General features: G+C 40.9%; 3 protein-coding genes, 1 long non-coding RNA gene and 1 pseudogene across 4 annotated transcripts; 4 read left to right on the top strand and 1 right to left on the bottom strand.

The window, feature by feature from the left end:
* The first annotated feature begins 195 nt into the window (after window positions 1-195).
* On the top strand, window positions 196-1,763 carry LOC102699580. Its single transcript, XM_006652047.3, has 2 exons — window positions 196-238; window positions 1,317-1,763. The coding sequence occupies exon 2, from the start codon at window positions 1,325-1,327 to the stop codon at window positions 1,688-1,690; it is 366 nt and encodes a 121-aa protein (XP_006652110.1). The 5' UTR covers window positions 196-238; window positions 1,317-1,324; the 3' UTR covers window positions 1,691-1,763.
* An 11,616-nt stretch (window positions 1,764-13,379) lies between these two features.
* LOC107304063 (defensin Ec-AMP-D1-like) lies at window positions 13,380-14,783 on the top strand. Its single transcript, XM_015836376.2, has 2 exons — window positions 13,380-13,525; window positions 14,130-14,783. Exons 1-2 carry the CDS (start codon window positions 13,462-13,464, stop codon window positions 14,294-14,296), a joined length of 231 nt encoding a protein of 76 aa, XP_015691862.1. The 5' UTR covers window positions 13,380-13,461; the 3' UTR covers window positions 14,297-14,783.
* Window positions 14,784-27,645: 12,862 nt separating this feature from the next.
* On the top strand, window positions 27,646-28,553 carry LOC121054284. The gene is made up of 2 exons (XR_005811690.1): window positions 27,646-27,750; window positions 28,160-28,553. It is a non-coding gene; the product is annotated as an uncharacterized LOC121054284 (long non-coding RNA).
* An 8,437-nt stretch (window positions 28,554-36,990) lies between these two features.
* On the top strand, window positions 36,991-38,000 carry LOC107304055 (defensin Ec-AMP-D1-like). The gene is made up of 2 exons (XM_015836326.1): window positions 36,991-37,101; window positions 37,493-38,000. Exons 1-2 carry the CDS (start codon window positions 37,038-37,040, stop codon window positions 37,657-37,659), a joined length of 231 nt encoding a protein of 76 aa, XP_015691812.1. The 5' UTR covers window positions 36,991-37,037; the 3' UTR covers window positions 37,660-38,000.
* A 178-nt stretch (window positions 38,001-38,178) lies between these two features.
* On the bottom strand, window positions 38,179-48,719 carry LOC121054154 (annotated as a pseudogene).
* Window positions 48,720-72,089: the final 23,370 nt, after the last annotated feature.

The raw sequence follows: 72,089 nt of genomic DNA, 5'->3' as shown, positions 1-72,089 counted from the left end.
TCATTGCCGACAAATTTTTTTCTCCACTTTATCATGTGTCGGGCGTGTCAAGAAATTATTCGATATATGTGCTTTATGATTATTATTCCGACCAAAGTGCGCATGCCTGACATCCACTTCCTATATGGGATATGCTTATCCTCATCATCTGATAATATCAACGAGTCGTTCTCCTATATATATGCTACCTCCATGTTTGGACATATATACTTCCGAGCTCGGAGTTTCATGCAGTAAGGTTAGTATTAATTATGATATCATTATTCTCTTATCCATATGGTACTTTTGTTCTTCTCTTTGATGATTGAATTTACTTCTACATGTCTTCCTATAGTCAGTAAGATTAAGCTCACAATGTATCTGAGTTTTTCCATTGTGCATTTGGCTGGGATAATGTAGAGACAGAGATTGCAAGTACTGCAGTTTTTACTACAGAGATCAAAATTTGTAATCATATTGTACAAAAGTTGTAGCAGAGGAAAATTTTCACATGATTTTTCCTGTAATACAACCCATGACAAGGCATAGAAAACAATTTTAATATAACACATCTTAATACAGCCCATGACCAGGCATAACTATTTAATTATCTCAAAAATAAGCATTTCTATAGTTCTTCACATTGATTAGGGATAGTGATGGAATTAAATTGATGATATCCGTGATTGATATATTGAGATGAGGAAGTAGGTACAAAAATTAAATTTGAGAAGATTACGATTAGTCACGATGAGTAAGTAGGTGGAGTAGTTGGTATACTTCAGAATATATTTTGAACGTTACAAGTTACTATATTTTCGGATTGAGAGAGTAGTATATATATGTTACCATACAATTTTGCCACCCTTTAAAATATACCTGGAGGTACTATATACTCTATAGTACAAAAACTAGGTACTACATACGAGTACAAAAATTTTATGCTCAATAACTCACTAATAACAGATGACACAATATAAACTCGGTCACTATGACCAATTTGGGATGTGGATTTTTATATAGGAACAAACAGGAGTGTTATAATCACTTAGAACCACTGGTTTGTCTGATTTGTTCAACGAGATGTATTAAACTGTTCTACCAGTATCAACCTTGTGTTTTTGCTGTACTCCCCCATCCTAAAATAACTCGATCTTTCTAGTTCAAATTTGATTTACAAAGATTAACTTGTTTTGGGATGGAGCAAGTATTATGCTATAGTATATATAACAATCCCAAAATAACCATATCTTTCTAGTTCACATTTGAAATAAAAATATGAACTACAGTATTGCGCATAAAACATGCTTGACCAACGTGCTTATGTATTCATCTAGTAACAAAAATGGAGAAGAGATGTTCCACTGTTCTACTACTTGGCTTGGTCCTGCTGTTCTCCAACGCAATTGTTGAGGTCAAAGCAAGCCAGAACAAAATTGCGTTATCTCGCAAAGGTCTGAAAGAAGAACGCAAACTTGCAGCTGCCACTGGGACGGCTCCATCACTTGGCAGTTTGCAAGGACAATCGACAACTAGCACGCCCAATGGAGGTGTTAGCAATAACAGTGCTGATAGCACAAACGCTGACACTGGAGACTCTTCTTCAGCCTACACGCCAATGGGTACTGCCACTTCCACAGACTCTCACCATGACATGTCAGTTGATCAGTATCGAAAGATCATCCACAACAACCAGATGAACAAGCCGTAATGACGAAACATCATACCGAAGGACCATTGGCAGAATCTTTGCAATTCACGAAGAAGCAAAGTATCAAGCTATAGCAACTAAATTAGTTACAATAAGACACTTTTATGTAATGTCATATATAAAATCAGACTTTTGATGTATATAAGGTGGGTATTGTATCTTGTAGATGGCTTGTATGAATCTACCAGGGGGTCTTCGGCTATATTAATAATAATATTTATGGATGCCTTTTCCCATGCACATAGTAATGTATACTTGATGATGTCGAATAAAACAAATGCCAGATGGCAATGGTTTATGGTAATGGCCCAAAAAATATGGGCCTCCTGTGATCTCACATATTCTGCAGCAAATCCCATGGGCACCTTTATGTATTAATTGGGCTCACATTGTCTTCATCCAGACAAATGATACAATTTACAAATCATTTGTGTAAATGTCATACCCAGCCTATTAGTAGTCTGGTTTGGCCAACGTGGTAGACAATGTCTGGTGGGCAGTGGCCTAGCTAACCTCCTCTAATATTTTTTTACACATAACTATCTTGCTATTACGAAATTAACCTAATTAATAGTGTATTAGTCCCACTACAATACCATTAGGCGTCTTTCACATCTAAATCCTAACTCTGCTGCTTGGTTTAGCCTATGTATGTGTTCAAGTTTTGGTTTTGCACTCGTACATAAGAAGCAATTTATGCCAGGCATCAATATTTGTAAGATCATGGGCATGATCCAGACATGTTTTGCCAATGCTATAATATGTTTGCCCTGGGTCTTCTAAATTCAGAATAAATCTCAATATAATTTGGTGCGTCAGCAACTTAGTTCGTAGTTTTTGTAGGAGTGTGCGCTCGACCGGGCTGCATCGGTTCAGTTCGTCCTCCTACCGGCTGGTGAGATCAAAACTTTCTTGTTCCAGTCTAGTATTTTGATCAAACCCTATGTTTTTGCCTGTTAGCCTATTTGGTTTGATCTAAGTTATATTGTTCTCTTGAATTGTATTGATCATCAGTTTGAGTACCTTAATTTGTTTAGATATTAATTTTTTTCTATTTTTAATCTTATACTATCTCGGTTAGGACTGATCTACATGGTTATTTTGATCAAACAAAGTTTACAAGACTATTTTATCTTACTCTTTGTTTCATTGTTGTTTCAGCCGATGAGTTATCTTGTTACCACATATTCTATGCATTGGCTCGTTTAATTGATAGGTAAAGTATAGTTTTGCTAAAGTTTTCTACCAATCTTGGTTATGTATAACCTTATACTATCTTTTTCAATCCGATCAATCAAGGTTCTATTAAATTATGTTGATGCGTTGTTAACGCAAACCTATATTTGTTCGTAAAGAGCTAAAGCCAGTGTAAGTTTATTAATTAATTTTGAATTATTGATGTTATGATTTATCTTTATTACTCATAATCTGTAACATGTTTTACAAGTTGTGTGCGCAAGCACTAGAGAAATTGTGAAGAAATATGATTTGGACAACAATATATGGAAGGAGAGAGTTTAATTGGTAATTAAATTAGTTTTGAAATTGAGGATTTGGTTCCTAGTAGGACTATTGAGTTCTACACCTAGTAGGACTAGGATTCATACTCCTACTAGAAAAAGGAGTTCGACTCCAAGTTTATTATGGAGTTTTTGCTATAAATAGAAGAGCCCTATATGCATCTTTTATATGAAAGAAAAATAAGGTTTTGAGAGGAGTGCTTTGTATGCACTTTGTAAACACATGTTGATGTAATAAAATTGATCTACTGTCAAGTTGTCTTCTCTTGTTCTCGAGCGATCAGACTGACGGTATAAGGGCAATCAATATTGATAGGTTACTGCTTCAATTTTTTGGTTTCTTTCATTTATGCTAGAAGATTTGGTTTCATTGATTTTTTTCTACTAGGCTTGTTCTTGCATTTCAATCCTACAAAAGATATCTTAGTCACGTTTTGCCCTTTTCGATGTTAATTAATCATGAGTTTTTTCATGGCTAATAATTTTTCAACCAAGCCTCTTAACTGAGTTTATCCTTCCGATTTTGATGGAATTTCACATTTCAAAACTGTGCATGAGATCTGGAAGGCCATAGGGTTCCCCAAGGATCTTCTAAAATCAAGGAAATGCATAATAATGTTTTCAAAAATGAATAAATGAAATTCGAAATGAAATCTAGGGAGGTTTTTAGATGATTACTACGCAAGTTTTCATAAAATTTTGAGTGATCTTAAATTTGTTGATGAATCTTATGATATAAATTATTCCTATTCTGACGTTGCTCAACATATTTTGAATGGCCTTGATGTGTCAATAGGGTAGATGAAAACTTCTACTAAAGAATTTATTAACATGAGTACACTAACTTCTGAATCTATTTACAGTAAACTCAACACACAGATGAATATTCCCTTCTCATAATGTCGATTCTAAAACTTCTACTTTAGTGTCTTCTTCTAGTTCTTATGTTCATACTGATTCTGGATCGTCTTCAATTTTTTCTTGTAATTGCAAGTCTGTTGACCAACTCGAGAAAAATTTTGAGAAGGACGTGACTTTGTTTAATAACTGATTTTCTCGAGCTTTCAGTAATATTAGAAATAGAAAGGGAGGAGGGCCAATGTTTTTGCCTAAGCCCAAATCGAAATTAGAAAGGAATAAAAGAATTTTTCTTTGCTTAAGTCAAGAGTTAACTAAGTGAAAATATAATAATTTAATTAATTTGATCCAAATATTGTAACATACCCAAGCCCGTAAACCCGAGAAATAAATTTAACTTAAATGCATCATGTGGTTGGGAGTGATTTTAATTGCTTTTGGATCTTAATCATCTCATCATCACATGCAATAATAGACCTAGAGTCACAAAAATAATTAATTTGGTATTTATGTGCATCCAAAAATTCTGCAAAAATTCTGAAAAATACCTTGATATGTCAGAAACCAACCCACAAATTTTCATAATTTTTAATTAAGGTTTGATAACTCTTTGATTTATTTTAATCTCTCTAAAAACCAGAAAAACTGTTAGTAGATTCAAACTTGCTCTCTTCGAAAAATTTATTTAAAAACCTCTTTTAAAAGTTTTGTTTCAGCCAAAGTCTTCTACTAACTTTCTTCTAACACCAAGAGGAGTGGCACACGCTGGATCGCTATCTAACCATTTCTTCTCATCCTCTAAAAATCCTTTGCAGCCAACTCTACTTGACTTGGCCTCCAAGCCAGATTTCAAATTTCTTTCAATGACAAGTGGGCTCCACACCCCTAGGACCCACATGACAGCCTCCCACTCTCTCCTCACAGCCTCCACCGCCCCCCATGGCCAATGGAAGCCCAAGAAATCCCATCATAGCACCAGCCACCTTCTCTCCCTCTCTTAGTCTTTGTAAGCATTTCGTCGAACACCTGGCGGGCGTTTTCCTTGGAGTGGAGAAAACAGCACCCCTAGCTTCCCACCATGCCATGTCGGGCCTTCTCCACGAAGCTAAGATGTTAGCCGACGCTGCTGATGGGTCCAGACACCGTGTCTCCATACCCATCGTCCACCTCGCGCCATTCTCCCCAATCACCACCCGGGTACGACTCCATTGAAGGTAGACGAGGCCGTTCCGACCAAATCACCGCGCCTAGACCAAATCTCCTCCTCCACTACTCTTCCACGGCACGCTGCACACGTCCTGACGCGCCTAGCCGCCCTGTTCCATCGTCGCACGGCTCGAGAACGCAGGGACAGAGCTTAGGCCATGGACCGAGCTCACGGGCACCGCGTCCAAACTCCACCTTTAAACCAGCCCTCGCGCCAGTAGGCTCTGCTACCTCGCCTCTTCACGTTCCAAGCGAACTCCGGGAAGGAAACCCCTTGGGATGGCCGGAACGCGAGCGTCCATGTCGGCGCCGGCGAGCCCACGTCGCCATTAATCTCTCCTAGGTGAATCTCACGAGAAACCGTCCGAATCATCCTTCTTAGCATCCCTCAGTGAACCCATTTTACCCTTGTGCTCAGACGAAACATCACGCCGAGCTCATCCGTGCCTCTTTTGCCCAAGAAGCAATCTATCGAACACGTGGTGGGCATCACCGACCTCGCTGCCGGCCAACGTCTTCACCGCTCCCGTGGACATCGTTTCATCCGTTTCTTCGCTTGGTGAGCACCCTAGTACCTTCAGACATCTCTGGCACTAACTATTTTGCACTAAACAAGCCCTTGCATGCACTAACCAAGCCACTACAAGCACATGCATGGCCATACCTAGACATGTCGTCGCTGTTGCTCGTGATCCATGGGCTACGGACCACCATTTCCCTCACCACCACCACTCACGGATGCACAAGGACTCCCTCTACATTTTCTCTTTTGCGCTCGGATTGATTCGGGCCACCGATCGTCGCCGGCGAGCTGAATATCCAACTCACCCATGGCTGCCCCTTGCTTGAGCCGACCAGGGACCTCTTTCGGAGAATTCGACTAAAGCTAGGGTCCTATTCGAAAACTGCCTAGACACATATTACTGTAGCAAGGGAGTGTGGGTTGATTTCCTATCTTACGAGGGCCTTTCTGCAAAACGCCCCTCACTTCAGAAAACGCCATTCACTGACATGTGGGCCCGGCTGAAATTAAATTTTGAAAACTGATTTCTATTTTTTTTTTAGCTGAGAATGAGCAGAACTTCAAAATTTTGTAGAAAATTCATTTTAACTCCGAAAATTGTGAAACCAGTTTTGTTAGATCCGTGGAGCTGTGAACTATTTTAGAAAAATATAAAAATTGGTACTTTTTGTACAAACTTTTCCTTTATTTTTGTTTTTCCCTAAATGTCTCCTAGAGCTTGTTAAATCCATAACAAATTGAAAATAGCTCTAAAAATTGTGAAACTACTTCTGTTAATTTTCTAAAATCATGCTCTGTAACTTTTTAAAAGTAATTTTCTTCACTTCTGTACAAAAATGTTGCTTAATAAAACTTAGCCCTTTTTAAACCTTTTTAATTATTAAATGCATATCTCTGTAAAACAAAGTGATAAAATAAAAATTTCTTTACTAGGGGCCACCTGAGACCAGCACACACTCACTGCATAAGTCTCATGCATTTTCATGCATTTTGGTTTTTATGCATTTTTGTATCGTATACGCGTATTTTGAATAGAGGAAGAATACGTCGAAGAAGAAGAGGGTGAGTTTGTTGAAGACCAGGTTCAGCTGTTTGCGGACGAAGGCAAGTCAGCCCCTCCTTTGACCACTTTGATCCTATGTTTTAATGGGCTAAATGATTCTATTGCAAACATGCATACGTTAGCTAGTATTAATTTTAGAAAAAGAAATTTTATAAATATGGGAATGGTAGATATGACCAAATTGCTGCATAACCTACCTTGAAATATTGAATCCTTGCTGGTTGTAACCATAGGGTGCTCTTGGATACAATTATTGTGTTATTTGGGATTATGCTATGCTTATATTGCCGCTATATGCTTATATATTCGGTTACCACCTTACAAATTACTCATTTTGATAAATGTTATATGTGAAAAAGGTTATTTTGATGCTGCTGGACAGAATTTTAAATGTGTGAGTATTGTGAATAGAAAATGGAGGAAACTTGTTTTTAGACTTAGACGGCGAGTGGTGTACATATGGTAGTAGATGTGCACCGATAGGGGGAGCGTTCGCCCGGGTCGATTAAGGACCTCACTCTATGTCACCAACTAACGAAAACAGTACAAACCACATGTGCTAAGTATGAGCTGGCCATAACCTATTAAGTTGTTTAGAGTTTAGCCTTGCATCTTGGTAGGCCGAAGAGTATGAGTTACCGGGTTTTGGTAACTTATCGGAACTTCCTATGGTTTGTGATGAAGTTTATTAATGACTTGTGGTATGTGATGATTGAGTGGGCAGTTTGTCCAATACAACAGTGCCGTGCCTCGTGAGGGATTCCGGGTAGGGTTCCTTACGGCGCTAGGTTAAAGCGTGGGCCCGCTACCTAGTGGCGCTACTTTGCTAGTAGCGTGGGTAAAACACACATCGTGCTGGTGCAAGGCTAGACAATAAGCAATGTAACGGTTTTGTTATGACCTCTAGATCACACTCAATGTGTAGAATGTGGTGATACCGACGGGTATCGGACAAACTAGAGCGAACCATATCATGTGGGCTTAAAAGTTGTACAAACTCTGCAGAGTCTAAAACTAATCGATTAGCCGTGCTCACGGTCATGAGCGGCATGGTGAAGTGTCATGAGTATAGTTTGTGATTTTAAATAAACTCTTGTGAACTTGGAAAATGGTTGGAATGTTTTATTGGTGAACTTGGGTAAAGTTCGGTGAATGGTGATGATATGATGGTAAGTGGTGATGATCTACCTTGAGAGGTAGACGCGTGTTATTTATTCATTTACATTACAAGTTTTACTAACTCTATACTATTGTTAAAAAAAAATTTCCGTTAAGAAAATGTTGTGAACTAAAACTGGCATTTATGCAAATTAACCTATACACAGCTTATCCTTGAATATGGCCAACATGTAGCATGCTAGGGTTGTCACCGACTTGCCAGTACATTAATTTGATTAATGTACTGATTTCTTGCTTTCTTTTACTTGTTTTTGGCTCAGACCCTGCTGCAGGTATTGACTGTCTGGATGAGGAGTTTGATGCAGCTTGTGATTTCCAGGATGGTTCTAACTAGGGATTTACCCTAGCCGGTTTGCCTATGGGCTTTTGGGTAGCACGCTTACCGCATGAACCAATATGTATGGCTTGTCGCCAAGTACTACTTAGAACTTATTAAGACTATTATGCTTTATGCTTAGAACCACTTATGATTCGGATATCGTGCTTGAGATGAGTTATGTGAGACTATGTTGCATTCCTGGGCAACTAGTCACACATGAGGATGGGTTTGAAATGGTTGAGATAACCGGGGAATATGCCTTTGTTGAGATCGAGTCTCTGGGATACGCTTTTGGTAGCCACCATCGAGTGGTTGACGGGCGTATGACGTAGATAACTGGCGTGGCTATTCCAATGGTTATGTCTTCTATTTCATATCCGATGGCTTAGAGCCTTTGGAGTGCCCTCTTCGAGACATGTCGGGGTCTGCGATGAGGTTGGATGGTTACCGTAATTATTTGGGTTTAAATTTGAGACCCCATCCATCCAGATATTTCGCGCTGACATGTCTCGGAGCATTGCACCACCTAGGCTTTGGGACGTCCTCACAAATACCATGAATACTTTTGTCGTATTCGTTGTGCCGAAATTGATTAATAGGAGGAAGAGTAGAAATTACAGAGAAAATGGGTTAAAGTTTCAATGAATAAAAGTCGCAACAAATAAAAGTCATTTCTATCCACATTCATTTTGGTCCCTAGTACCACCCCAGCCTCTAAATTGGATCTGGCAGAGCAAGCTAAACGTGAAAATCAAAGTCTTTGGTTGGTTGTTTATGATGGACAGGCTAAACACTAAAGATCTATTGGATAGAAAACATTGTGTCCTGCCGAATACTTCCTTGAACTGTCTGAGTTGCACTCGATCGTTAATGGAAAACAGGGATCATCTCTTCTTCTGCTGTGATTTTAGTCGTGACTGTTGGAACTTTTTGGGCTGGATTTGGGATTTGCAGTTGGATTTTGTCCAAAGAATTCATTTACAAAGGTCCTCCATCAACTATCCCTGTTTTATGGAGCTTTTTCTCCTAGCTGCTTGGCATATTTGGAAGCAAAGAAATGACAAAATTTTCCATCAAAAACAACCCTTGGTTACAAATTGGAGACGCGGTTTCAAAGCAGATTCGAGTCTATATTTGATTAGATTCAATGATTCTCACCAACAGCTAGACCAAACATGGATTGATTGCTTGTAACTTCGCTGTTTTGTTTCTGGTTCTCCTCTTCTTCTCTACTGTACAGTTTCATTTTTAATATATATACCGTGGGGGCCTCCCCCACTGTGCTTCGATAAAAAAAAGTCGCTTGAAGTTATTTTAAAGTTTTGCCGACCGTTTCTCCTTTCCTCTCCTTCTCCACTGCTTGGGCCTTTCATTCTTTTTCTTGTGCCGAACCCAGTTTTTTTGTGCCAGCCAAGTCACCATCCCTCCCTTGCCGTGGCCATGGTCATGCCCCTTGCCATCCCAGCCGTGAGCCACCCCTCCCTTCCTTTTTCTTTCAACGTACGATTCCTAATATCGTACTATCTCTATATATTCCTTTTCACATCTAATCTTTCCTTTTTATTAGGATTCTCTGTCCCTACCAGATTCCTACTCTATCTCGATGCCACCACTATAAAAGCAGCCCCGGGGGTTTCGTTTCGAGCCTCCACCCCCACAGTAGTCACCCTCTTCGTGCACCAGCCACGCTGCTGCCCTTGCCGCAGCCACCACCGCCGGTCAGTCACCGGTTAGCCACTTGTCCACCACCGAGCCACCCACTGTCGAGCACCAGTCCTACATGCTTGCCCAGGGCCATTTATAGCATTTTGGAGGCCTTAGGGCAAGATATAATTTGGGGCCTTATTGTTTATATGTTTGGTTAAGCTAGTACTATGTGGTTCAACACACTATTACTGGCAATAGTATTGTGTGATTTAGCACATTATCAGTGTTAGTTAGGCCTGGTTTGGTGTTGTTTAGCACTCACCAATGTTTGTTTAATTTGACTTAATAATTCTCATTGTTTTCACTTTTGCTAAATTAAATGGTTTCAAAAATGCTCTTTATGCAAAAGTTATCCCTTGAGCTATTTATTCCTTTATACGCCCTTATGCATTATTTGATGCTTTTGTCAGGTGTGGCTTGATAAGTACAGTGGTTGTAGTCAGTCTTTCGTTTTCCCCCTTTCCCAGAAGTTTGAGCTGCATTCGACGAGGATCCTTTGGAAGACTAGGTGAGTTGCTACGGTCAATAGCTGTCTATCAGTTGTTGCACACTGCTAACTGTATTTGTGTTTTCATTTTTTAGTTGTATGGCTAACTTGTTATTTTATTTGTTTAATAAGATGATGAAACTATATTAATTTGTGCTAATGTGAACCTAGGCTACTCCTAGACCAAGATTTAGTAAATGCTTTCGTCAATTGGTGAAATTTCTAGGCATGACAATTTGTTATCCAAATGGAACCCGTAAGGAGCCTTTCGTCTTTGATGTGGATGGTTAAAGTTTCAAAAGTTTTGGGTGCTTCAAAAAAAAAGAGGGATGGTTCACACGGTTTGGGAATTCCCAAACTGTCGTTTATTTGGTGTTTGAAAAATCTTTTTGATTATGATTTTGTATTAAGTTGTATCTTTTGGGCAAAGTCAGTCAAGGGATCAGGCTTATGTCTTCCTTTGGAGTGCATAGGGTTTGGTTGAATTAGTTCTCTCTCTCTATATAAATAAGATATTTTTGGCATTATTTCTTGTCAAATAGGTTGTACAGGATTTGTCTCCGTGCAAAAAGGTTTTATCACATAAAAGTTTTGGTGCTTTGCAGTTTTCTTTGTTTTGTTTAATCTGCCTCTTTCATTTCTTTTTCGAAACCTTTTCTCCTATGAAACAAAAGATACAGATAAAAGGTATAAAGAACGCATGGATTAAGGAATTGTATGGGAAAGGAAAACAAAAGGGAGGGATGGTACAGAGCCAAAGGGGGTGGCCAGCCAAGGCAAGGGCAGGGCAGGGGGCGGCTTTGGCGGCTGGCTTTGGCTCAGGAGAGGAAAAGGAAAAAAATTAGAATAGTGGCTCAAAATTTATTAAACATTAGATGACTTTTATTCGATAAAACTTTAACCCGTTTTCTCTGTAATTTCCGCTATGCATCCTTTGACTCATTTTTGACACAATGAATACAACAAAAGTACTCATGGCAATTGGCTCCAATTAATTAAATAAATTTTATTTCACTTAGCTAACTCTTGACTTAAGCAAACCTCATTTATTTATTTCCTTTTTTCCAATTATGATTTAGGCTTAGGGGAAAACTTGGGTTGTTAATATAGATCTACTTTACCAAGACAACCTAAGATCGAGAGTAAGACAAAGCAATTAATAAACTCAATATAAAATACCTAAAATGATTGATCAATATAATCCCAGGCACAAGCCAACCAGAATCAAGAAGATACGATCAAAGGTAGTATTTTAGATTTCCATTACAATATTAAACTGAACCAAGAAAGTCCTAGCATAGCCAATACAATTACCAATCGATCAATCAATCAGAAAGATTGCAGATGTAGAGATAACTTAAAGTGAAAATAGATCTTACAACTAGTAGTTGTTGAAGCTTGATATGAGTATTGGACATAGCCGAGAAAGTTTTCATCTAGCCAGTATAACTACCATATGACGAGAACTTACTCAATTGTGCTACAAGTCGAAATGAACTAATGATGCCTTTCTGAGAGCTCGCTCCTTGGAAAACTATAACTAAGGTGGCGATGTGCCCCAATTATATTCATAAGCATATTTTTAGAAGTCCTGAGCGAGCATATTTTTATAGTTGGGTTGATCTAGTGTCCAACTCGGTTATAGGCAACTCACCATAGTTTTATTTCAAAGCAAGAAAAGAAATTATACATGATCGGAAACCACCAATATATCTGTGGAAACCCTCTCGTGAACGCATTGGCTCTCCAAATCAATTCAAAACCGACGTAGAAACTGTCAGCCTTTTTGTAGAAAATTTCTTATGAATGTATTAGCCTAATTCGCCATATCTTCCATGTAATGGTTAATTTACTAACATCTAGTAAAATTTTCCTTAACAATATAATATTGTAACCCATTAGCTACTAGCAATTATTAAGCATCTAGAAGGAAACACGTCACGTCATTTATAATTCAATATATTATGTACAATTCAACACATACAAGTATATAAATTCATCATCCAATATTATTTTCACCATATTTCAAGTTACATACACATTTTTACAACATTCAACATATATTCATACATATTTTTCGAAGCAAAGTGTGGGGCATCATATAGTACTGGACAAACAAGTGTATGTCTCTTCAGCAATTTCTCTCGACAAGTGATTGTGGATACATGGATTAAGGGTATCTGCTGAACTTGCCTGTTCATATATGGTTGAGGGTGTATAGAGATAGAGTTAACACCATATAGTTCGACTCAGGTAAGAAAGATCATGCGTCCTATGGCCAACCAAGTAAACCTAGTCAGACACTACCAAATATCATGTAAATGCCGGAAACATCGTATATGACTCGGTATTTGACCTTTGTAACCCTACCCCTGGTATATAAGGAGAGGTAAGGGGTCCCTCGAGGAAAAGATATATATCCACAAATCAAAGCTACTCAAAATGGACATGGCTAAACCATTGACATCGGTAGTAGGGTATTACTTTCTATTTGAAGGCCCAAAACTGGATAATCTCCTGCCCACCTTCTTTGTTTTGATTTTAATTGTCAGTTGTTACCCCTTTTATTATTGTCGGTACGAAACATCGACAGTGACTAAATTGTATGTTAGCATAAGTTGCATTACCGTTAGTATATTTCACTCGGAAAAAAGACTACCATAACGGCACTCTGTGGTCATCAGGACTGCCTGCAATATTAGCTAGTGTCCATGTATAGCCTGGACATATTCCTGTTTATACTCCTAGCCCAAGAGGACATCCTTGGTTCTAGTTAATTCCGTGCATGCCGTTTCCTCTTGCATATATAAGCAGGGAACCATCGCTCCCTTCCCAAACAAAAAGTTGAATAATTTGGAATATTAATTTCGTCAGAAGTAGTGTGTGGTTAATTGTATATTATAATTATAATGGAGATGTTGCGTAAATTCTTCCCAGCCATCGTTGTCATCCTCCTTGTTGTTGTTGCCACTGGTAAGTGTCTTCACCGTGATTATGTCTGTATACTATGCATGATTCCGTAAGTCATATATTCTAGAATTAATTTTGTTTATCAATACATTTTTTTCCTCCACCAAAACACATGCACCATTCTAAAAAACGTATACCAAAACCTGACTGTTTTCCTTTTTATGGCACCATAAAATCAATCTAGCAGCTAAAATTAATGAATCGGTCCAAAATAAAATTGTGTTTTAAGTTTCTTATTCCAGGTGTAAGACTTGTGTGAGGGTATAAAAATGATCACAGGTCGAATCTATGCCTAACCTAGCTGCCCCCCAACCGTCATTAAAACAATGCCATTTCAAAATCGATAGTAATAACATTAGTTAGTTTTATTTCTGGAAGACATATTTCGCACAGATGAAAATAATATAGCCAATTGATGATTTGGTCACAGCATATATTTTCATACTTATTACATCTGCGTACGTATCTACTGTTTTTTTTGGGTTAAATAAAAAAATCGAATCTTAAATGATTTGTCTTATTGGGTTGAAAGAATTAAGTATAGATAAAACGAAATTAATTAGTGGGAGTAATTAATTGTAATACGTGTTAAATATATGTGTGGCAGGGGTGTCGCCGGTGCGGGCAGAGAGGGAGTGTGAGACGGTGAGCCTCCGGTTCGAGGGGCCTTGCATGGTGGAATCCAACTGCGCCAACGTGTGCCGGACGGAGGGGTTCGTCGGCGGCAGGTGCAGCACGTTCGCACGCCGCTGCATCTGCATCAAGCCGTGCTGAGGCTGCCTGTCCGTGCATCGACCATGGCCTCATTTTGCAGCACTAATTAATTAATTATCATTTAAATTTGTCTGCATCTTTCAGTCATTAACTATAATTTCTTAAATTTCTTGGGGAAGCTTGAATAAGTAAATATCGTCATCTCGCTTAATTCATGTCACGTTTTCCCTTGACTGGGTGTACAACAGAGTCCTGCATACAAAATTGTGTTTGTCTCTCTCTCTCTCTCTTTTTCTTTTGTGTATTTGTTTTTTGTTGTAAGGAGATTTCATGACCATAGGTTTGTTTGTATTAGTTGTTTGTTTTGCATTATGGGTCATTATTGAATCGATTGTTAAGTTATCATCACATAGTTAATGTGGCTAGCTATGCGCATGTGCCTACTTAGATGTCTCCCGGATACATTTATCCTTGTAACCCAAATACAAGGGTTCCTATGGGTCGACCGGCTAGATGTACCAGCCAAATTAAACAAACTAGCGGTCAACCCGAGCGATCCACGGGTTATTGTTACTAAAAACGAATATGGTGCCTTTACTATCGCAGTATATCATGAGTGGTCAACCACTCCTAATGTTGAGACGAAATTTCTAAGGCATATAGCATGCCCTATATCTTCATAACATGCCACAGATTCTGGCTACGTACGTTATCAATGATGGAGTTGAAGATTGTTTGGAGCTTTTCCTTGAAATTGCTCCTCCTATATGGGTGAAAACAAATTGTGGTGTGGACATTTTACTATTATCGCACTCTGAAAATCAGCAATTGAATAGCGCGCGACATTAAGATCATCTGATTTTCTATATGTGAGGATGAAATGCTTAGTGCCTTCCAAATAACACATGACTTACTTAATAGCCTTTCAGTGGTTTAAACATGGATTGGCTTGAAATCTGCCAAGCATGCTAGTGACATATGCTAAGTCTACACATATACAAACTTAAGCATACATTAAACTTCTCATACTAGAATCATATGATACCAACTTCAATTGTTTTGATATTTCTTTGACATTGGAATAATCCAAACTTATCCCATTTAACTATTGGGGCAAGTATGGCAGAACACTTACTCATGTTATATCTGTGAATTACTTTACTGATGTGATGTACGTACTTCGATATAATCCTAGTGTAGGTGTGATAGACCTATCTCGGTGTATTTCAGTACATAAAACATAAGTTGTCTCACCAAGATCTTTCATATATATATATATATATATATATATATATATATATATATATATATATAACTACTATACAACGCTTTGAGCACTATGTAATAAACAGTGCGTGACACACCACAACCAAACTAGACCCCACATCACCCACCAATAGAGCAATCACCCTACCTATGCACATTGCAGTTAAATTTTAACCTTTTGATTTACTTGCGGGGATGCCTTTGAATAAAGTGAGTTAAGTTTTGACTTCTTACGGTCAAATTTTAATTTACTGAAGCACGAATACAAGCCAGTGAACACAAATTAATTTTTAATTCAAGAACACGTTGCACACATATTGAGTTATTTTTTAACGGACACGCCCACCAGCAAGCACGCACATTGCGCTGTTATACTATGCAATTAAAGTTTAACTTATCGAACAACACAACCCATGCTAGGCATATGAGTTAATTTTTAACTAACACACCGGTAGTGGGGTTGGATTTTAACTCTACAGTGTTTTGTTGGGGGTGGTGGTGGTGGGAGGGGGCTGGCCTGTCTTGTAGACCCATTTACACCCTACTCTATTGACTGCATGCACCAGTAATTTCTACTAAGTCCTTACTTTATTATGTCTCACAGACTTTAATTCCACTTTCATAGCTTCATCAAATGAGGTAGGATCATATACCTTCACAATATCTTTTCCTAAATAGACTTCACAATAACATTGGATGGCATATATGCTTTTCTATTGTGATCTTGTAAGTTTTTATTATTTGTTACTGACGGTTCAGAACTTTATTCTGGACTTTTGTTATTGTGTGTTTGATACATATATTGAGTATCAATATTGGCCTCAGTATTATTGTCAGAAAAAGTGGTATTACTAGTGTTCCCATCTAATGTTACTATCTGATTCACATGCACTTCATTCTATACCATTCCTGTCTCAATGCGAGTTAATTTTGTTCTGTGAGCTTTCCCTGACATCATTATTCTCTAAGAATACAACATATCTTGTTCCCAGAAACTTAGTGACACAATATGCACAATAAAATCAGTATCCCTTTGACCTTTCTAGATACCCAATGAAATCAGTTTAATGTTGTGGGGTCTAATTTCTTTAGTTGTTGGTTGAATATCTTAGCTTATACGACACATGCCCACACACGCAAATACTTTAAGTTTGGCTTTCTACCATCCCATAATTCATAAGATGTTTTGGGAACCAACTTATTAGGAACTCTACTGAGTATTTGAGCATTTGTTTTAAGTGCTTCCATCCACAAGTTCACAGACATACTAGAATGACTAAGCATACTTCAAACCATGTCTATTAGTGTATAGTTACATCACTCTGTCACTCCATCCTGATATGGTTCTTCAGGAATGGAATACTGAGTGACTATTCCCTGCTCTTGAATGTATTAGGAAAATTTACTATGATTTTTCCCATATGAAATATGTCCCACCAAATATTCTCCTCCCAATCTTATCTCACCACTTTAATCTTCACATTGTCCTGTTTTCCATCCGAAACTTTGAAGATTTTAAAGTTCTCAAGCTAATCATACACCTCTTTAAGAGGGAACATATATCCATGACGGGAATAATCATCTGTAAAGTTATAAATGAGTCATGACAAACAACAGACATCACTTAGAATGTTCCACGTATATCAATATGAATTATTTCTAAAGGAGTCCTACTGTGGTAGCACCTTTTTTAATGGCCTTAGAGAATTTCCCCATAATAGAGTCTATGCAATGATCCGTGTCATCAAAATTGAAATGGTTGAATATCTTTTTTAAATGAGGTGGCCCATTCCCCTAAGAAATGTGGCCTAAATGACATCACCACCATTTTGGTGACGTCTTGTTCATCACATTATCATCCATAAAGAGCAAATAAAATTTATCTTGCACGGTGGCAAGACCAAAATCAACATTATTATACTTAATGATGCACTTGATCTTAACGAATTACATTGATAAACATTGTTTGTTAAAACCATCACCAAAATTAAGTTTTTATTGACAGAAGGAGCATATAAAATATTATAAAAATATAATCTAAAGCCACGAGGAAGTCGATAATGAATTTCCCCAACAGACGACACTTGAATCCGAGCTCCATTAGCTACTCTTAGGATTTGCTCCCTCTTTATTAGGGTTCTCATGGTACAGGATCCCTTTGATGAATTAGAAACATGCACAGTGGCCCCTAAGTCACCCCACTAAGTATTATGGGTAAATTCAACATAAAATGATTCATCCATATTGGAAACAAAAGCAATAATTTCATTAACATACTTGATAAAACAATCATTGAAGGTTTTACATTCTCTCTGTGTATGTCCTAGTTGTTTGTAGAACTTGCACAAGAATGTTCTAGTAGGAACTGGCGTTGCTAACATTAGGGCCTTGCCTTTCTAGGCAGTCTAAGCAGTCTACCAAGGAGAGGATTTACGGTTCGCATTGTTGGAACATTTGGGAATTGGATGACCACCGTTGATTGAAATTTATCTTACCGAATCAAACAATACTGAGGAGGATCAACTAATCTTGATTTTTCTTTTTCTCCACCTTTTGCCATTCTTTGTCCTCAACAGAATGAGAAGATAGGTCAACTAGGGTCCGTTTGTTCTTTTAATTTGAGTGTTATAATTAAGATTGAATGAATCGTAAGCTTTAGGGAGTTAGCTCATGGTGAAGTATAGTAGAAAGCCGTTAGAAATAGCCATGTGCATGATATTGAGCTCATGGGCCATAGCAGTCATCTCCATGAGTTGCTTTCTAAAGACACTCTTACCATTATATTGACCTGTTAGCATTATCGTGATGATAGTACTAGCGTATGTTTTCGAAGAACTCTTAAACTTGGCTTCAATATTGGCCATGTACGTTCTGATGTTACCTAGGTCCATTATCCCACTAACAATGGTAGGACAAATGTTACTCTTAATACACATGAGACATATCTTGTTGGACATAGTGTTGGCAATGGGGCGGGTCGGGGTCTGGTTGGGTAAGAATGGCCCCGGCCTTGACCCCGATCCTTGGCATTCTCCCCCGACCCCTGCCTCGAGCGAATATTAGGGCCCCGTCACCCAACCAGTGGAGAGGAGAGGAGACTGACCTAGGTTCCTGGTCGCCGGCATGGGGAGGTGTTGCCGGTATGGCTGCCGATGTGAGGAGGCAGCGACATCCTGGGCTCGTAGCCACCAGGTAGGAAGGTGCTACCAATGTGACTGCCAGTGTGGGGAGGAGGCAGTGATGTCCTATTGACGGCGTCCTGGTGATGGCGTCGAGCAGTTGTCGGCGCCAACATGGAGGGGAGGTGGCGGCGCCTGCAGTGGACGGGGGGCGGCAACGGCATTGGCAGCGTTGGCTGAAGTGGAGGTGAGGCAGCGCAGGCTAGAGGGAAGGGGACCAGCCACCGACAACTAGAGGAAGGAGTGAGGGACCATGGGAGTTGGTCCAACTTTTTTCATTTCTAATAAAATCGAGGCCCCGTGGGAAATCCCTACTAAGATTTTTTGAACCCCCGGCCCCATCCTTGAACAAACCAGGGCCCTGGACCTGATTCCTCATGGGGCCAAGTTGCTCCCTGGCCCTAGCCCTGACCCCGATGGGGAATCTGCGAACCCTAGTTGGACTTCTCCCGTGCAACTAATTTCTCATTATACTGACCCGTAAGCTAAGTGTAAGTATTGACCATGGCAAAGGGCTCCTACATAATGGCTAGGCCATACTCAAGCATCACAAGATTGAGCAACATGACATTCTTCCACTTACCATAATTTGAACCCTCAAGAGGCAAAACTTCTCTAAGCTGACCAAATGCTAAGAAGCATGAAACATACATAAGTGTAATGTGCATGCAATTAATTGTATATTGATAGCACAAAAAAATCCTAAATTATATGTGGTTGGGTAGAAAAATAGTGAAGAAAATCAAATACTAATAATCCATAACCCGAAACCATAATTAACATCAGTCAAAATACAAATTCATGGAATAAAATTATCAAGCTAAATTGCTCACTTGATTCAAGTTAGCTATAATTTAAATAAAAACAGGGTAGCTTATTAAAATTTCTGCGACTTTCAGATTAGTTTTATACATAAATGTCATTTAAACCAATTGTGGAAATGAAAAAACATTAGGAACAAATGGTGATGACGACGGCACGTGGGGCAGCTAGGCAGAGGGGTGGCATGTTGAGGCCGTGCACTACCGCAGTACCATTGAGCGCCATTGCTGGCATATGGAGCACGAGCTCGAGCAGCAGTTTCAAATGCCGTTTAAGCCCGAGGTACACAATGGACACGCGTGCCTCCTCCATGGCTCAGTTATCATCCATATCAACACGTACGAGGCTAACTATGTGATTAAAATTAGAAACTGGAGGTTGTAAAAATGCTACTTTAATATAAATTGCGATTAAAACGACCTTACTAGTAATAAATCCTACTCCAATAGAACTAAAGGATGAACCCTAATTCAGTTTGAGGATAACTATACTACATGAACATGCGATATGAACTCTAATTTGCATCAACTGATATAGTAATTAGGTTTCATATGGAAGGATGGGTTAAGGCTATAGAGTACGACTCTGATAACAAATGTAGATTATGCAATCTATTAAAATTAGTATGCTTAGCATAAGATCACCCTAAAGAGGAATTTTCTCTTCATTGACCGTTTCTTGAAGTCATGGCAATCACCTCCATTTCTCATATGTGATTCGTAGACTAAGTAGCGGAAGTAGCTAGGGGTTTGGTTCACATAGCTGTATCTGAGGACATCACTCCATTGGATATACACAACATTCCTCTGTCGGTCATTCAAGGTCCGCGATGATTGAATTTATAGGTGAGCTCATTCCTAAGTCCTTCTTTATATGATTTTAAGAATAGATTGCCACCAAATGATTATATTATTATTAGGAACAATGAAGAGGACAAGGAGATAGTTAAGGATGTACTTAGAGGCGTGGAGGACCGTCAATGACGTCCAAGTCAAGATGGAGGCCAAGCCAAGTGAATTTTCAAGTACAACTCATAGTCTAGGACTAGTCTGTACTCAAATGGGCCCCTAGGTCACATACATGCTTGGATTGGGGTGTTCATTTATATGGATGGAGAGCTAAAAAATCATTACAAGTCAATTGGAATCGACCAAACAAGTTGACATCCATAAACTGGTGTCGCAGAATTTTGGGCCTTCAGGCCATGAATCTTGTTGGAGTCCATAGGGGTTGCAACAAGGGGTTTTCCATGACCCTAATATATATATATTAGTAGCCACCGCCATATTTAGGGGTGGGTTTTTCTTAGATTGTACTGTCTATAACAGTTTCACTGTTTGTTCGATTTGTGAGACCCTAGCTTGTGAGTTTAATCATTCATATGTAATTTGGTTTCAATCTACCTTGTTCTTGTTTGTGTTCTTCAATTTGCAAGCAGGGATGAGCCTTCTCTACGAGATCAACCGGGTTTGGATACAATTGATAACCAGAGTAGACGTGGTGTTGCGATTGTGGGGCTCAAGGGCGTGTTCCTTCAAAAGATGGATCGAGTTGTGTCGTGACTCCACCAAATTGAGTGATTATCATAATATTTTGGAAGATCGTGAACCTTTGTCCTCACCAGTGTATTTGCCGACTTGATTTGAAGGGGTCATAGGGGACATTCAGGACAGTGGCGGTGGCCTTTGCGTTGCTGCCTACATGATCATAGGGACTACCCTTCGGAGCTTCTACAACACCTTGAGTTATTGAGGTTAGGGTTTTCTTGTTTGTGGAGATGGTACCTTGAGTAAGATCGTCACCTAGCTGGAAGCCAGCCGCCCTTTTAATTTTGACCTGAGGAGATTGGGGAAACCCAAATATGGCAAGTAATCAAGCGCTACCGATGATTGCTTGCAAAAAATTGGAAGGTTGTCGCATTGATCACGCGCGGGCATAGGCTAGGATGGAAAGCGCGGCGTGTGATTCTCTCATAGCGAGAGATTTATTCCCAATAAGATATAATATATATGGGTCAACCAAAAAAAACTAAATACTAGGTATGGGGCCAAAATCAGACTTGAGCTATAAGATATATGTGATTTGACTTCCTCACAAGCAGCAAGGTGGAACTCGACTCTTCAGGTATACCAATTGGCTCAGAATTCACTATTGAGTACATTGTGCCACATGCCACTGGAGGTGGAGACAACATCTCCTGGACGGACAGCTAGCTAAGCATCGCTAACTCCTGCAAAACCACTAACCCTATCAATACAGTGTGCTGTATGTCCAGCGGGGAGTGTCATACAATTCATCTTGCTGAACTCGAATCAGCAATGTGTCATTTTCATGCCATCAGCAAAATTTTGGGGCCAGCTTGGCCTCGGGAGCTGGCACCTCGAGAACTAGTGGATGTGGATTTCCACCTTGTTGCTCACAAGGAGCCCAGCACGTTCAAATAAGCCGAATAGGAACAAGTGGTATATTGCTACGCACTATCACTTCATTCATGGATGTGTCGAAGAAGGTATGGTCAATGTTGAATTTGTTAGAAAACATGTGCACGTATAAGTTTTTATTAGTTCCACATAGTTTTTGTTAAGTTTATGGTGAAGGTTGTTGGTTGCATGCACCATGTTGGGTCGTGTAGGATGTTGTGCGGTATGAAGGATCGTAGGGTGAGCATGCAGGGCAATCACAACCACTCCCGGCTTGGCTTAGCAATCAAAGTGTTTAGTGCATGACTGAAAAGCTATAGCAAGTTTTACGAAGCACCAAAATGCTTGATGTCAAGCACCATCTTTCTACTGTTGATGTTCTTACTCCATTAGACACAGTGACATTGGGAGCTTGTGTACCGAGATGATGGTTCTCATAATCATGTGATTACATGAAGAGAACACATATTTTGAGTACGCTGAATGGATATTGGTTGATTTGTCGACTCCCTCTACAACCTACCTCATCTTGCCCTAACCCTAGGGCCTAGGCTAAAATGGTAAAACAAGAAGGGATCTACAATACAACTAGATGATGGTATTCTCCAATGGAACTAGGCGAGAGACTATATCTACCACATCTTCTTGCTGTTCTCCTCGCAATTGTTCTGTTTGTATGCTTATTTGATACATCCTTGTTTTCGCTTGCTGAAATACTATTGACAAAATTTCTTTGTCCACGAATTTTGCAAGAATATGGTCCTTTCTATGTCAATGAATTTTGCATTATCCCCTATAGCCTCCTTGGTTTTCATTTCGATCTCCTCTATACATATTCCCTTTGTTGACAGTTTAATTTTTTAAATGACTATTTTGTTATAAATCAATATTTTTTTATATCGTTATTTTTGTTTTCGAAGTATAGCACATAAATCAAATGGTTAGCGAATAGGATAGGTACATTTGTAATCAAATTGAAACAATATGGGTTCACTGAAAACTCAAGGGCAGATAATAAATTTTCCCAAAATTGTTACACCATGCTTAATTTAGATGGTGATTGGCGTGCGACTAGCCAAAGAAGACAGGTATGATCCGCCGAACTAATATATGGACCTCAGCCCATATCACAAAAGTCTACCTCATGGGATGACATGTGAGGAAGTTTAGTACCACCTTGCTTATTATTGGAGAAGGAGACCTCCTTATAACGGGGATGATGTCTGTCATGCCCAGAAATTCCTCACACGAATTTCTGAACTTAATTGTGTATTAAATCCCTGTCCAGGACCAGCCATGGTACACAAAAAGACATCCAGGGTACAAAAAAGACAATGTTGATTACATAACCATCGTTCTTAGAAACAACTGAAAATAACACTTATTCTAGTGAAAATGCAGCGGAAAGAAAAAGGTAGACTAGCTCCTGCGGGTACGGCTCCAGTCCACAGGCGAAGCTTCGACGGCAGACCAGCTCACTCCTAAGAGACACCTCCATCGGACTCAACTTCTAGCTCTGAAGGGGGAAAAAGTTGGGCAAGGCTGAGTACAAACCACCGTATTCAACAAGTGACATGGACAAGGGGGTAATAAATGATGCATAGGGATTAACAAGGGCAGGCTAGGATTAGTTGCAATAAAGCAGCAGTTAAATAATTAACAGAGATTAAAAAGAATAAAGGTAATTGAATACAGTAAAGGATAAGTAACTAACAGTTGTAAAATACCACAACACTGTCCAACGTTACACCACGTTGCAACAGGCCCAATCACTACTCAACGTTACACCACGTTGCAGTAGCCCCGAGTGAAAACCAGTTTACCCAAGTTATTAAAGGTTCACTAATCACAGTGAAGCTGGGAGCTCGCCCGTAACCGTGGGCACGGCTATTCGAATAGATTGTACTCTGATCAGAGGTGCACTACTGTACCCACAAGACACGACTCCACTACACTTGAACGTGCGCCGACATACCACCATGGTATACCGGAAAGGAGACCGTGATAGGACCCGTCACATAACCCTCCCTATTTAATCGCACCACACTTCAGGTTTCACCCCTTCCTTTACACCAAGTCGGGCAGTCCCCTCTTGTGCCTTGGTAGATCTGGAAGCAGCAGAGGCTTTCATTACACCACGATTGCCCATCCATACTCCATCACGCCTACCCTTGCCTCGGTACGTCAAATAGTTCGAAGCCATGCTTCAAATCCCACCTTACCCATTTCGGCATGTGGTTAGCACTTAATTACTTGCAGGGTTTCCCGTGAACCGGTCCTTAATTGCCATGGGTGTGACTCTCAAAACCATGCACCCACAGCCCACCATTATCAATATTTTAGTTGACATTAACCCGAACCGGGTGATGAACCATTATCTCAGCTATTCAGAACTAAACATGATTTAATGTGATCCCATGAGCTACTTGTTCTAAGCACGGCTAAGCATTAACCTAGGCCTAACATTAATCAAGTTACCCCTGGTCTAGCAATGAATAAAGTTGGATAAACAACGGCATAATAATAAGGTTTACCCGAAAAATAACATATAGTAAATACATTAATTAAAACAATGCATATTTGAATAAAGAAAGCGGGGAATTTGCAATAATGGGTTCAATATGATCAAGGATGAGTGCCACTTGGCTTGCTCTGGCCCCTGGGGAACTTCGGCGACGATCTCGAAGTAAACCGGCTCTTCGGCGGGGTCCGAATCTAAGCGACAAAGCACAAAAATAAATAAAACAGGCACAAACTCTACTGAAACCGCAAAAGAAAGTATTTTTAATGGATTCTTGGCAATTTTATGAATTTAATGAAATTTGGATCGACCTAAACGGAGACTAGATGAATTACTTATGAATTTTAGAAGTTTTCTGGGTTTTTAACTAAACAGAAAAGTCCTAAATCAATTATTGCGCAATTAATGGGGCTGCTGACGTCAACGAGGAGAGAGGAGGCGCTGACGGGTGGGGGCCACTTGTCGGTGGGAGAGGGGAGAGGAGAGGCTGACAGGTGGGTCCCACGGGAGGAGAGAGGGAGGAGGGGTGCGGGGCAACTGACGGGTGGGTCCCGCTCGTCAGCGAGGGGGAAACAGAGAGGGGGAGGAGAGCGCGGCCGGCGGCAGGAGCTTCGGGCGGTGCGGCGGTGACCGAGGGACGGCGGCGCTAGCGGACGGCGGTGGTGCCATGACGACGGCTACGCGGCGACGACCACGCACGAATCGGCGACGCAAGGGCGCGCCCGAGAGGGGAAGCGGTGGCCGGCCAACACGACGGCGACGAGCGCGCGCCGCGCGCACGGCGGCGAGAGGTGGCAATGGGTGCCGGCGGCGGCGGCACGGTGACCGCGTGGTGAAGGAGGCGATGAGGGAAACACAGCGACGGCGGAGAGGTGGCGCATGACGCCCGGCGATGGCGCGGGTGGTCCGGCGGTGACGGCGAGGACAAAGGAGAGGAGGAGAGGGAGGTGGGGACGCTCACCGGCAGAGGCGAACGCATGACGCCCGGCGGCGGTGAAACCTGAAGTGTGGTGCAATTAAATAGGGAGGGTTATGTGACGGGTCCTATCACGGTCTACTTTCCGGTATACCATGGTGGTATGTCGGCGCACGTTCAAGTGTAGTGGAGTCGTGTCTTGTGGGTACAGTAGTGCACCTCTGATCAGAGTATAATCTATTCGAATAGCCGTGCCCACGGTTACGGGCGAGCTCCCAGCTTCACTGTGATTAGTGAACCTTTAATAACTTGGGTAAACTGGTTTTCACTCGGGGCTACTGCAGCGTGGTGTAACGTTGAGTAGTGGTTGGGCCTGTTGCAACGTGGTGTAACGTTGGACAGTGTTGTGGTATTTTACAACTGTTATTTACTTATCCTTTACTGTATTCAATTACTTTTATTCTTTTTAATCTCTGTTAATTGTTTAACTGCTGCTTTATTGCAACTAACCCTAGCCTGCCCTTGTTAATCCCTATGCATCATTTATTACCCCCTTGTTCGTGTCACTTGTTGAGTACGGTGGTTTGTACTCAGCCTTGCCCAACTTTTTCCCCCTTCAGAGCTAGAAGTTGAGTCCGATGGAGGTGTCTCTCAGGGGTGAGCTGGTCTGCCGTCGAAGCTTTGCCTGTGGACTGGAGCCGTACCCGCAGGAGCTAGTCTACCTTTTTCTTTCTGCTGTATTTTCGCTAGAATAAGTGTTATTTTCAGTTGTTTCTAAGAACGATGGTTATGTAATCAACATTGTCTTTTTGTGTACCCTGGCTGGTCCTGGACAGGGATTTAATAAACAATTAAGTTCAGAAATTCGTGTGAGGAATTTCTGGGCGTGACAATGTCTGAGCTATTTAAGACATGTGTGGTGGAGAGAAAAGGTGCAACGCACGCCCACACTCGCTCGCATCATCCTCACACAGACGCAACTATCTTTTGCAGTTTTGTTTTGTTGTAGTCCTTCGGTTGCGATTCTGTTTTGTTTTATCTGAATAACCCGTACATGTAACGATGTCGTATGGAGTCCGGATACGGTATGCAGGATATATCCAGTTCGGTTATGTGAAGTGGAGATAAGGCAGGCGTCCTGATCATGTGACCTATTACCTTTATATATACCGAGCCAACGCCTTGTCACATAACACGAAAAAAAAAGTAATCTAGGTTTTTGCCTCCACCTCTGTACTACGCCATCGCACATAGCCTACTCTGTTCTATTTGCCGGCATGCACCGGCGATCGGGAGAGCAGGTCTCCAGAACCATTGTCTTTGACGTCCTAGACGGGGTGAAGGTGGCAATAAGCTTTTTGGACAGTGCGCTGCGCGACTGCTTGGCGGTCTTCTATGATGGCTCGTCTACCTCTACGCTCAAGGTCCATGCGTCATCGACAACATCCAACACCGCGCGTCGTTCCTCTGATTTTTGCGGTTACTCGTCAACACGATTAACAACAAAATCAGAAAACTCCGTATGTATTCGCTACATTTTTTATATACGATATGTTCATGTTTTACTGTCTAGTTCACATGTTTAGATTGTATGATTTGGGTATCATATTTTATATGATTAATGTCATGATTTATTTATGGAATAAATTAAATCATTATGTGCTTATATATTAAACATGATCTTGCCAGCCTATCGAAAAGATTGAGAATACATATCTAAAGAAGACGCACGTAGAAGGAAGAGAAGAGTTCTGTGCAAACATGGCATTTTAAGTTCCCTTGAGCTTGTATCTAACGTCCAAGTGTAGCAACCACAGAACATGACGTATGTGCAGTTTTGATTGCTACTACCTCAGAAAGCTATCATTATTCTAGAGATGTGCATACAAGGGTGGATATAGATGTAATACAAGGCATATCCAAAATTATGTGTCTAAGAAGATCAACATTGTCGTGGATGGGGCTGTATTTTAAGCATTTTTAACACCAGATTCCAAAATACAGGTGACAATATGGGAATTCAATATTTTATAGAAATTAATAGCGATTCCAAATTAACCAGACTACTTGAGCTTCTTTATGCTCGTGGTAATTTGATCAACAATGACTCGGAATATTTTTGGGACCCATAGTCTTTTACTAGCTCGCAGACACATTGCAGGCCAATAGTAGCTATCGACTAATATTAGCCGATTTTATATATTTAGGCTGAAAAAAAATGTACGGTCAAAATGACTTGTGCATTACGCAGCCTTTTTGCATAAATAAGGATGACAAAGCCCATCCTTCCTCAAAACCAGAACCAACACTTCAACACAAACATAAAATGGAGTCATCACGCAAGTTCTTCCCTGCCATAGCTGTCCTCCTCCTGCTTATCGTCGCCACACGTACGTACACTACGAGACAACTAATAATAGCTCTTTGCATGTTCATAATATTTAGACAAGGTTTTCTTTTTCAATCGTCCGTAGTAATCGATCCGATTTTTTTTTCAATTGATGCCGTTAACTTTTTAATTTACGTTTGACCTTTCACCTTATTCAAATATTTTTTCTAAATGTGGAAAATTATAAATTATACTTAAAATTATTTTAGTAATGAATCAAACCATAACAAAATAATGAATAATTATATATTTTTTTATTGGTCAAACGTAGATCCAAATGTCAGCGGCATCAGCTAAGAAAAAGGAGGAAGTAGTATATTCTCACAGTTATGTTCCATAAATCATGGGGAGATTGAGAATTTTTGGGCGTGTTATTATTTCATGTGTGGATTATTTTGCGAAATGATCAGAGCTGGCGCCAACGGAGGCGAGGGATTGCGAGACGGCGAGCAGCAAGTTCACCGGGATGTGCGTCATAGCTGCCAACTGCGAGCACCTGTGCAAGGCGGAGGGGTTCTTGGGCGGCGCCTGCAGGGGCTTCCGTCGCCGCTGCATGTGCAGCACCATGTGCTAGGCCAATATATATATACTGCCTTCATCATACATATGATCACATACGTACAGTTCAGTTCATCATATATCGTGCGTGTGAATTAATCCAACTGATCGAATCGATCGCCCGAAATGGGATATGCGTTCGCTGTTTGGAATGCGTCTTGCTTTGAATAATTTTCGGCTGCACCCATGGAATTGTTTTTTAACTATGGTTAAAAGAGTAGGACGGTATGATGTGTTTCCAGTAAATGCACGCACTGAATCATTTTCTGTTTAGGATTTCACGATCTCTGTAAGGTCATGTCAAAGCATTGCATTAATTCTGTGTACTCTCCATTTATACTGTGTGATATTATCGATGTATTTGAAGATTGTTGCGACAGCCAGGGTAGCTGAAACTACCTCCGTCCCGGTCCCGAAATAAGGTCATTTTTTTAGTTTTTAGTTTTTAGATACAATATTTTAACTCTTTGTCTTATTTGAAATTTTATTATGACAAATATTTTTATTGTTACAAGATGATAGAATATGAATATTACTTTATACGTTACCAATTTTTTTAAGTTTTTTACCAAATTTTCAAATAAGACGAATGGTCAAAGCATTGGGTACAGAAATCGAAAAATGACGTTATTATAGGACAGAGGTAGTATTATATATGAACCCTTCTACTGTATTGGTCCAATTCTGAACGAATTATAGTCATAGATCTCTGATTTCAGCAAATTTCGTTCTCTGGGAAATGTGCTGACTACGAAAAAATACAGTACCACATACGGGCGGGCTATCTATTCAATCTGATTTCAGGTCTGTATGGGGGAGCTTTTCCCAGCTGCCCCAAACGGTCTACAGTTTCTAAAAATATGTAGTTACAGATTCTGAAAAATGAACTAAGAATCCAAAAACTGGAGGAGCTGGGTTTATAAGCTTTTCCAGATTCTCAGAAGTTGGCTACGAAGCAGTTGTTTCTTAGAATCTAAAGCTCCACAAACAGGCTCTAAGTTTCACAATGTTCGCAACTGAAAAAAGTTTTATTCACAAAACTTTTTTCATCAGGGAACATTGTGTTTTGCTTTTTCCCTTAAAAGCCAAATGATGACCACCTTTGCCATAGCAATTTAAACATGTACAAAAAGACCTCTTGTTTCGGTTCCTTTGCTAAGTTTGTTGTTAAACAAAGATCCAAGTACGATATTTTAGGAGATAGGTTTCAGAGATAGAAGGAAGTTGTTATCATACGTAACATGGAGATAGGATACAACTAGTTTCCCCATTGATTCATGATTTGTTTAGGATCAGTCTTCAAGATGTAAGACTCGGTTTGTAATACAATGCTAGGGTAGTTACTAGCTCATATATATAAGCACACAACCTGCAGTCTCTACTGAGGTAGAACCCTTCAACTATTTTGTTCTCTGATATGGTATCGGAGCCATTCCTCCAGCCAAGCTCGTCCAGAGTTTCGGTTCAATTGGCAACTCTTGGAGTCGTGTTTCTTTCTTTTTGCCATATGTTCTCTTTTCTTGGACCAAAAGGTGAGTTCGCGCAAGAATTAGGCCCAAATCTCTCAATAGCCGCCAGTCTCCTCAGCTCTCGCGCGCCCCAGCGATCTCCGCTTTCGCGCGTGCCTGTGTCACTGCTGTCGCACCACCAGGCCACCGCCCGGTTTCCCCATGCGAAATCCAGCTTTCACACAAATTTTGCCACTGTTGCTGCTCACAGTTTTCTTGCATAGATTGGTTCGCGTCGCTGTTGTGTTTTAGGCAGCTCACGCCATGCAAAAAAGTCGGTTGTTTTCCATTTTTTGTTCTGGTTGCAGTGGAAAAAAAGTCGTTAACTCGTTGGTAGGTTAAGCAAGAAAACAAAATAACTTCTGAAAATCATAACTTATTGAACCGAAATTCGTTTAAGCTCGTTCTAATTACAGTGGATCAATAATTTTGGGAAGAATCCGTTAATTTTGCTATTTCAGTGGCCCATTGTTTTGTTTGAAATGTTTCTAATTGCTTGTTCTAGATTTCGACAAAACCATACATAAAGAAACTTCAGTAGGCTATCACAATATACACTTCTAAGAAATAAGGGGCAATTTCGTTCATGCGCCTATTTCGGGTTCTAATACTGATTTTACCCCTCTTTTCAAGGTTTTCGTTTTTGCCCTTGCTTTTTTTAATTGAACGAACTAGTTGTCCCTTCTTTGGATGGAAGGACTAACGGTGTTAAATAACATGTTAAAGGACTATTTTACCCTTTCACGAGAATATCATTTTAATCCTTGTTTTTTAGTCATTTGTATGTTACACTCCATTCTAAATCATAGCAATATACAAAAGCAATATATTGTTAATTCAAATCATGTGTTTAAAAACTTTATAAGCAATGTGTAGCTCTAGTTTATCACACCATCAAACATCCACGTACGATTGATCAGAAAAGATCACAAGAATCTATCAAGTACACGACAAGCAGAACGGCAGAAATCAACATGAAAGTTTCCATAAAGAGGTTTGATGGCACGAACCATTTGCAGCTATCTAGCTTGCAAGCTTGCATTTTGCATGGATCTACACTGAAAATTATTAACCAATAATTCTTACAAGCACACTGAAATTTAGTCAGGCTTAATTATGAGTTCTAATGCCCTACAGCTACAAGCTACTGATCGATCGATGGTGATTCTTCGTCTCCATTCAATTCGATCATTTTAGTAGAACCAGTTGGATCCACGTACTTCGCCGGTGGTTGCTGCATGGCGCCATCGTATTCCACGGCGCCACCTCCTGAGACGTTGAAACATGAACTGAACCTGAACTCCGGTGCCGCCGCGGCGACGTCGCCTCTGAACGGCGTGTCGTCGCGGATGAAGAAATTAGCCTGCTGCTGCAGCATCGCGTTGATGGGAGGGATCGCAGAGGTCGGTTCGGCCGCAGTCGAAGAGGAACCGGAAGCCATCGACGGCAAGGAGGTAGCAGCGCTGGGGCCCCTCACGGTATGCCCCACCCAACGGAGTGACCTGCACCGACGTCCCCATCCGAACCCCTTCGCCACCGGCGGCGGCGGCTGCTGGAGTTCCGCTCGGAGCGGAAGCGGACTGTTCGAGTTGAAGTGTGCAGTTGGGCCGTCGCTCCCCGCCGCCGTCGCGCCGCCCTCCCCATAGCCGAAGCCTCCCCGCCGATGCCGTGCCCCCTCCCCGCCGCCGACGCCCCGCCCACCTCCCAGCCGACGGCGCCGACGCTGCGCCCCCCTCCCAGCCGCCGCAAGCCCCGCCGCCGACGCCCACCAGTCTCCTAGCTCTCAATCTCTGATCCTGTATTTGCCACTCCCAGCTCTATCTCCTCTCTATTCAGCTCTCAACAGGGGTAACTTGTCATTTTTAATTTCGGGAATTAAACTTTTTATTTTTAAAACTAAATATATTTGACAAATAACGGTTAACATAACTTCCATTCAAAATAGAAGAAACCAGTTCATTCAGTTAAAAAAATAGTGGTAAAAACAAAAACCCTAGAAAAAAGAGGTAAAATCAGTATTATACTTCGAAAAAAGGACAGGAACGAAATTATTCCGAGAAATAACTTCAGTGCAGGTATTGACACTGAAAGAAATTCTCAGAACTCAATTAGCTGATTTCTAGGCTTGCCGGAGCTGGCCATGTCGACGGAGAGGCGTTGGAGGAAGACCGAGGGGTGTGCTGGAGGGTGCAAGGGCGCCGGACGGCGGCAGCTGCCCGCGCTCGATGGTGCAGGGGCAGCGGTGGCGGCGGTGGGCGGCGGCGGCGGCCATGGCGTGCTAGCGTCGTCTCCCTCGAGCAGCCGAGGATAATCGAGTCCCTTTCTCCGATCCAATCGATCTCAGTTTTCCAATATCTGTATTCTGGCAGGTGGACCCAGGGGCAAAAGAGTCCACCCAGCTGAGAAGAAAAGATAAAATGGGAAGGAAAAAAGAAAATAGAAGAAAAGATGAGAAAGTGGTGTGGAATAAAGAAATTCGCACTCCCTATGATATATTGTGAAAGACGCGTGAATTAGATGGTAAAAGATAAAAGGCATGCGAATTTATTGCTAAAAGTTAAAAAATATCACAAGAGAGTCGGGACGTATTAATTTGCAAGCATTATTCTTGATTATCGCGGAAGCAGGAGCAGCAGTCCTGACACAACCGGTCGCAGGGGCAGCAGCAGTTAGACGCAGGAGTTTAACTCTGAAACCTTTGCGGTAAATCGAGCATCAGCATATTGGCAGGTCAAGCAGCGGCCGGCAACTGCCAGGTGCAAGTTTTTTTCTATTTTTTTCCACTTCTATGTAAAAAATGGGCACTTCAATAATCAATAATAACATCACTTATTTCATTTTGGTTATTTATTGTTATTTTTGATCATTATCTTTTTTAAAAAAATACTAGGTTTGCTGTTTGTGTTGCATCTTAACCTAACTTAATCAGATACTTCAGGTAATTCTTTCTCAACATGTCACTGTCATTTTGCAGTTTTCATTGGAGTAAGTCCGTATTGTAAAATATGTGTGTACATGAGTCTATTCCCTAGGGGAAGCACTCATTATTTTAAATTATTAATTGATTACTAGGAAAGCAGTATGGGTGCAAAGTTCAAATGTATATTTCACCAGCTTAAGTAATAATAAGCTTCAATTAGTACTAAATGAGAATAAATCAACGGATGATGATTACTTTAACACGACTATATAAAGTTTATGTTAGAAGACATCCAGACGATGAAAAAAACACTAGGATACTAATATCAAAGCATTGTCTGGACTTGAATTTTGGGTGACATTTTTATAATCACATATATATATTCACTCCATCTATCATATGTTCTTAAAACCATTATTGTCTCTGTCTTACATAATAGTGTTGGGTTAATACCCGAACTATGGTCAAAACATTAATATTGGATGACTAGCAGAGTTTGTATGCAACTAGTCCAAAACTTACTACAACATTATAAGATGAAAATCAGTAAGATTTCTATCATTTTCCACTGTCTTTGTCTATTTTAAAGGATAGCCCTTTGCAAATTCTTATCCCAATACAACACATTGAAGTCTAATATGCTTAATTCCAATTACAAAAATAACCCGTATGCAAGATATGCCAAAAAATGCTTTCTTTTCTAGCACTTCAAGAAAGTCATGAACATAGCATGTACTAGCTCTATGAGAGTTGAGGATATAAAACATTGGAGTCAGATAAATGTTCTAAATATTGCAATTCCTGGCAGGTAAGTATTGTTCCAAAATCTCATTGAAACCATTCAATTTATTTTTTCTAACACAAGAGTAGCTAACTATTGAATCTTGTCAGCGAACTATCTAGGTATCTTGTTCTTCTTTTTATGTTCATGTGTACATGGATAAATGATGAACTACAGTTATCTACTTTCAAGGTTAGTATCATATAATTTTCATTGATTATTTATAATATTGTATATCATTTTATTTTATATTAATAAATGTATGTGTAGGATGGTTATGAGCTAATGAGACATTCATTAATAAACTTATTTGCATACCGTGAGAATGAATGTGAAAACAACATACTTGGTTGTGCATGAGATATCCTTAAGTGTATTGCTATTACTGAATGCTTATATTTTGATCTTTTTTATGCTATCAACATGTTAAGTAATATAGTAACGTTAATCAGTATTCTATGTGGATGTATTTTGATCACAATATTCAAATGTTATGGTTCATGGTACTAAGTTCAGTATCTATAGGTATATTATACTATATGTAGTTCGCATCTATTATATTTGACTTGTGACGTGGATTGATTTGAAGTTTGACTGTATTTTTTATATGCAAATAAATTTGGAAAAAATATACTATCAAGCATATTCTGATACCATAATGTTAGCACGGACATATTACTAGTAGTCTTTATGTAGCTAGTTATAATGGCCGTTGCGCTGGAGTGCAGTGGCTTGAAGCGATGTGCGGTTTCCAATGCTGTGCTGGCTTGACTCTAATCTGGTTTGATCTGTATGAAGGGAAATTTACAACCATGCCATTATAATTTTGCAAAGTTGGAGATATGTTATTGGTATATCACTAACATGTGGGACACACATAGGTCAATGACACGTAGACCAGGATGACATATCTCCAATTTAGCAAAATTATAATAGCATACTTGCAATTTTGCTCTGTATTATCAAAGGGTGTCGGCTCCTTAGAGCATCTCTAAGAGATTGACTAAAATTTGACTCTCTAAATCTTAATTTAGTCATTGATGTTAAAAGATTATATCTTCAAATTGTTGTGCACTCGTACAGACTCTCCATCCCGCTCTCCAAATACTAACAGCCAGGAGAATGACTTGTGAACCTAACCATGTGGGACCCACAAATAGTAATTTTGCTAGGTGGGAGGATGATTTGAAAGATTTGGCCATTAAAGATACATGTTTAGCCATGCAAATGCTATGACAAGTCAAATAGGTAGTCTGTTATAGGACAATTTTTTAACACAATTGCTAAAATTTTGCATGACAATGTCGGGTAAAACTGTACTAATCATATCAATGCTGGTTTTTAAACAACTGGCGTGGACATTATCACGTCGCTGCTATTTTTTTTTTAAGAACAGAAACTTACGAAGAGCACTCGTGATTCTTCATTTGGCTTCTTTCTGTTCAGCTGTAGAATCAGCTCGTAATTCCACTATTGTCATGATGCATATATATATCGAGAGAGATTGATCAATTCCTGTACAGCCGTAGATGACTTGTTTCACACCGTACCAAAAGGTCTATTTGTGCTAGAAGGATATGTTAGGGAAATTGGCCAGATAACCGAGAAAGCAGATTTAACGTGAAAACCCTTGCGGGAAAAAACTACGGACGCCAACCGGCAATAACCACTATGAGGTGATGATTACAATAGTAGAAGAATACACCGGGCCATCGCACCCTTCCCGTGCAGCTTACAAAAGATATATATAAGGGGAAATCAAGGAGTCCTAATAGGAAAAGACTGATAAAAACCTATTAGGAAACTAATCCTACTCATACTCCAAGTAGAAAACGGCTAGAAGAAACCTAGTAGGAAACTAGTAATATAATAAACCAAATACATTACAGATAATAATTCGGATCATATCTCTATCGATCTCCACCTTGAGACGAATTCCCTTGTAGCATAAAAATTGAAATCACCATAAACCTCATATAGATAAAATCACCTTGCGGCAAATAGTCTTTTGGACTATAATAAGCACTAACCGAACTTGAGGACAACGAGAATCTCGCTTGTTTTGAACAGGAGCAGTGAACCATACTTTAAACTTCCAATGGGAATAAAACCCTAAACCTGTTGGTATAAATTGGTAGAACCCAACAAAGATACGAACCAAAACAAAGTACTTGAATCTCCTGATAAACCTCATAAAAAATTGGTCATGTGCTCATAGCAGTTTCTCTTAAATCACGCGATCAAAACAAGAGCATTGAGTAATACTTCAAAACTCGCCGTAGGATCAAATCCTGAAATTGTTGGTATAAATTGGGGGAACCCAACAGAACAGCGAAACAAAGTATTGAAATCTCCTGGTAAATTTGATCAAAGCGATAAACGGGAACAACCAAAATCTTCTCGGTGAATTGTTTTTCCCTTCCAAACACCAGCTTGTACAACAAAACTCTCATAAGAACCTGCCATATGTTGAAACTGATCTTGCCATGAAACTTCTCAATCTCTATTTTGGTAAAAGACTTCGAGAAAAAATTACAGATCAAAAAATATATGGTAGGATCAACAAAGAAAGAGCTTCATGGTACGAAGGCTGATATGCACGTGGAAAATTCTACCGAAAATTCCAGTTGAACAGGAACGAGCTTGCTGCTCTAGGAACCGTGCGGCAGATCACGTCTGCATTGCTGCCTCTTCTTTGCTGCTATGCCTTTGATTGCTGGTTTGCTGCTATTGGAGCATGCAGACATACATCGGCAGTTGACAAAGACAGGACGCAGGCGGACGACGGGACGATGAATGCCCCGACGGCCGAAGGGAAGCGACGATGAACGTCGCCACGGGGTGGATCGGATCTTTAGCTCTCATACCACTTGTTAGGTAAATTGGTCAGATAACCGAGAAAGCAGATTTAACGTGGAAGCCCTTGCAGTAAAAAACCACGGGCGCCAATCGGCAATAACCACTATGAGGTGATGATTACAATATCAGGGGAATACACCGGGCCGTCGCACCCTTCGCGTGCAGCTTACAAGAGATATATATAAGGGGAAATCAAGGAGTCCTAATAGGAAAATATCGATAAAATCCTATTTAGGAAACTAATCCTACTTCTACTCCAAGTAGGAAACGTCTAGAAGAAACCTAGTAGAAAACTAGTAATATAATAATCCAAATACATTATAGATAATAATTCGGATCATATTTCTAACAGGTATTTACAAATTCATATCAAAAACATTACATACAAATCAAAATTTGTCCAAAAAAAAAACATCTCTACATGCATATAGGGGAAAACAAAACGACCGTTTCACAGCCAAAGTCGCAGTGCCAGACGCCCTATTTACTAATATTAACCGGTTAACTACATATAGTGTAGGCGGTTAAAAATATTATATATATGCAATTGGTAATTCCTACGGTTGTCGTTGCTTGCATGAGATGGGTGTTTTTCATATATAGCGCTGTGGCACGGTCATGAATTCAATCACCAGAATAACAGACTGAAATAACATAATCCAATGGAGTCATCACGCAAGTTCTTCCCAGCCATTGCTGTCCTCCTCTTGCTCGTTGTCACCACAGGTACACTAGGAGGAAATATATACGATTTACATAGTTTCCATGTTGTTCTAGCTAGCTTTTTGTTCAGTTTCTTACATGTAGGAGGTTCTTTATGCATTTCAAGCCTCTGTCCTGTTGGAGACATGTCTCATACGTTTTGATACTAAATCAATACAGACACAGTGAAACATGTAACACTTGATGAAATTCAGTTTGCAGGTTATATAAATCTAAATACGAGTCTGAAATTACGTACATTTATAACCAACAACCCATAATGCATGTACCACCTTCAATTCACAGGGATTCAAATTTCTGGGCAATTAACATATATTCGTATGGATGGAAATTAACAAACCAGGAAAATCATTCAAAGTTTTAACATTCGGTAATTACTTTGTGTGTTTAGCAGAGGTGGTGCCAAGTGCAGAGGCGAGAGAGTGCGAGACGGCGAGCAACCGGTTCAAGGGGATGTGCATGATGGTGGCCAACTGCGCCAACGTGTGCTTGACCGAGGGCTTCTCCGGCGGCAAGTGCAGCGGCTTCCGGCGCCGCTGTATGTGCACCAAGGAATGCTGATCATGTGGGTTGGTTAATTTTGTCGATCAACTAATCTCCTGAATAATCACGAATTAATTGCAACTTAGCCATGTTGGGCGCGTCGTTCGATCCTTGATCGAATAAATCTTCAGCAAGCCTAAACGCCGGCCAGGAGTACGTACTGTTTTGTATCAAATTTGAGTTTCATGCATGTAATCTTTTCTCATTCTGTTCTTTTTCTTTTTCTTTTTGGGTTTGGGTTTGGATTGAGTATTCACTGTGTTGTTGTTCTTGAGTATATATTGCCTGATTCCATTTCTGGTCTGAAATTTTACAGCATGAGAGGAACATGCATATCTCATCTTTCAGGTTACTCTGAAGAAAGAACATGCCTTCATTTGCTTTTTGTTCTAATACAAATCAGGAGAATGTATTAACGAGAACATCGTCATAGAAACTAGTTGACCCATGAAATTGGACAGATGATTCAAATTATAACTATAGGATCAGCCCACATTCATCTATAGCCCAAACCTGTGTTTTGGCGAAATTCTCCTTTCATCCCAGGTGATTAGAAGAAATGGGTTTCTTCATCCTCTGGGAGCAGTTGGGGTACATGTCTCTTGGGCAGACATGTTCACCGTAGCCTGAAGATGGTTTCCCATCAATATCAACATCCATTTTTGCCTGCGAATCGCCATTCAGCTGGCCATCATCTGCAGCAAACTTCCTTGGCAACGCAGTCAAAGATGTAACCAACAGAAGAACAATGACAGTAAGAAAAACAGGCTTCATTCTTTGGAATCGTTGGTAACTGAACAAAAAAAGGAAAAAGAGAAGACTTAAGAGCAGTAGTAACTGCAGTTGTAAACTGTATAGACAAATATGAACTACACGCTTGGACCAATATCTGAAGTGAATATATCACCAAATCTTAATCTGTATTACGCCATGTAAGACATTTGTATGGTATTTATAGGACGTTAACAAAGTTGAATTCTATGGAACGCCGGGTGTACGCGATAGGGTTAATTCGTGTCATGCAGTAATCACTACTCAGAGAAAAAAGGGATCATGCATGATCGACAGTAATAAGTGGATTGATTTGCAGAAATGACAGGAAAATGAGTGGATGGAATACCTACATTTGGCGGCCCAAATAGCAAATTGCTGATAGGGGTACTGTGCATGTGCAAGGTGATGGAAATAGGCAATAGCCCATCGAATTATTGCGGCGGTACGGTTCTGGATATTCATTGCCATCAACATAATATAAAAAGTTCTTCGCAATCAGTTGTGATGTAATCATTATAAATAAATAGGAAATAACAAACGATCCGCAAATAAAAGATGAATGATAATAGATCAATCAAAGAATACACGAGATTTAACGTGGAAAACCCTTCTAAAAATAGGTAAGAAAAAACCACAGGTCTCAGTCAGCAAATATCTTGATGGTATTGGGTGAGGTTACAACATTCAACGGCGACTTATAGGAAGTATATGTAAAAGTGAAACCTTAAAGGGATAATGATCCATGCCTCCCAAGCATCTGGCCCAAACCTTCAGCGACAGGCCTCCGCTTCGCTCCGGTGAAGTTGGCCTTTATACGTGTGCAAATGAATTTGGATCACAGCTAAACAATTTTAGATTGTGAAATATTAAAATTCTTCAAATTTGAACCTTTATAGGCTATATTGTCTTAAAAGTAAAATACACTGCTGGCTCTTCAACTTAGACCAAGGTGTCATATGAATACATCAATTTGTATAATGCATTTCTAGAAATTTCATATTTGTTTAATATATCATCCGTGTATCAAAGTGTATAACACGCAACGCGGATAATAACGTGGCCATCCATGATATATTGATTCCAAGTATTTTGTGCTTAGATCTCGCCACTAAATTATGCCTTCGAGTCTGCAGCAGCAGTGGCACGATTCTGAAATCAGAAATATGACCTAGTGACAATTAGGCCAGTGGCGGAAGGTGCTTTGAACATGGTGGAAGTTGATTTGAGAACATACTACAGCGGAGGGTCGTAAATGCTAAATTCCGACTACCTTGGATAGCCATGTCAATGTCGAAGCCGCATCATATGCATTTTGGCCCTCGCATCATATATTAAAACAAGATTATGTACTTTTGTGTGCATTTTGTAGGTTGTAAATTGTTCTAGGTTGAAGACTTCATATTATTTATGTTCCTTTTTTTACTAGTGTTTTTAAATGATTTATTGAATAATTTAGAGAAAAAAGATAAATTTTCATGTCCCCTTGTAAGCATCTAAATTGTGTGGAGCCAAATTTATAAGGATACTAGAAAATATAACACATCTGCCCTCTATATTTAATGCACACAAGGCAATGGTTATACTCCCTCTAATTTGACAATTTGTATCATTTTTGATAAAAACACGATCTTCAAAAGATGGGTTTGATAGGCTTTCTATTAAAATTTATCCAAAAAATAAATGTTTATTTTTATTAAAATATTTTGAAGACACATCTATACATATTATTCTTGAGATTTGAAGCTAAATATTTCAAATGTTATTAATATTCAAAGAGTTGACTAAACGTTTGTCAAAAAACAAGAATTAATTAAGTGGCCGAAGTAGTGTTAGAAAAACAATACTAGAAACTACATTGGTTTCTATACTCTAGAATATTGTGTCAAGAAACTATCCTCTACAATACAACTTTTGTATCTTGTTATCACATGGGCCACCTATCTCTGTCATAAGCAGTCTTAGTCTACAACCAGTTTCTTCATTTTTATATCTCTCTCCAATAAATAACCTATCACGTCAACTAATTGCTTATGTGGCATAGCAATAAATACATATAGAAACTATTCTTGGGTCTGCATTGGGAGTGCTATTGGATGAGTCAGGACAGTCTTCAGCTGTACAGAAAAATACTCTGTGTCAGGACACGCCTTAAACGTAAGCGTTGGGTTGGAGAACAAAAATAATAAATACTCTAGCCGTCTGCAAAATAAATAAATAAATAAATATGAGTTAGCCTTTAGTTGACAGCTATTTTTTCATCCAAAGGGCCATAATAGCCCTCTCGAATACTAGTTTGCTACGCTTACTATGAAAAACGCGATTCTCAATATGACTAATAGATTCAGTACATAATGGGAACTGAGATGCATTTTTGTGCCTTTTGTACATAGTAATTGTTGATCGACTGACTCCAGGAATTTGAAAACTTTCACGTGCATATGTCCCAAATCCTTCATAACTTGAGTAAAATATGGGGGCACTATGTACGTTTTACTCCCGTTTTATTTCATTCTGTATTACATCCCATACATAAACATCTCCATCCTGATGCATATGATAATGTCGATAAGTGCTACATGCACGTGATGTTTCTTTAGATATATCGAGATTTGTTCTAGGCAAGGCATTATTAGGGGTGACTGGGAGTTCTGGGACATCTATTTCCATAATCGTTAATAACAGTTGCGTACTGAGGGGTGTTCACAGCACCAGCTTTGGCCTGTACGTCGCCGGCGTGCTTCACTTCATTAATTTCTGCACCTTTCTTCTCCATCGACGACGTTGCAGAATTGCAGGAGCAGATGATCACAAGCATGAACATCGCACACACCACAAGCTTCATTACTGGATCCTGGATGGTTTCCTTTTGTTTAGCACAAGCATGCACAGAACAATGGTGACTCTTATTCTAAGTTTATAGCATATATACAACGGCATAGGGTCTTCACGAAAACAATAGTCTATACTAAACTAGTTATCCGTTACTTGCAAGAGAAAATTGAAAAGGAGAAGCATATACATACTCCAAGCAAATTCTCACCAGAAGTTACCGTAAAATCTTGGAGCGGATATTGGTTGGTCCATTATAAGCTTCGTACAGACTCAATTTATAGGAGTAGCTGAGACGTTAGATGTTGGCAATAGTCTCACATTCGAAATTTACGGGGTATGAGCCATCTTAAAAGTGAGAGGTCCCTCACCTCTTGAGCTAGCTTTTGTGATATAGCAAGACTTTTTTTCGGTTGGGCTAAGGTCTCCCGGTTTTAGGCCAACAAGTGGTATCGGAGTTGAATCCATAATATCACTAGCTAGTATTGTGCATACTCGGGTGGTATAAGCCTAAATCCTAGTGGACCACGGGTGTAGGGCCGGTTAGTGTACGGCGGGTGTGAGGCCCATATGTGATTTTGTGTGGGATGGTCAATGCTTAGGGGGACCAATGTGTCATGGGTTTGAGGAGCACCAATGTGTGATGGGGAAATTGTTGGAAATAGTTCTACACTGAAAGTTTAGAGAGAGTTGAGCCAACAAAAAAGTGGGGGAAGTCTCTCACCTCTTGGGCTAGATTTTGGGGTGCAGCAAGGCTTTCTCTCGGTTGGGCCAACGTCTCCCGATTTTGGCCAACAAGTGGTATCGGAGTTGGGTCCGCAATCTTTCTAGTACCATGCACACTCGTGTGATATAAAGCCGAAGCCCAATGGACCGCATCTATGGGGCTTGCATGTGTTCATGTGTGTGGGGCCGGTCAGTGTTGATGGGCACTAACGTGTGATGAATGAGATTTTTGGGAATAGTTCCACATTGAAAGTTTCGGGGGAGTTGAGCCAACTTAAATGTGGGGGAGTCCCTCTCTTATTGGGCTAGCTTTTGAGGTGTAGAAATGCTTTCTCCCGGTTGGACCAGTGTCTTTCAGTCTTGGACAACAGTACAGTTAATATTACTTTTTTGACGAATTGTTCGTTGGTTCTCGAGTTAAATCAATATAATGCAACTTTCCACAGTGGATTGTAATCTTTCTTTCGCAAAAAAAAAAAAAAACTCCGAAACCACACATGAGTGATCAAATTCTTGTCTACCATCTTGAGGCTCTAGCTAGATAAGTAATGATATACTTGAGTTTGTTCGCTGTACATTCTGCATGATGATGCAGAAGAGCAATATTTGGTGTAGTAAACGATGGCCTTATGGGACAAGACATATACGTAGATACCTATTACATAGAAAGTGTGCGTGTAATAAATCTGATAGTTGCTTGACCAAGACGAGCAGTTGGGGCAAACCATGAAGGCAAGCTCCTATACATTAATAATTGAGATACAATTTGAATTAACAGTTTACAAAATTTGTTCACCTGTGTAAAGGATATACCACAAGTTTTACTATCCGTTGTCTTCTTTTTTCTTCATTACAGAACAAAAGACAAAACCCCTTGAGCAACACATCTATGCGTCCTGCAAAAACCCAAATAAAGCATTTCTAGAGTCTACAGCAACGGATTTAGTATATGCATTTGCCTTTGCCGGCGTTAACGTTGCAACCATCAACGTTATTCAGTATATGTTGGTAGCAGAGGGAAATTAGTGGTTCCGTGTTATACGTTGCTACCTTCAATAATTGATGTTTTATTTATTCTAATCATGTTGTTCAGTATTTTCTTTATATTATCATGTTAATTTTGATTAATTCTATTATTGTATACAAATCACATCACTGACAATGAACATCAACCACTGATTTCATTAATAATTAATAATTGTATCTTTCTGCATATACAATATATTTGTGTAGAAAAATGCCTTACATATGTAATTAAGATCATAGTCATGATTAATATTTTGTGATGAACAATTGACATGTAAAATAATTTATTAATAAAAATTGTTTTAGAAATATTTGTGGTCTTGGTGTACGTGAGTGTGTATGACTAATGTGGGTCATGTTACGATATTTGTATCTAGAAACGCTTGGTTTGTCTCTATATGTTCAGGTGACTTGAGGTATACCGTGGTAAATGTGAGGACCAGGACTTGGTTTAGGGAGAAAGCGATGTCTGGATGGTCAGGATGGCATGTGATATGGTTGGACTAGAGTCATGATACTTGGAGGTCAACATTGGTTAGCTGAGGGATCGAGGATGCCGATGATGGTGTTAAATACCGTGTGTGGATGGATTTGTAACGTGCTGTGTGTGCAAGCCTCAAAGAAAATTAAAAGAAAAATCAACGGAGAAAAAACAAGGAAAGGAGTCGACGTGCAACAGCCAAGTGAACTACTCTATCGACCGTGCTACAGTAAATCAGATTACTGTAGTAGCCGCGCTAGAGTAGCCGACTACTGTATCTTTCCTGCTTTTTGGTTATCGGTATTTAGAGAAACATGAGAATTTAGTTTGGTAAATTAATTTCAATCTTCGAAAGTGTGAGGTTGAGTCCTAGTAGGAGGAGGAGCCTTATTCCTAATTGGTGATAGTATTTTTTGGTATAAACAGGGAGAGATTGAGGCCTAGGTGTAGAACTTGTGTGTAACTTGTGTAAAAGAAAGTATTAGAGTTTCAGAGGAGTGCTTTGTTTACACTTTGTAAGTATAATTTGATGCAATAAAGTTGATCTATACTGGGCACATCTTTGGATTGTATCTTTGGCTGTGAGGCGGCGATGATGACTTCATCAGGTCAGGGTTATTTTTATTTCGACTAAAAAGATTCAGTTGATTGGTGTTTCGTACAATTCAACTTACTCTAATAGGGTTGGTTATTATGTTTGGATCCTACAACATATTGGTACAAAAATTTGATCAGTTCTAACATTTTGAGAAGAACAAACATTGCCTTACAATGTCGACAATGACTTAATTCGTGCAGTTTCACAGCGTGCAATCGTGTGTGACGCACATTGTATTTGTTGTCAATGAGATGATAAATACATGGAAAGAGGGGTAACAATCACCCCTTTAGCCTTACAAGCTTTTTTATAAACCTCGTCTATGATCTTAGATAGAGTTAAATGTATTTTGATAAAAATTCAGGCCTAGGATGGTACAGTTGAAAATGTACATGTATTATTGGTCCTTGATGGTCTAGCATTGGCTCTACACTGCTACACCAGCCTCCTCCTACTTTCTCTTGGGACATCAATTCCTTCATCCATTCAAGATAACACATTATGATCAAGGTTGTTGAAGTCTTGCTCAAAGGCTCTGGGTTAAAAGTCATCCACCCCGAAGATTATGTGTTTAGGATCCTATGTCGTCTATCTTCCAAATGTGTACTTGTATTTTCTGGTAAGAACATAATTTCTCACTTTCGAGATAATGGATAGCTTAAGAATCTACATGTTCGAAAGATATATATAGTGTTCCCAATTGAACTTGCAGGGTGATGTTATACTTGAACGGGCACCAACTGATAGCATACTACCATAGAATAAGCCAAAACTGTCTGGTCACCTATGCCAGTGTCACGCCCAGAAATTCCTCACACGAATTTCTGAACTTAATTGTGTATTAAAATCCCTGTCCAGGACCAGACAGGGTACACAAAAAGACAATATCGATTACATAACCATCGTTCTTAAAGAGAACAGGGGAGCGGGGTGGGGGTGCTCGGCCGACGGCGGCAACTGGCGGGCGGCGACAGCGGCAGCGCACGGCGACGACGCTCGGCATGGCGGCGACGGCGCGACGGCGACGACTAGCGTCCGGCGATGGAGCACGGCGCACGACCGAGACGGCGGCGCACGTGGCGCAGCCAGGCAAAGCGGCGGCGACAGATTGGCGCGGCGACGACGACGAGGGATGAGTGCGGGCGCGTACGGGCGCGGGTGGCGGCGGCTTGACGACGGCGTCGCGAAGGCGACGACGACGGCGACAGTCGGCGACGACGACGAGCGCAGCACATGTCCGGCGACGGCGTGCGGCTCGGTGGCGGTCGGCCGGGGATGAAAAGAGAGAGGGGAGGAGGAAGGAAGCGCTCACTGGCGGCGGCGACGGTGCGGGTGAGTAGGCGAGGTCGTGGCGGAGGTGGTGACGCGGGTAGGCGTAGTCGATCGGCGACGGCGAGGAGCGGCGGCTTGAGTGGCGGGCAAAAATCGGTGAGGCGGCGCGGGAGAGAGGAATTTATAGGGTGTCGGTGCCGGCTAGGGCGGAGGCGGTGGTTAGAGAGGCAAGCGGACTTCGGCGGCGCGCGGGTGCTGGTCCGAGGCGGGGGCGAGCGAGCTGGGCCGGCGACTGGCGGCCCAGGCGGAGGGAGAGGCGCGCGGGGAGAGAAGGCCGGCTCGGCTGAGCCAGCCTGGATGGAGAGTTGGGCCGGCTCGGCTGGACCGGCCCGGGAACGAAGAGGGAAAAAGAAAAGAAAAAAGAAAAAGTGAGGAGGAAAATTGCACTTCGGCCCAATTTGAGAAGGAAGGGAAAAAGAAAGGAAAAAAGGACGGAAAAAGAAAAGCCCCACTTTCGCCGAGTTTTAAATTGATTTGTTTGGCCAAATTTTATACTTCTTTAATTTGAGTTTAAATCCAGTTAGTCGATTTGCGAACCTCGATTTAATTAAATTAAGTTCTTTTAGAGGGATTTTTTCTGAGTTAATTAAGCCAATTATTATTTGCAATTTCCCTTTTACGATTTTAGGCTTGGGACAAAACTCCGGGTGTGACAAACCTACCCCCCTTAAACGGAATCTCGACCCCGAGATTCGGAGGTGCAGATGGGCGGTCTTGAGCTCATCTTCTCTTTCCCATGTCGCTTCTTCTTCTGAGTGGTGACTCCACTGAACTCTGCAGAATCTGATCACACGGTTCTGAGTCTTCCTTTCACTGGTTTCTAGAATCCGTGCTGGTTTCTCCACATACGTTAGATCTTCCTGTAGATAGATGTGCTCGGAGTTGGTCTGTTCTTCAGGCACACGGAGACACTTTTTGAGCTGCGACACATGAAACACGTCATGGATTCCGGCCATGTTAGCAAGGAGTTCCAACTGATACGCAACTTCTTCTCTACGTTACACTATTCGGTATGGTCCCACGAAACGTGGTGCCAACTTTCCTTTGGTTTGAAACCGGTGTACTCCTCGCAAAGGTGTGACGCGGAGGTACACATAGTCTCCTACTTCGAAGGCTAAGTCCCTTCGACGATTATCTGCATAACTTTTCTGTCTGGTTTGGGCTGTTTTCAACCTTTCACGGATTATTCTGACTTTTTCTTCCGCCTGACTTAAAACTTCAGTCCCAAAAACTTGACATTCTCCTGTCTGATCCTAGAAGAGGGGTGTACGACACTTTCGCCCATACAACGCTTCAAAAGGTGTCATCTGCAAACTGGCTTGATAAGTGTTGTTGGATGAGAATTCTGCATACGGCAAATTCTTATCCCATGCTCCGCCAAAGTCAAGAGCGCAAGCTCTGAGCATGTCTTCAAGAATCTGGTTTACCATTTCCATCTAACCATCGGTCTGCGGATGATAAGCTGTACTGAAATTCAGTCAGGTTCCCAATTCTTCCGGCAGCTTCTGCCAAAACTTTGAGGTAAACTGACTTTCTCGGTCAGAAACGATCTTTTTAGGTACTCCATGTAGACACATGATCCTAGTGAAGTAATCTCAGCTAGTCTTTTCCCTGAGTAGGTAGTGTGAACTGGTATGAAATGGGCGACCTTCGTCAATCGATCAACGATTACCCAAATCGAGTCATGACCGACAGCGGTCCTCGGTAAACCAGTGATGAAATCCGTCCCGATTTCTTCCAATTTCCATTCTAGAATCTGAAGAGGTTGTAACAGTCCTGCTGGCCTTTGGTGTTCCGCTTTGACTCGTTGACAAACATCGCACAAGGCAACATATTCTGCAATTTCCCTCTTCATACTAACCCACCAAAACTTTTCTTTGAGGTCTTGATATATCTTGATACTCCCAGGGTGAATAGAGTACTGGGTTCGATGAGCTTCTTGGAGTATCAACTCCTTTAACTCCTTGTTATTCGGTACACACAACCTGTTTCCCATCTAGATTGTCCCATGTTCATCTTCTGAAAAATCTTGAGCTTTACCCACTCGCATATTTTTCTTCAGCTCGGCTATCTCCGGATCATTTGCTTGGGATTGGCGAACTTGATCCACCAATGTGGGCTGCGCTTCTAGGGCTGCCACAAAACCCTCTTCGACTATACCCAAATTTAGTCGTTCAAAGTCCTGCTGTAACTGCTCACAAACTTCCGTTGATACCACAACATTGCAGTAATTCTTCCGGCTTAAAGCATCTGCAACTACATTTGCTTTGCCCGGATGATAATGGATACTTAAATCATAATCCTTGATCAATTCCAACCATCTTCGCTGGCGAAGGTTCAAATCTGGCTGTGTAAAGATATACTTTAGACTCTTATGATTCGTATACACTTCACACTTGTTACCAATTAGGTAGTGTCGCTTGATTTTTAGGGCATGCACTATGGCTGCTAGTTCCAAATCATTGGTCGGGTAGTTACCCTCATGTGGTTTCAACTGACGAGAGGCATAAGCAACCACCTTTCCTTCTTGCATTAGCACACATCCAAGCCCTGATCTGGATGCATCACAGTAAACCTGGAAGTCTTTCATCTGATCTGGCAAAATCAACACGGGTGCTGACACCAACCTTTGCTTGAGCTTTTCAAAACTCTTATCGCACTCAGTTGACCATCTGAACTTCTCTTCCTTTTTCAACAACTGTGTCATTGGCTTGGCTATCTTCGGGAAATTCTCAATGAACCGGCAGTAATAGCCCGCAAGTCCTAAGAAACTCCTGATTTGGGAAACCGTCTTAGGCGGGGTCCACTTTGTTACTCACTCCACATTGTTGGGGTCCACTGCTACACCTTGCGCATTGATCACATGGCCCAGGAACTTCACTTCACGCAGCAAGAATTCACACTTGCTGAACTTGGCATACAACTGGTGTTCTCTTAGCTTCTCTAGCACGATCCGCAAATGTTGCTCGTGCTCTTCTTCTGACTTGGAGTAGATAAGAATGTCATCAATGAAGATAACCACAAACTTATCCAGGTATTCCATGAACACCTTATTCATGAGATTCATGAATAATGCCGAGGCATTAGTAAGTCCAAACGATATTACCTTACATTCATACAACCGGAGCGAGTAGTGAATGTCGTCTTGTGAATATCTTCTTCCCGAATTCTCAACTGGTGATACCCTGATCTCAAATTGATCTTGGAGAAAACTTTGGCTCCCTTCAACTGATCAAACAGATCATCAATCCTTGGCAGAGGATACTTATTCTTGATGATGACATCGTTCAAAGCACTATAGTCCACACACATTCTCTTAGTTTTGTCCTTCTCAACAAAAATAACCGGGGCACCCCAAGGCGAGGTACTCGGTCGGATGTAACCTTTCTGAAGCTGTTCATCCACTTGCTTCTTCACTTCTGCCATCTCATTAGCTGCCATCCTGTAGGGTCTCTTATAGATTGGTGCAGTTCCTGGTACCAAGTCAATACGGAACTCGATCTCTCTTTCTGGTGGCATCATTGTGAGATCATCTGGAAACACCTCCGGATACTCACAAACCACTGGTATGTCTTCCAACTTCTTCGGATCTTTGACTGTTTCCGAGGGTTGCTCTTCAGCTTTGTCACGCCCAGAAATTTTCACCAAATTTCTGAACAATAGCATGTATTAAATCTCGGTCCAGGCATCAGCCCGAGTACACACTATGACAAATTAATACACAGTTCCACGTCTTAAAAACAAATAAAAACAATTATTTATCGAAATGCAGCGGAAAAGGAAAACAAACTAAACCATCTAATCTTCAGCTTCAGCTGGCAAAGACGGCTCCACACCACATGCATTCTTGACGGCGGACTGAACCTTACTTCAACCTTCGGAACAACCTTCTGACTCGGGCTCTGGCACTTGCTCTGGTGGGGGAAAAAATTAAGCAAGGCTGAGTACAAACCACCGTACTCAACAAGTAACACCCAAGAGAGGGAGAGTAATGAATGCAATAGGGTACAAGGAATAGGCCAAGGTTAAATTGCACAAAGCTGCAGTAATTTAGCAAAACAGTAGATAAAATAGATTGAAATAAAAGTAAAGTAAGCATTTAAAATAAACATCTACTGTCCAACGTTACACCACGTTGCCCAAACCACTGTCGAACGTTACACCACGTAGCGACAGGGTCAACCCTCTGCCCAACGTTAAACCACGTTGCGACAGACCCAAACCACTGCCAATGTTACACCACGTTGCACAGGGTCCAACCAGTTCCAAGATTAATCAGGTTATTAATGGTTCAACTAATCCCAGTGAATCTGTCAGTTCGCCCAATAACCGCGGGCACGGCTATTCGAATAGTTTTACTCTGTAGAGGTGTACAACTTTACCCACAAGACATGGCTGCCAAGCATGTTACCATGCCCCAACGTATCACCACGATACCTCAATACGGAAACCATGATAAGACCTTTCATCTAACCCTCCCTAGACAATCGCACCACACTTCAGGTTTCACCCCCTCCTTTACACCAAGTTGGGCAGTCCCCTCTTGTGCCTTGATAGATCCGGAAGCAGCAGAGGCTTTCGTAACACCATGATTGCCCGTCCATACTCCATCACGCCTACCCTTGCCTCGGTACGTCGAATAGGGACAAGCTAGATTACGAGCCTCACCGTTGCCCATTCTGGCTTGTGGTTAGTACGTGTAAGACCTTCAGAGTTTCCTGAGAACCGGTCCTTAATTACCATGGGCACGACTCTCAAAACCATGCACCCACAGCCCACCATAAGCAATATTTTATTTGAATTAATCCTCAACGGGATATTAATAATGATTACAACCATTAAAGGTCTATTAAAGTGTAACAATAATTAAGTAATAATTGGTGAGCTAGTTGAACTAAGCATGGCTAAGCATTGACTAACCCTAATTCTAGTCAAATTAACCCTGGGATGACAATAATAATAAATGGGAATCAACGGATATATAGGTAATTGCCCAATAGATAAATGAAGTAAATAGATTTGCATAAAACAATGCATGTTTGAATGTAAAAGCGGGGAATTTTAGAAACATAGGTTCAATATGATCAAAGAAGGGTGCCACTTGCCTTGCTTAGACCCACGAGGAACTTCGGCGACGACTGCGAGAACGAACGGCGCTGCGACAGGGTCAAAACCTACGACAAACAAGGCAAAACAAGAAAAACAGGCTATAAAACTACTGAAACAGAGAAAGAAACTATTTTTAATGGATTCTTGACAATTTTATGAATTTAATGAAATTTGAATGGACCTACACGGAGACTAGATGAATTACTTATGAATTTTAGAAGTTTTCTAGGTTTTTTAACTAAACAGTAAAGTCTTAAATCAATTATTGCGCAATTAATGGGGCTGCTGACGTCAGCGAGGAGAGAGGAGCGCTGACGGCTGACAGGTGGGGACCACCTGTCGGTGAGGGAGAGGGGGAGGAAGAGACTGACACGCGGGCCCGGGGAGGAGAGAGAGGAAGGTGGCGGCGGACGGCTGACGAGTGGGACCCATTCGTCAGTGGCCTAGAGCAGAGGAGGAGGGGGAGGCGGTCCCGGCCGGAAGGGGGAAGACGGCGTCGGCGGCGGAGGGTGGCGACGGCGACGACCGGCGACGCGAGGGCGACGACGTCGGCGGCATCGACCGGCGACCGGAGGGCGACGACGGCGTCGGCGGCCACCGGCACGAGGCGACGGGCGGCGGCGCACGCTGTCGAGGGCGACGGCGACGGCGCGCGGGAGGGAGAGACGATAACGGTAGCCGGCAGCGGAGGCTTGGCGACCGTGCGACGACGGTGACAACGGGCGGAGATGCGACGGCGAGCGCCGGCAGCGCACGACACCCAGCGACGGCGCGCGGGATCGGGTGGCGGCGGAGGACGTCGGCCGACGGCGAGCGGCGGGGCGCGCTCGCGGTCGCACGAAGAAACAGAGGAAGGGAGGAGAGCGGGCTCACCGTGGTGGCGCAGCGACGACGGCCGATGCGACAAGATCGATCGGCGCCGGGCGACGGTGGAGCTGCGGCGCGAGGGAGAGGGGGATGGGATGCGGCGTTCAGCCGGGGAGACCGGGCGCGACGGCGACCGGGCGGCGAAGGAATGCGCGGCGCTGGGGTGCGCACAGGCGACGACCGGCCGGCAGCAAGTCGGCGACGGCGGCGCGGAGGCGGTGACGCAGCCGGACGGCGACGACCGGCGGCTGGCGGCGAACGACGACAGCGCGGCGGCGACTCGGGCGGAGGCGGAAAGTGGGCGACGGCGCGCGGCGGCTCGGGTTTTAAAGGGTGGCGGCGCCGGCTAGGGCGGGGCGGAGGTAGGAGACCGAGTCGAGCGCGACGCGGTCTCGGCGGCGGCCGTTGCGGTGGCGGCGGTTGCGGCGGAGGAGATGGGGCGACGGCGGACTCGGCTGGCGCGGCGCGGCGTGGCGCGGGCGCGGGCTGGTGCGGAGGCGGGGTTTCGGTCGCTGACAGGTGGGCCCCACCTATCAGTGGTGCGAGGGAGGAGGGAGGCGAGGCGGACTTCGCCGCGGCGCGGGCGCGGGAGCGGCGAGCTAGGCCGGGGCAGCGGCCCAGGCGGAGCGCGCGCGCGGTAGGAGCGGGAGGCCGGTGGCCTGCTCAGCTGGGCCGGCCGAACGGGGAAAGTGGGCCGGCTCGGCTGGGCCGGCCCGGGAAGGAGGAAAAAGAAAAAGAAAAAAAAAGGAGAGGAGGAAAATTGGACTTCGGCCCAATTTGAGAAGGAAGGGAAAAAGAAAGGAAAAAGGAGGGAGAAAGAAAACCCCACTTTTGCCGAGTTTTAAATTAATTTGTTTGGCCAAATTTTATACTTCCGCAATTTGAATTTAAATCCAGTTAGTCGATTTGCGAGCCTCGATTTAATTAAATTAATTCCTTTTAGAGGGATTTTTCCTGAGTTAATTAAGCCAATTGCTATTTACGGATTTCTTTTACATATTTAGGCTTGGGATAAAACTCCGGGCGTGACAAGCTTCCATCTAATTCAAACAAGTCCTAATTATTACTGACTCTGGTGACTGATATGTCACAACTTCACCTCCTTTACTAGTTAGGGTGACGTTACGCTTGGCACAATCAATCACTCCTTGATACTTGGTAAGCCAGTCCATTCCAAAAATGACATCTAGGTCGTTGGATTCGAGAAGGATGAGATTGGCTAGAAAGGATGTCCCTTGGATTTCTATGGGCACATTAGGGCTATAAAGGTCCGAAAACATACTATGCCCTAGAGTACTAACCCGCATCGGGTTTCTTAACTTTTCCCTTCTTAACCCAAGCATTCCCACAAACTTGCTTGAAATAAAAGAATGCGTAGCACCAGAATCAAAAGGTACTGTAGCAGGTACGGAGTTGACAGGAAACGTACCCAGTATTACTTCTGGCGCAGCCTGTGCTTCTTCTGCGGTGACATGGTTCACGCGAGCTTGCACGAATCTCTGCCCGCTACGCTTCGGCTTCGGGCACTTGTCGGCAAAGTGACCTGGGTCACCATAGTTGTAACACACTCCAGGCTTTGCACCTGCATCCTTCCTGGTTGGAGGAGGTTGAGCTGTTGGTGGAGGAGCGTTCTGTTGTCAGGGAGCTGGTGCAGAGAGAGCACGCTGAGGTGGAGCACGCTTGGACGAGCCACCACTGTAGAAGTTGTTGGGGTTGTAGGGACGGTGTTGGCGGACAATAAAGGTCGATTGCCCATGCTGCTGATTCTGAGGATGGGGGCCGGTGTGGAACCGGGACTTCTGCGGGTGCGGCTAGTTGGACCTAAACTGGGAGGCCTTCCTTTTCTTATCCATCTGGAGGTGCTGGTCCTCCTGACGGATGGCCTTTTCGATCAGCCTCTCAAAGTCAGGATTGTCGCTCGAAAGCAACTACTTCTTCAACTCATCATCTAAACCTCCGAGAAATTTCTCTTGCCTTTCGGCGTCAGCGCGGACGTCCTCGGGGGCATATCGCGCTTGGCAATTAAATTCATGAAGGTACTCCGTCACTGTCTTGGTACCTTGCTGCAAAGCACGGAACTCACGCTTCTTCTGTGTGACTACCCCATCAGGGATATGGGCCTTACGGAAGTTAAGGCAGAACTCCGCCCAAGTTATTTCCGTGGTAGCAGTGCGGGTAACCAGGAAGTTATCCCACCAAGCAGAGGCGGGACCCATCAATTGATGTGCGGCGAAGGAGACTTTTTCCTGGTCAATGCACTGTACTAGGTTGAATTTCTTCTCAATGGGATGGAGCCAATCACTTGCCTCCATGGGGTTAGTGGTGCTTGAGAAGGTCGGGGGACGAACACGGAGAAACTCTAGCAACTTGGACTACACTGGGGGTGGTCCATGCTGCTGTTGGTTGTTCTGGTTCTGGTTCAAGAGCTGCTGTAGCACTTGCTGGTGTTGCTGCTGCTGTTGTTGCATCTGCTGCATCATGAGGGTGAGCATCTGTGTCTGGCTAGCGAGGATCTGAGCGAGTGAAGGGTTCTCTGGTGGAGGAGGTGGGGGAGGTTCTTCGGTGCTGGACTGGTCGGTGTCGCGGTTGCCGTTGCGAGTGTTCACCATCTGCAGGAGCGGGAGGGAACAGAAAGAGAAAGGAGAAAAAAAGAACGGCTAAGCAAACAGGGGCTTTATTTAATTAATGAATAGTAATTGTCTTGCTTAAGAAACACACTTAAAAACCACACAACTCCTGGCGGTACAACCATAACCCCACTACTGCTATGGTTCACCACTAGCCCCAAGCGAAGCAAACCTAACACACCAAAACTAGCATACAACAACTAAGAGCGAAGCTAAAGGTGACGTCTAGGGCACGGAAGGAGAGCGACGATCGACGACAGGGGATGGATCTTCTTCCTCGTCTTCGAATCGGCTCCTAGAGTTGCTGGGGAGACCGTCTTCATCTTCACCAGAGGCAGACTCACTGCTGCTAGAGACGGTGACGGTCCCGTTGCGGTTTCTTGCAGCATTGAAAGGGGAGACACCTACCTCGAGCACTGGGGTCGGAGAGGTTGGCACCATCTGCATCAGTGGTCTTGGTTCATCCGGGGCACCGGGGTAAGACTAAACTCTTGGCGGCCCGCGGGTTCGCTTCCTTGCTGTGGTGCGAAGCCTTGCACCGCCGGGCTCTGGGGCTCCTTTGAGCCTAGCGTTCTCCTTCTTCAAACGGTCAATCTCATCCTGCAGACGGACGATCTGCGTGAGCTTGGCGTCGTTCAAGGCCTTGGATGCTTCATGAAGGTCGTGATGCATCTGGTCGAGGCCTTGCAGCACCGTGCACATCCTACCGAAGGTAGGGTCTTGCTCACTCTGGGCAGACCGAAACCTACTGACCATGGAATTAGGTCCACGACCAGGGTGATACCGGTAAGTCGAATGCCAAAACGTCAGGTCGTGCCTGGCCCTGAGCGTTGTCATCAGACTGTAGGCGGCCTCCTGGCAGGCATGCTCATGCGAGCCTCCGGCTCCTTCTACTTCCAAGTTAGGGAGGTAACCGGGGATTCCGTGTAGCTCCAACCTGACACGGTGGGGAAACTCGCCTTCGAGAGGTTGGATTGTGGTGTACTCCGGCTCATAGGGATATCCTGCCGTGATGAGACCCTTGCCAACTCTGCCACGAATCCAGCCATTCCAAGTCCACGATGATACAAGGGGTGGTTGGCCATCTAGAGAACAACAAGGATTAAGAATCAAGGTATGCAAAGCTTTGTTTCAAGATAAATAAACCATAAAAGAAGCAAAGTAAATAAAGTTTTACCCGTAAATAAATTTACTCACACTTTTCAACCAAAGGGGTTTTGTCTTTTTAAATGACTCACGCTTTCGAAAAGCACTAACCCAATTTTAAAACACTCTAACTTTCACAAACTATGCACAAACATGAAAAACAGAGGGCTCTTAGGGTTTCCATTTGGCTGATCCCACGGTCAAAGGAGGCTCTGATACCAACTTGTCACGCCCATAAATTCCTCAGACGAATTTCTGAACTTAATTGTGTATTAAAATCCCTGTCCAGGACCAGCCAGGGTACACAAAAAGACAATGTCGATTACATAACCATCGTTCTTAGAAACAACTGAAAATAACACTTATTCTAACGAAAATGCAGCGGGAAAAAAGGTAGACTAGCTCCAGCGGGTACGGCTCGAGTCCACAGGCAAGCTTCAATGGCAGACCAGCTCACTCCTGAGAGTCACCTTCAACGGACTCCACTTCTAACTCAAGAGGGGGAAAATTGGGCAAGGCTGAGTACAAACCACCGTACTCAACAAGTAACACGGAAAAGGGGACAATAAATGATGCATAGGGATCATCAAGGACAGGCTAGAGTTAGTTGCAATAAAGCAGCAGTTAAACAAATAACAGAGATTAAACAAATAAAGGTGATTGAATACATTAAAGGATAAGTAAATAATAATTGTAAAATACGACAACACTGTCCAACGTTACATCACGTTGCAACAGGCCCAACCACTACTCAACGTTACACCACGTTGCAGTAGTCCCGAGTGAAAACCAGTTTACTCAAGTTATTAAAGGTTCACTAATCACAGTGAAGCTGAGAGTCCGCCCGTAACCGTGGGCACAGTTATTCGAATAGATTATACTCTGATTAGAGGTGTACTACTGTACCCACAAGACACGACTCCACTACACTTGAACGTGCGCCGACATACCACCATGGTATACCGGAAAGGAGACCGTGATAGGACCCGTCACATAACCCTCCCTATTTAATCGCACCGCACTTCAGGTTTCACCCCCTCGTTTACACCAAGTCGGGCAGTCCCCTTTTGTGTCTTGGTAGATCCGGAAGCAGTAGAGGCTTTCGTTACACCACGATTGCCCGTCCATACTCCATCACGCCTACCCTTGCCTTGGTACGTCAATAGTTCGAAGCCATGCTCCAAATCCCACCTTACCCATTTCGGCATGTGGTTAGCACTTAATTACTTCTAGGATTTCCCGTGAACCGGTCCTTAATTGCCATGGGTGCGACTCTCAAAACCATACACCCATAGTCCACCATTATCAATATTTTAGTTGACATTAACCCGAACCGGGTAATGAATCAAGATTACAACTATTCAGAACTAAGCATGGTTAAATGTGATCCCATGAGCTACTTGTTCTAAGCACGGCTAAGCATTAACCTAGGCCTAACTCTAATCAAGTTACCCCTGGTCTAGCATGGATAAAGTTGGATTATCAACGGCTTAATAATAAGGTTTACCCGAAAAATAAATACAGTAAATACTTTAATTAAAACAATGCATATTTGAATAAACAAAGCAGGGAGTTTGCAATAATGGGTTCGATATGATCAAAGATGAGTGCCACTGGCCTTGCTCTGGCCCCAGGGGTACTTCGGCGACGATCTCGAAGTAAACTGGCTCTTCGGCGGTGTCTGAATATAAGCGACAAAGCACAAAAATAAATAAAACAGGCACAAAATCTACTGAAATAGCAAAAGAAAGTATTTTTAATGGATTCTTGACATTTTTATGAATTTAATGAAATTTAAATGGACCTCAACGGAGACTAGATGAATTACTTATGAATTTTAGAAGTTTTCTAGGTTTTTTAACTAAACAGAAAAGTCCTAATCAATTATTGCGTAATTAATGGGGCTGCTGACGTCAGCGAGGAGAGAGGAGGCGGCGCCGACAGGTGGGGGCCACCTGTTGGTGGGAGAGAGGGGAGAGGAGAGGCTGACGGCTGGGCCCCATGGGAGGAGAGAGGGAGGAGGACCGGCGGGCGGCTGACAACCCGGGCCCGCCCGGCAGTGAGAGGGGGAGAGGGGAAAGGAGGAGGAAGGATGGCCGACGGGTGGGGCCCGTCGGTCAGAGAGAGAACAGGGGAGTGGGGTGGGGGTGCTCGGCTGACGGCGGCAACCAGCGGGCGGCGACAGCGGCGGCGCACGGCGACGGCGCGCGGCATGGCGGCGATGGCGCGACGGCGACGACCGGCGCCCGGCGACGGCGCACGGCGCACGACCGAGACGGCGGCGCACGCGGCGCAGCCGGGCAAAGCGGCGATGACAGATTGGCGCGGCGACGATGACGAGCGATGAGCGCGGGCGCATACGGGCGCGGGTGGCGGCGGCTTGACGACAGCGTCGCGAAGGCGACGACGACGGCGACGGGCGGCGACGACGAGGAGCGCCGCACAGGTCCGGTGATGGCGTGCGACTCGGTGGCGGTCGGTCGGGGAGGAAAAGAGAGAGGGGGGAGGAAGGAGGCGCTCACCGGCGGCGGTGACGGTGCGGGTGAGTAGGTGAGGTCGAGGCGGAGGTGGTGACGCGGGTAGGCGCAGTCGATCGGTGACGGCGAGGAGCGGCGGCTTGAGTGGCGGGCGAAAATCAGCGAGGCGTCGCGAGAGAGGGTTATTTATAGGGTGTCGGCGCCGGCTAGGCCGGAGGCGGTGGTTAGAGAGGTGACCGGGTCGGCGACGACCCGGTTTCGGCGGCGGCGGTTGCGGCGGAGGAGTTGGAGTCGGTGGCGGCGCGGCGCGGGCTCGGTCTGGCCTAGCGAGGGAGGCGAGGCGGGCTTCGGTGGCGCGCGGGCGCTGGGCTGAGGCGGGGGCGAGCGAGCTGGGCCGGCGGCTGGTGGCCCAGGCGGAGGGAGAGGCGCGTGGGGAGAGAAGGCCGGCTCGGCTGGGCCGGCCTGGAGGGAGAGGTGGGCCGGCTCGGCTGGGCCGGCCCGAGAAGGAAGAGGGGAAAAAGAAAAAAGGAAAAAGAAAAAGAGAGGAGGAAAATTGGACTTCGGCCTAATTTGAGAAGGAAGGGAAAAAGAAAGGAAAAAGGAGAGAAAAAGGAAAGCCCCACTTTTGTCGAGTTTTAAATTGATTTGTTTGGCCAAATTTTATACTTCTTTAATTTGAGTTTAAATCCAGTTAGTCGATTTGCGAACCTCGATTTAATTAAATTAAGTTATTTTAGAGGGATTTTTCTTGAGTTAATTAAGCCAATTATTATTTACAATTTCCTTTTTATGATTTTAGGGTTGGGACAAAACTCCGGGTGTGACAGCCAGGTCGTCGAAACCTGGCACTAGTAGGCACGCTTAACCCACTCAAACATAAAAAAAAATATCTGGCACGCATAAGATATCATCTGTGCCGGTTATAGGCCGGAATACCGACAAAGATATACTGTCTAGTATGACCCAACGCAATTTTTTATCTGTGTAGGTTTTTGTATAACCCGACAGAATAAATCGAACTGAAACTTAGGTGTCAAACTGAGCGGAGGGGATATTTTATTAAGCCGTTTCCTTTCTCTCTTTTGAAACTCTCTCAATCACTCTCTAGATAGCCGCAGCTGGATCTAGTGCCACACCGTGTGGATCTTGGTGATGACTGTGCACGGGAGGGGGTCCAGCGGCCTATTTTCATGTGGTCAATGTTTAGAGGACTAAGTAATTTTATGTACTTTTCCAGTGGTAGGCAACATATCATTCATGCGATTATTAGCTACTCCCTCCATTTCATAATGTAAGATGTTTGACTTTTTGCTTGCAATGTTTGACTATTTGTCTTATCTAAAAAATTATGAAAATATTGTTTACTTTGCTTGTGACTTACTTTATTATCAAAAGAACTTTAAGCACGACTTATCATTTTTTATATTTGTACTAAATTTTTAAATAAGACGAATGATTAAACGTTGCAACAAAAATGTTAAACATTTTACATTATAAAACGAAGGTAGTATCTTTTGGTCCGGACTCCATGCATGCGTGACCTGCACTAGTATGACGAAGTATGCAATTTGTTTTGGGCTGGGTACTCATTTTGTTCTGGGCAAGCATTGCAAAACAACGCAGTCAACAACTAGACAAATTGTACAGTAAGATCAAGATAAAAAAACAATTAACAAGGAATACTATGCATGACTCACAGTGCGCTGTACCCACTTTATAATTCGTTAAATCGATTTTTCAAAAGATTGTTTAGTTGTCAACTCAACCTTTTTTAGAGCCTACCAAATTATACTATCGACAAATAGTAAAGGAAACAGCAAACATCAAATTATTCGAAAAATCAAAGTCACAAAAGATCAGTTTAGTGTGCTCTAGCATTAATAGAGGCTACCAAACTATTCTATCGAGAAATAGTAATGGAAAATTGGAAACATCAAATGATTGAACTCCAGAGTCCAAAATCCCTACAAATTAAGGAAAATAAGTCAAATATATGACTCCAGAATACATGAAACCTCATAACGGATGTTGTCAAACAGTAGTTTTTTTTCTTAATAGATAAACCAACTCCTTGTTTAATTAAGAGTGAAACTAAAGTTTTTCCTATGAACATATTTCAGTATCTGTTTTGGGTGAAAACGTAGTGAATTATACAGCGAAGAACACCGGGGTACAGTAAACCAAATCACCTTGTACGGTGCACTGCTCAACAAATTATTAAGCAGGGAAAGCATGCCATTATCATTTTGGGATATGCATGGAAGCTTATAAAATTGGCAGATGGTTTAACTTTTTTTTAACTAGCATATTGGCATACCTTGCAACAGGATTTTTATTAAAGATGTTTACAATTGATCAATTATTAGCATCATTTCCTGGATGTATCATCTCCAATTTACTATATAAATTTGTTAGTGCCATGTTGGCCCATTGGCCCCATAATTTTGTTTTTTCTTTAGAGAGTTGTTTCGAGTATGGTACCATTTATTTTTTCTTTCCAAAAAAGGACAACTGAGTTGCTGGTTGGGTGGGAGGTATCTCACAAGCCCTGTCAATGAAGAATTGCGATTATAGCCACCTCGAGGTATCTCACTATTCGAATGGTATCTCACACCCAGCCATATGATATAGTTGAGAAATCATGACACCTATCTTATGGACAAATGATGGAAAATGACTTGATGACACACAGATAGAACATGAAAGGACCAAGCAACGAATACCGTGTGTAAATTGATACCTCCATGCACATTATATATATTGAAGATGAACCATAAATTGAAATCTAAGGTGACAAGCAGCCACACCATACACATATTTACAACATCTCTTGTTATATTGCTACAACTCTAGAAAGAAAAAGTCAAGATAATATTGTGAACTCTAGCTTGCTAAATATTGTATTACTGTTTGACGTGCTGAATATATATAGTTCCCTCTTGTTCATGGAATTCCAGCATAAAACTCATCAATTTCCTCCAACATCTTGCTCTGTCCCGTGGGTGCTCTGGGACACTCCCTGGCAATTTGGGTATGTTCCAAGTGGGCACTGGTGATCATTGCTAGGAGGTCCATTCCTTCCATCAGTGCCAGACATCAGATTACGCATTACCTTTTGTATCGAATTCGTGCCGTGATATCCATCCTTCGCCATGTTTCTTGGCATGCCGGTGCAGAGATTGATAAACAACAGAAGGACGACAAGAAAGGCGCCCAGCTTCATGGTCACTTGTTAAATACTTGTAAAACAAGACAAATAGAGCACATGAATTTATATTATTACAGATGAAAGCATGAAACTGAAAAAATGAAGTGCAGCACTTACCGAAATCTGCGCAAATCTGTCGAACTGAGTGGTACTTGTGCTTCTTATTTACATTCAGGAAATGTGATGTGATAAGCTACTTATAGGGGTTAAAAGTAGATGTGCTGCCTTTTATTTTCTTAAAATATCTTTTCGCTGTTGAAAATGGATTCTCCACTAATGAAAGATTGTCTGGGCAAATAGAGGTGTCATAGGAAATACTTTCCTGACTTGAATGTCTTGTAAATGAAAACATCTGTTGCCCTCTTCAGACCACAAGCTGAAAATGTACATGAGAATAAGATAAACTTTTAGTGTTTGTCAACAGCACAGGATAAACAACTTGCCATTCAATTAGCACACCAATGGTTGTAATTTTCATCTGTCTTATCAATTAGATATATAGCATTATTTGACCTATTATCTTTAGTCCCAAAAACTATGCATACTACCATAATTATAAGTAGAGAGGGAAAAATGTGCACAGCCCCCATGTTCGCCATGATCTGTGACTAAAGGAAAAATGAGCACAGTAAAAAAATGTACACAGCCCAATATTCCTATTTATTTGATTTTGTATAAAATGCTTTTAGCAGTTCTTACGAGCAAAGCCAAGTTAAGTTGCAATTTATTTATTCTGGAAAATTTGCAGATAACATCTATTTTGATGCATGGTTAATCCTTGCATACTTCCATCAGTAAAAAATAATTACTTTTTTTATTCTAGTACAAATAATTTCTATCATAACCTTTGCTGATAAGTTCATATCATGAAAATTAGAATTCTCTTAACACCGTATATTCCCTTAGGAATGCTATATTAGGTCGGTCACCATTTCCTCTCAAGAAGATCCATTCACATAAATAAATTTTTACCTGTGTTGTTTCCAGCCATGGCTCTTTCCTGTATAATGTTTTTTTCTGGTAATATGATGTCCGTCTGTTGCATGCATGTTTTGTGGGTGCCTGTGCATTTTCCCCTTTTTTTCTTATAGTACCTATTTAGTTTGCAAAATCATTATCCACATATTTAGTTACTAGTTCAACATTATAGGAAAATAAATAAATTAATTAATTTTGCTGCCATAGCTTGTTAAAAAAAGTAAATCATTAAACACATATTTAGTCACTAGTTCAAAATCATTATCCTCTAACGAAGCTCCATTCACATATACTCCCTCCATATTTTTATGTATGACACCGTTGACTTTTAGAATCACGTTTGACCATTCGTCTTATTCAAAATTTATATCAAAATATGCAAAATTATAATGTATAATTAAAGTTTCTATAATAATAAATTATATTATAACAAAATAATTAATAATTATATAATTTTTAATAAGACGAATGGTCAAACGTGGACCTAAAAGTCAACGACGCCATATAAAAAAATATAGAGGGGGTATAAATTTGTACCTTAGTGGTTTCCTGCCATAGCTCGTTCCTGTATAATTGCTTTCTGCTAATATGATGTATATCTTTTCCATGCATGTTTCTGTGGGGTGCCTGTGCATATTTCCTATTTTTTTTTAAAATACCTTTCTATTTAGCTTGCAAAATCATTGTCAGCATATTTTACTAGTTCAACATTATAGAAAAATAAATAAATACATTTTGTTGTGACCTAGTAACAGTAGTTACAAAAGACAATATTTTATAAAATACAAACTTGACAAATGCGATAGGTCATTTCTCTACATGATATCATCAAGTCCAATCCAGTATTAAATTACTGTTGGGGATGGATAATCATGAATAAATCCCGCTCTGTCGTCCTTTAACATGTTGTTACATGCGGCTCGAAACTACTGCCTCCGTCCCTAAATGTTTGACGCCGTTGACTTTTTCATACACGTTTGACCATTCGTCTTATTCAAAAAAATTATATAATTATTAATTATTTTTATATTATTTTATTTATTGTTAAGTATACTTTTATGCATATATATAGCTTTACATATTTTGCAAAATTTATTAAATAAGACGAATGGTCAAACGTATAAAAAAAATCAACGACGTAACATTTAGGGTTGGAGCTAGTATGTATCATCGAGTCTTCATGAATTTAACGTATAGGAAGCACTTTTCTATTCTTGCAATCAGTAGACGTGCATAAGCATAGCATAACGTCTGTGTATGGTTGCACCCTGAAATGCATCTACCACATTGAAATGTAGGTATGCCGTTAATAAATAAGCATAACTGCATAAGCATAGCATAACTGCAGAGAACTACGCTTCGAATTCTAGAACAATCGACGGTTCCATTAATAAATAAGTCCCACCCATGTACCGTAGTCCGTTCATACTTTTTGCTTAAAAAATGATGACATATCTAACAGTTTACTACCTAGGTTGATCTATGATTAGCAAATGAAGTAAGCTCTCAAGAAAGATTAATTAATTCATACAATACTTATAAAGTATGTGCAACGACATGACGAGGGAGGGATGATCCACATATTTCTGACCTTTCACGCAATTTGAAATGCGAGAAAATGTTCAAATCTTCAAAACTAATATCAGGAAATTGCAACCATTTGCCTCCCATCTTAAGCTACAAAGTGGGTAAAAAGGCCGATAAAGGTCAATATGCTCGAGATAAGGGGTTGTATGTACCGTTTATTTACGGTCATTAATGTTTGTTATAAAAAAAACCGACACTGATGAGGGAGATATCATAGAAGGTTTTTACAAACAACCCACGCCTATTTTCACACCTTTTGCACTGGCTTGATTTATTATATCAACATACACTAATTTGTCCGCATGACATCAGGATCGGTTAGTTAAAATACTTGCCACCAGTAGCCGATCAATAGTGTCGGTTCCTATCAGTGCGGCATGTGTTTTGCCTACATGGGCTAGAGAGGCCGACACCATAAATGGTGGTGGTGACAAGATTAGCCTACCTCTTGGGAGGAAGTAGTATTTCACACGTTGAGTGGGTGCACCGTCATATAGCCCCTCACTTACACATTTGGTCCCACTTTGTGTTGGGTTAACCGGAGATACTATCACTGGGATGAACTGGGTATATATGTTGGTCCAAACATATTTAAACTCTTCGCGTGGGCATAAGTTAGAACAAAACACACACATGGGACTAATTGGGATAGATAATACACTCTCCTTTCTTGCACAGGCTGACACTCTTAACAGCTTACTGCTATTTGGATAGTAAATACCAAATGTCTTCTCTTGGTGTCAGAACATTGTGACATTTGCCTCCATAGAATAGCACGTACACACACTAGTGCCGTAATGGGTTGAGGCCCTTATACCACTTGTAACACCCTAGCCCTAAATTTGCATAGCCCACTCTACATGTAGAGTTGGCCAACATTTATGTACCACCGCCTCTTCTACATATATTGACCTTCCTTCATGTAAAAGGGTGAACCCGAATAAAAAAAGGTCGGTGTTAACTAGGTATATAAGTGCGTCCAAAACCTATTTGCACTCTCTTTTGGGGACTATTCCCACCAAAGGAACACATGGACCTAACTTGCCCAAACCAGAATCAGAATGCACTAACCGGATGGGGAATTACAACCTTATAGCTATTAGGATAGTCGTAGAATGAGCAGAACTACTCCCCCTCGCATGGAGGCTACCCTAGCAATTTACTATGACAGGGGCTTTCCAAAATGTCACAAGCAATGTGGACTCCTAGAAGCATGTTCACTTGAAAAATATAAGGACAATGGGTTTGAATTTCACTATTGCGAGAATGTTCAGGGGTATATTGACTGAATGTGTTATCTCTTACCAAAGTCAAAAATTTTGATAGGCAGGTATAAATATACAATTGGGCAACATCCTCATAGAAAAGTACACAAAATTTCTCACAATAAATAGTTGTTTCTTTGTGCAAGTGGTAGAGAAAACAACAGATTGTACCATCAGTAATGCGTGGTTCTATGACAATTGCGCTGAGTGTGCATGTGGGTTGTAGTTAGAGTGAAAATGTCTAACATTACTTACAGCACAGATCAGAAGCACTATAAAGTCTGGAGTGAGATTGGCTGAGGTGATAGAATACATTCTCCCAAAAGTTATTAATAACAAAAGCCAAAATATAGCACAAAGTAGGGACATTTCCGTACAGAATCAAGAGCATACCGACGTTTTCTGCCTTTTTCACTGCTATAATAACATTGGTCTGGAGAGTAAATGCCTTTTTCTACTGTGTCAAAAACAAGAAAGAACCAATTTATGTGAAACTACCATATATACTGAAAAAAATCCACCCAGTTTCAGTTGTTTGTTATATTTAGTTGGTCGATCAGTACCATGTTTTCACATCAAAGAAGTAATTTAATACTGTAAATCCACAGTAACCATTTTTATCTCCTATAAATAGCATATCTGCAGAGCACATTTTTCTGCTAACAACAGAAGGTGAAAGAATATTTTGCTGTGGTAATTTTTGCTAGTGAATACTTCCAACCTTACAAGCATATAAGTAGTATTTTTGGGAGAAATATATATTGAGAGATACTTGATATAAACATTCTGCAACTTACAGTCTCATTAGTTTTGCAGGGTTTCGGGAAGGGATGAAGATGAAGGTCATTGTTGTTATCATCATCTTGGTGGCACTTGTCTTGTTCCAATAAACATGGAAGAAAAACATAGTATGTACAAGGATGTGCACCTACAGGCGATGCCTTCGACCATGCCTGTCCACGTGGGAGTTATCCCTGCTAATTAAACCAAATCTATGGAATGATCAAACATATGCTATTGGAGGAACCTGATAACCTCATGAGGGAGGGCTAAGTAAAGGATTCTGATATGAGATCATAGATGTATTTGTGTCGATATGCCTTGATATGCATGCCATATTTTTTCTAGTTCTAATATTTTGTTCCGTATAGAAGCAATTATGTACTTCTTCAAATATTATATGTATTGTTGCATAAATACTTGAAATGTTTTATGGAATTATTTCTTAGAAATGATAATGTTGATGCATGCGTAGATGATTAGACTCGACAAGCAATCAAGAAAACATGTCTTCAAAATATGGTACAACAACTAACATGTGCTATCCAAGAAAAGTTTTACCTTACATAGAAACTGTATGCACATACTTTATGATAAAATAGCACTGTGAAGATGCAATATAACTATTTTATGGTCCAGCCCATTCATAATTTACTGTTTGTGATTTTAAATTCTTATTGATTAATATTAAACCAAGCAAAATTTAGGAAAAAGCTGTATGTTGGACAAAATGCTTTCACTATGCGTGCACATATATTTTTCGAGATGACAATTGAAAATTTCATCTTGTGCGATTTTGCGTCGTGGAATATGACAGTAAAGTTATTGTAGACGACACATGGTTAATTGTGGCTTACAGAGCGCAGTTCTGGAATGTCCTCGCTGCAAATTATGATAAAATTAATACACAAATATTCACTAACCTATCATTCTTTAAAGATAAATAGTTCACCCACTTCTTTTTGTCTATGATGTTTAATTAGTGGGGAACCCATTTTCCACCCACAAAAATAGCTGATCAAGTGTTCTATAAATAACACCATTTCCAGTTCCACCATTACCAAAATTATACAGCCAGTAAAAACAAGTTCAACTCTTCAACGTTTCGGGTAAGTATGTACTTATCTAATATCACTTTTTGCCCTTGTTACATTGAAATTTTTTGTCGTGTAATTTAACAGATCCTCATTTTATGGTCCTATTGCCAGATATCAAGTCAAAATGAGGATCACCATGATTTTATTTGCTTGGATGATTCTTATATTCTCATGCAGCAGTATTTCGTGGAATACAGGAGCAAAGGTACCAGTCGAGGAATTGCAGCAGATGAAAATAAGAAATTTATTGGTCAGCACTGATGGAAAGGATGGTCCAGGAGATAAAATTGATCATCAATGCCAACGTATAAATTATCCAAATTGCAAGTGAACGAGAGATTCGATCATATACAGAGTTGTGTTGCCTTGAAAACTTTGTATTGTAGCAAACCGTATAGAATCCTACGAATTACTATGTTGGAAGATATTGTGAATTGTACATTTGCACTCATGTTTCCTTCGAAATTAATTAATAATATATGGGGTTAGGGCACTACACATTGCTGTGATGGATTTCTTATTGTTTTTCATGAGGTTCTTGACACTAATATTTGTAACTATGAAATTCTTTGTAATTGACCATAACAAATTTAACATACTCCCACAACTGGGTTTTTATCCAACACATTAGTTTCTTTGTTATTTGAATTTTTATTCTTAAGGTTTTCATTACACAATTTATGTAGCTGAAATAGCAATTGATTCTTGGAATTAGTCCACACAATGTAAATGCAAGAAAATAAACAGATTACTTTCAAGAGTCCTATAGATATTTTGTATCAACAACCTTAAAAAATGTTACTCTTACCTGGATAACATAAAAAGAAGAGTAAAACATAGCATCGGTCTATCTACAGAGGAACCAAATAACAGATAAAAGAAATTAACAAAATTTCATCAAAGTCTACCAAATTTTTCAGAACATCTAGGTACGCTAGCTTATATTCTATCCCAGCAAATCACACAAATAGCCACAAGTCCAAGTGCAAAGATTGATATTTTTGTTATGTTAAAGAAAGACATATATATTATTAAAAAAAGAAAAGACAGTACAACTCCCAAGGCATTGTCCTTTTGTGTCTGAAAACAAAACGAAATGGAACAATGGTTAAACATGCTCAATAATTAAAACACACAATTAAAAGCTGAACATTAGACTTTCTTCAGAAAGAGCGGTGTAGAGATAATTAATATAATTTCATTTGATAGGTTTGGTTATGAAGAAAACATTACTTCCCATAGTATTTACCTGCAAAAAAAAGCAAACAACCTCAATCCATATTTATTTGCTAAAGTATTCAAAATGAAGAACTAGATTACACACTCCATAGAAACATTAATAAAAATATAAAACTGAAATAAATAATGTATGTAATAGCATGAATAATTAATGAAACTACGAGAATGGAATAAGAATGGAAAATTGGTGATTGGTCACACCTGTCATATGTTTTGATATTTTTTACCAAAATAAATATTGTGATAACTTGCTGTCTATCCCACAACACTATAAACCAGTGTGCATAATACAACAAAATTTATTTTACTGAGACAACAAAATTATTTGATTAATACACCCTCTAACTCCATATTGAATTTTGAACTTCAGAACATGTCATATTAAAAAAAAGGGTTATAAAATTTGCTTGTTCTTGTTGTTACAGTAACTTTTAAGACACTTGACTAATTGAAAACAATAGTTTAAGGAATTTATTTTACTGAAAATTTATGAATAAAGAAAATGAATGGTTCCATCGATACTTGGCTCCAGTTGGCGGCAGTTGTGTATCCACCAATTAATAAGGTATATTAACCTGTAAGAGCTATAATAGAGCTTAGTTTAGCTATGTAATGCAATTTATTGTGTCTCAAAATAAATTTAGTTTGAGATTGAAATAGGCACCGCATGTTGCTTCCTATTTTAATGATTTTATTTCCTCACGATGAATTTCAGTTTTCCTAGAGAATTATATACTTGTATTGAGGAAGTTTGGTTATAAATATATCATTTGCCGAAGAACATCTCTATATATGATCCGTGGACAGATTCTCGCGCTTTGATTGGGCCACCGCCTGAGAAATATGGAGCCTGCCTACCCCTCTGCCTTGTCCTTGCATCTGAATGTTTGAAACTGACCGTAGCTCAATTGCTAGAATGGTTGGTTGTCAATGGTGAGGTTCCGGGTTTGATCCTCGGTGAGTAGTGTTTAATAGAGCTTTGTTCCTTTCTTTTGTCCCAGCAAAAGAAAATCATGTCTAATTTTATTATTTTCATTTTTTCTACCACGTCCATAAATTATTAAAATTTAGATTTTAGTCTCAAATTTCTAGTTCTGTTGGTCATTTAATTGTTGTACAATGTTAACGAGCAAAGATATTTCTACATACAAATATTTTTATTTATATATAATGTTTATGAATAGAAAATTTTTCTTACAAAATCAAGATGGAGTTTTACCGGAATAGGATATGAAATTCACGTCTAAATCGAATTCAATCAATTGCTCTAAAATTACATGACATATAAGGATTGTATGTGGAGAAGAAGGGCTTGCATAGGGAAAAGAAAGTAGAAAAAAAGAGAACGTAAAAACAGAGAAAAGAAAAAATGAGAAAAAATGAGGAAGGTAAAAAATTGAAAAATTAAAATGTTCTTATGCAATATATGCCAATATTTAAAATTGGATATTTGTATCTGATAAAAAATTTAAAGAGTAAGGGCCCATAGAACTTCGTTATAAATAACATAAAAGGTTCACCAGCGTCTTTTTTTTTGTTATTGAAAGACCAACCATCTTATTTAATATGTTTATAGTATTGAGCATTTATTCTTAATTATAAGCTTTCCGATGCAACACACGCTTCTTGATATTGACCACAGTTTACTATTCCTAACTCAACGCATAAAAGAGTAAGTGTAACCAATAAATAGGCTTTAGGAAAATAATTTAAGGATGGCGAAAAAAATGCCTGACACGTAAAAAAATGCATGTCTAGTTCGAGTACACAAAAGAATATCAAAATACGCACATAGAAACTTCATGTGTCTGAAAATAAAATCTGTAAAATATAATGACTCCAACTAAAGTTCACCTAGAACCAGTGGTACACCAATTTAAGAATTCCATAAGCACTGGAGTAAGTTTAGTTCGTAACACTTTTATCATATTTGATTTTGTACACATATAATATAAATTATTTAACTAAAATTCATCTTAGCACAAGACCAACCCACTTAATTATGTAGTTTCTTTTGATATTTATATCTATACCATTTAATTATGTAGTTGACAAGACCATAACATAGGAGTACATCAATTTATTTCCATTGTGTGTTGAAAAATGGCTTGCAAAGTGCTTTCTCCCCTCCCTCCTTGACAATTTTGAATCCTAGTTATGGGGAATGAATTTCTTGATTGTGAATTTGCATGCATAGTAGAAATATCAGTATTTGAAATGTAGTAATGGTAGCTATGACATTTTTGTTACAAAAATTTGGAAGGATAGAATTTAATTTAGAAAATTAAATTTGGTTTTGAAAATTAAGTAGATGAGTCCTAGTAGGGTAAGAAGTCGTACTCGTATTAGGACTAGGAGTCCTACTTGTAGTTAGTGATAGAGTTTTTGGTATAAATAAATGAGGGGTTTGTATAACTTGTGAAAGGGGAAAAAATAGGTTTTAGAGGAGTGCTTTATATACACTTTGTAAATATAACTTGATGCAATAAAGTTGATCTACTTCTAGTTGTGTTTCATGTCAGAGGGTTCTTGTTATTTCTGCTAGAAAGATTTTATTGATTGGTTTTTCCTACCGTTGAACTCCCTCTGTTATGCTTGGTTGTTGTATTTAATGTTTATTAGGCACTAATTGTAGATGTCTTCAAATGAAAATGCCATCAAACAAAGTTATAGATTTTAGAATATTGATGTAGAGCATGTCTCCATTGGAGGTTGTTTGAAACATATATCTTAGATTTTCTTAAAATGCATATGACATATTGTAATAAATATTTTAAGCCTGAACAATTTCAAATGAAAAATTTATCAACTTCAAAGATGTAATTTTGTTGAGCTCTATGATTTAGACAAAAAGAATGATTTTTTAGAGGCACCGTACATTTCCCGCAAGTAAAAATGTTGATTTCTACCAACCGATGCTTAAGTGGCCAGACCGTGTGAATGTGCCAATTTAGGGCAGCTCTAACGTGTGTGCTAAGAAGGTGCCAAGATGAGAGAGCAAAACATGAGAGGTGCTATACATTAGAGCAATGGTGTTAGCTTGGAATTTGAAAGCACCTGCAGCTTCTTCTAGCACCTGGTGCCAAGAACTTCTTGTGAGAGAGTTAATGCTACTGCTGTACTACAAGTCTATCCACCAAACATTTCTGTAATCCACGGGACCCATCTTAGCATGGACTATAAGATTTTATACATTAGGGCTATATTAAGCTATAGTACTAGTTGCCAGCCTGTCCTTCGTAGCAAATTAATTCTAAAGAACTAAACACCAAAGTTGCCCTTACAGAGGCAGCATGCTTAAGTCTTTGCTTGTGTAGAAGTCTTTCCGCAAGTGGATGCATGGTGAGGAAAACCTAACGACCTTCAGAGATGCCTCTCGTTGTGAACCACACATAAAGATTTAGGAGTTAATTATTAGCGAACATGATTCATCATTTGTTTAACTGTTCATCTTATTTAAATTTTTTGTTTAAATATATAAAATATTCACTAATAATTCAAATTGTAACAAAATGATTAATATATATATATATATTGAATTTACTGAATGGTCAAACGTAGACCCAACCATTAACGACGTCAAATTATAAAAAGGTGGAGGTATTATCACGTTAAAATAGTAAAATTCTCAATCAAATTTGTCTGGTTATACATGTAATTAATAAGTTGCACTTTCTAAGTTATAGAAAATGTAAACAGTTAAACAGGCATGTATACATGTAGAGGGACAGAGAAAAAGTTTGAAAAAAAAATGTACATTTTGTTGCAGATCTAGCTGAAATCCACCAAAGTCAACACAAGTCAAGTGCGGATTTATCTATTGCTTCTCTGCTAATGATGATACATTATATTAGTGCTCCATTATCGCCATTTGTCTAATCCGAAGAGAACCAATAGATTGCAGGCTTCATTTGGCCGCTGATAATTTTTAAGCTGTTGTCGGAAAAAGATACATGTGGATCCCAGAAAGGTGAGTACTTTCAGGATATTGATATATATCCAACGGCCGTACTGTTGCAAATAAAGTTAGTTTCCATATAAAGATTGGATTGATTTTATATCTCAAATGATTGCCAAAGGAACTAAATTCTGATGGCCATGCCCTAGAGAATTGGACAATGTATGTGTGGCTAGTATAGTACGAGTTAGCACAGACACAAGTCAAAAAGTTTAAGACACACATTGAGTTATATTTTGTTATGCTCAAGTGAGACAGCATAAATAATGCTTAAATGCATGCAAATACCAAATTACCACTATATTCTTTGTACAATATACTTCTCATTGATTAATTTCGAACAT

The sequence above is a fragment of the Oryza brachyantha genome, chromosome 4 (genome assembly GCF_000231095.2).
Source record: "Oryza brachyantha chromosome 4, ObraRS2, whole genome shotgun sequence".
NCBI classification, from domain to species: Eukaryota; Viridiplantae; Streptophyta; class Magnoliopsida; order Poales; family Poaceae; genus Oryza; species Oryza brachyantha.
This window is presented reverse-complemented; position numbering and strand designations above follow the sequence as displayed.

Excerpts from the sequence above, each read along its gene's own strand:
- LOC102699580 (XM_006652047.3), top strand. The coding sequence starts at position 1,325 with ATGGAGAAGAGATGTTCCACTGTTCTACTACTTGGCTTGGTCCTGCTG.
- LOC107304063 (XM_015836376.2), top strand. The coding sequence starts at position 13,462 with ATGGAGATGTTGCGTAAATTCTTCCCAGCCATCGTTGTCATCCTCCTT. Across the intron at positions 13,526-14,129 it reads CCTTGTTGTTGTTGCCACTG|GGGTGTCGCCGGTGCGGGCA; the intron begins GTAAGTGTCTTC and ends TATGTGTGGCAG.
- LOC107304055 (XM_015836326.1), top strand. The coding sequence starts at position 37,038 with ATGGAGTCATCACGCAAGTTCTTCCCAGCCATTGCTGTCCTCCTCTTG. Across the intron at positions 37,102-37,492 it reads CTTGCTCGTTGTCACCACAG|AGGTGGTGCCAAGTGCAGAG; the intron begins GTACACTAGGAG and ends TGTGTTTAGCAG.